The sequence below is a fragment of the Quercus lobata genome, chromosome 2 (genome assembly GCF_001633185.2).
Source record: "Quercus lobata isolate SW786 chromosome 2, ValleyOak3.0 Primary Assembly, whole genome shotgun sequence".
NCBI classification, from domain to species: Eukaryota; Viridiplantae; Streptophyta; class Magnoliopsida; order Fagales; family Fagaceae; genus Quercus; species Quercus lobata.
In genome coordinates this window covers 3,998,484-4,070,572 of record NC_044905.1, presented here as the reverse complement: position 1 = coordinate 4,070,572, position 72,089 = coordinate 3,998,484, and the positions used below count along the sequence as shown (strand labels likewise).

The window sequence follows — 72,089 nt, the reverse complement described above, 5'->3', positions numbered from 1 at the left end:
TTTTGTTGATTCAAACATATTCTTTTGTACGCAGGAATTGTTGTATCTGTTGTTGACTGTGCTTGAAATTGTCTTATGTAGTTATGTGTCCAACACCACTGTCAACAGAAATTGAGACCTTACAAATAAGCCATAACTAATTCTTCCTCCAACCCGTTAAACACACCAAGTTGAGTAGACGAAAGACATTATTTGGCTACAAATTTTGTTGTAGTCTAAGACCATAAATTTGGTTGTAGTAGGTGGAAGATAACATGTGTCCCTGTAATGTGTATATGACTTATTAAACCACACTTAAGTTAATTAATCATTTAAAGTAAGTTATATGCAATGCACGTAATATGGACACATGTCATCTTCCTAATATTAGTTATAGATTTAAGCTAAAACAAAGTTTGTAACCCAAACTTTGTCCAAGTAAATGATGAATCATGAAAGATTATATTCTGCATAACCCAATATAAACAACTTGCATAAATCACTATAGTGCTGAACAAGGGAATAAAGATATTCTGTCTAATTCTTTGCATTCCATTTTAATAAGCTCTTATGAAGTAACCCAAAAAAAAAAGTGATATACTATATTTGATAAAGTATAAAATGGAACACAAGATTTTTATTTTTGAATGAAAACATTGAGACTAAAAATTTAAACAAAAAGGAGTGTCTTACTTTATGCTTCATCAATTGTAGCATGTGATGTTTGATTTTTGGCCATTTTAAATTTTGATGAAGTTAAAAAGGAAGAAAAAATAATACTGTGTTAGGATTGATGGAACTCTGTGTGGGTCAATAAACACATGCACGTACAAGACCCTTTTTTTGTTCATAAAAAAAATACATATGTATAGTGGATTATTGGTTGAATTTTTATAAATTAAAAAAAAATATAGATTAAAAAAAGATCCTCGTTTTATTTTCGAATAAAGAAGTTAACAAACCAGACAAATGCGAACATGTTACACTTGCAATTTACAAAAGGCACAATGACCGAATTCCACCACCCAAAAAAAAAAAGAAAAAAAAAGAAAAGGACCATTTTACACACAGAAGGACTAATTACACACCATTTTACAGACATTGACGCAGATAACAGCCATAACTAACAAAGCAAATGATCAACTCGGAAAATCTTATTCTATCAGAGTTCACAATCCGAGGCACTACAATATATACACATATATACCTTCCAACATCAATGGTGAGGCTTCGTGAGGGCACCGTAGGTCACGGGTGAAGGTGGAGTCATTTCATCAATTGTAGGAAAAACCTCATCTTTTTCTTCTTCCAAAGAGTTACTAGTAGTACCAATCTTACAAGGAACAATACTGAAAGTACTCTCTCTTGAGCAGCTTCTTCTCTGCGTAGTAAAGAAACGGTTACACTTAGCTGCAGATTTCTGCTCTCGTAGCCCAGAAATACAATTCTTCCTTACATCAAGTCTGGCTTTACTTATCAATTTCCTACACAAAGGCCCTACTTCTGTGAAGAAATTGTAAGATAATGAAAAATTGTACCCATTTTTTAACCCGCATAATGATTCTGGAATAGTCCCGTAAAACTGATTATGAGCCAAATTGAGTAACTCCATCTTAAACAAACACCCAAATGATTGTGGAATTGGACCCGTCAATAAATTCCCACCAACATCAAACACTGTGGCTCTTTGTAAGTACCCAATTTCATAAGGCAAACAACCGCTCAACCTGTTGTTCAAGAAGAGTACTTCAAGCAGGGTGTTCCAAGCTTGGCCAATACTATGTGGGATTTCACCAGTGAAATGGTTGTTGGCAAGTGTGAGATACAAAGCTGGCGTGTTACCTAACGTAGCTGGAATTGTCTGATTGAACCCGTTGTTGTTAACAAACAACACGTTTGTGTCAAGGTCGAATAATCGACGTGGGACTATCCCAGCATAAGTGTTGAACCTAAGGTCCACAAATGTTAAATTCGTGGCACCAAGTATATAAGCTGGAAATTGACCAAGGAATTTGTTGTTACTCAAATCCAGCTCGTATAGATAACGTAATTGTTTGAGGTTTTTATTAATAGGTCCACTAAAGTTGTTAGAATTGGCATGGAAGATAGCAATGTCCGGCAAATATCGAATAAAGCGATAAAAGTTCAAGAAAGTACCACCAAATCTTGCACCATTGAAGGTAATTCGAGCAAGTCCGGTAATGTTTAAGTCAGGGACAGTGTCACAATAGAACCCTTTGAAAAGGCAATAGTTGTTTCCAACCCAAGTGCAAGTATAGCCTTTTGGGTCGTAGGTGATGTTTCTTTTGAGTTCTTTGGTGATGAATAGAATTCTGGCTCTATTGGACAAGGGTCCAGGATCTGTTTTGTTGCGACGAGGCATGAGATGAAGTCCTGGTGGGTATAGTGGTGGTCGTGGTCTGGTACGATGGATCATAGGGTTAGGATGAGGTGGTAGAGCACATCCAGCAGGTTGGGCAAGGCCATGCAGGGAATTGGAACATAGGAAAAATAAGGCTGAAATAAGTGTTCGGAACATCATTGCGTGAGTGAACAAAGAAGAAGGTTTTGTGCAAACATGTGAAGTAGCTGTAGTTCACCACTTCTTTATAGTACCAGATGTATCTTAGAGCATTCACATTGCCAATTGTATATGGCATATGTTAGTGTATTTTACCATCAATGCACAAAAAACCCACTTCATCCGGTCTTCTAAACTGGTAAACTTTTTTACAATACTGCTACAGTACCATCTTACTTTTATGACGGTATTGTAGCATCTTGCATAAGTATTATATTATTTCTCTCTCTCTCTCTCTCTCTCTCTCTCTTAGCCATTCAATTGTCTTTTTTTTTTTTTTCTTCCTCTGATTCTCTCTTTCTTCATCTCAGTTCTCACTCCCTCTTTGATTCTCTCTCGTTCAAAGCATGCCACCAGAGCTGGGTCGCTGATCGATGTCGAGATGGGTATGGGTCAATGATCAATGGCGGCAATGTGAGGTGGTCTCGATGGTGGCGGTGTGGGTCTGGGTCTGTGATCGATGGCGGCGACGTGGGGTGGTCTCGATGGTGGCGACATGGGTCTGTGTAAGTGATCAATGGCGGCAACGTGGGGTGGTCTCAATGGTGGCAGCATGGGTCTAGGTTGGTAGGTTTGGGGTGATCTGTGATGGTGGGTTAATTTGATGGGTTTGTATTAATGAGTTTGTATCTGATGGGTTTGTATCGGTGGGGTTTTTTTTTTTTTTTTGATAAGTCTAGCAGTTATATATAATCTGCTCAGAAACATGAATATATATCGATGGGTTTGTATCTGATGGGCTTGTATCGGTGGAAGTTTGTATCTAATGGGATGGTTTGGGTCAGTGGGTTTGTATCTAATGGTGGGTCTGTATCTGATGGGTTTTTTCATGGTGGTGGTGGGGGGGATTCTTGTGGCAGAGGGGGTGGTGATGGGTGGCTAAAAGAGAGAGACAATGAGAAAGAGATAAACACTGATAGAGGAGAAGGGTGGGAGAGAGATTGGATTAGTATTAATTTATTGGGTAGTTATATTATTTTAATAAGTTGAATAGAAAAATAAAAGTTGGGATGTTGGGAGTGTTGTAAAATGGTATGGTATAAATGATAAAATAGGTTTTGAGATGATAAAATAGAATAATTTGAAGATTCCAAATACAAATGCTCCTAGTGGAGATGGGGTGGCATGAGTTTAAAATTTTAAATATTTGTTACCTTTTTGTGCACATGGTAGCTAGCAGTTCAAGTGGGAAAAGAATTACAGGATCCTATGATTTCTATCAACTGTAATAATAATTAATAACAATGCAGTAGAAACTTTCTTTACAACATTTGTCATAATTGTTTCTACACACTAGCTATCATTTTTGTTATTATTTGATGACATGTGTAAGTTTAATACGTGAATTCACCACTTTTTCTTTATTATTTGCAATTGTACGTGGTAAGATATATTGGGGTAAGAGTTATTAACACAAAAATTATGTTTATATATTTTCTCTTTTTCTAATTAGTGATATAATCTGTTGTGAGTGGTGGACACAAAAATAATGGATTCATTTAAAAATTGTACACCAATACTCATAATTAGGACGGAGGCATTCTATGGCATTGGAGGGCAATGGTCCCCCAAATTCTTAAAAATTTTGGTCACTCATAATTGCACACTTATAACAATACATGCATGAATACATGTAATGAATTCAACTCGTGTGACATGTATCATATTTACATGCATGAAGACAGGTAATGAATTTAACTTATGAAATGTATTATCTTGCCATTAGATGTCTAGATAAGTTATTAATGTTAACAGTTTTTTTAATGGAATATTAATGCTAACAGTTGTCAACTTTTTATATCATTACACGAGTTTCAATCCTCTTGAAAAAAAATTATTGACTCTGTCCCTCTTTTATAGTGTATGTTAGAGTATATATGTTCTTATACTCAGCTCTCTTTATTGTCAGTGTCTTCAATAGCATTTATGTTTTGGGTCTTAAAAGTTTATCTATTTAAAGTGTAGGGAAATTTAGACCCCAGTTGATATAATTAACAAGTTTTAAATCCAAGTTGTTAATTAGATTTATTATAAATAATACTTGTTAAAACAAACAAACAAATATCAATATCATGTCAATAATGAATGCAGAGGAAAAATAAATAAGACAAGTTATGATGACCCAGGAAAACCAATGAAATAAACTAGTTTCACAGTAAAAAACCTAGGGGGAAACCTTCCCGAAAAGCAATCCACTATAGTAAAGAGAAGTTTCAGATCCAGTACAAAACCTTTGTCCTTAGACTCTACAATCCCCGTAGATGAACTCACAGCAAAAACCTTTTACTGCTTCAGAACCTCTGAACTTTTTAATATATGAATGCCACCCTTTGATGCACAAATCCTAGTACGTGACTAACCAATTGCACGGATCCCAGTACTCGACTTAATCACCAACTAGAAGAAGATTGTTGGCTGTAAAGTTCTTCACTTCATCAACAATGAAGATCAAGAAGCACTTGGTTACAAAACCCTAAGACGCAAAGACGCAGTAGCTTCTTTTAGAGAGAATAAGGCATCGGTCACCTTTTGCATATGTTCTCCTTGTATTCTCTTATGTGACTGCCTCTAAAATAAGCCTTATATAGGTCTAGGGTTGTGAGAAAAGAAATCCTACACAAATACAAAAACTTGGGCCAAAAATCAGATCTGGAAATCTGAATTCCCGTAATCTCGATCGATCGGGAGGTGTTGAGGAGGTGTCGAGCTTTATTTCGACAGATATAGCTATCGAGAATCTATCGAGGAGCTGTTGAGGAGACAGGAGCTTTCTCGATCGATCCACCAGCTATCGAGAGGTGTCGAGATTGCGATAACAATCAACTGAAGAGCTCGATAGATAGCTTAGCTGTCGAGAGGTGTCGAGCAGCTGTCGAGCTATCTGTCCGCAGGTGTCGAGCTATCTGGCCAACTTTAATGAACAACTTTTCTTCACTTGTTTCTTGATCCAATCTTCATGGCTTTAATACCAGACTTGAACAACATGTTTCTTGAAATATTAAACACATCCTAGATCTACCCAAATACAAGTAAAGTGAGTTTTGTCAAAGGATAAGCCAATTATATAAAATCATGACATATGTTCTTAACATGTGAAACACATATGTCCTAACATAAAGCATTCCATCGATTCAAGATGTCTATAATTTGATTTACAATCATTTCGGTCATGTCACTTGTTTTTTTAATCCAATTAAGATAGTTATCTACACTTTTTTTTTAGTAATAGTTATCTACACTTAAATAGTCAGTACAAGGTTGACTATATTATAGATTTTATTGGTTCTTAAATAATATAAGAGCTAGGAACAAAGCTCAGATTTTGAGTTAGTAAGGCCAATGATATGTGGTTTGAGGTTGTTTAAACTGATTTGTGATGTTTGGGTTAATAGAATAAAACTTAGATACAGTATTTTAGGTGCTATTTTTTAGCTTCCCCTCTTAAGATTCAGTCATGTGGCTACTTAACTAAAAAATACACTTCCTTGAGTTCCTTCCTATGCAAAAAAATCCATATTTGCAGAATCTTAAAATGGGAACCTAAAGAACAGCACCTAAGTACTATATCTAAGTCTTGCTGGGGTTAATATGTGGAAGGGGGCAAAATTTTGGAAAGTAGCGGGTGTCAAGTTTTATTTTTTTTGGGCCCAACTCAAATTAGGCCATAATATATCTTTAAAAAAAAAATTTTTGCTAGGGGGACCATAGCCCCCTTGGACTCCATCCCTAATTAATGAGAGTACGTATATGTAAGGAACCATATAAATATAAGGCTTACAATTTTAAATTGAGCGGAAGAAGAGAAAACCTAAAAGTTTATGCCATTCATGTATTGTGGGGAGTAGAAGAATTCCCATCCAGGCCTTAAGCCCAATAATGGACTGGGCCACGAGAGTGAACTGGGCCAAGCCTTATGCTTGAAGGACGTCCCAGAGGGCAACGGGCTGTGAAAAAGAGGAAGCTAAACCACCTTCCTTTGAAGGAAGTCCCAGAGGGCAACGGGCTGTGAGAAAGAGGAAGCTAAACCATCTCCCACACCTAAGGAAGGAAAACACCACAGGAAAACGGTTCCTATGAAGAAGGTGAAGGACAAACCTCACTTGAAGCGAGGTACACGGATGATCCACATGTAGCTCCTAGAAGATGCCCAGAATTGAATGAAACTTCCTGAACACGCAAGAAGGTTGAAGATTTTTACCTCTGCATCAATTTGGGAGCCTTTACCTAACCTCTGCCGCATTAAATACATTTGAGACAACCTAAACAGAGAAAATATCCCCTAGAAGACAGAGCTCAAGGATGGGGGGGGAGGAAACCGATAAAGTAAGGAAAAATATCCCTGAGTGTTTAGCTGGCAACAGGACAGCTGTAGGGATAAGAATGAGAAGTGTGCCTAGAAATAAGGAGGAAGAAGCAAAATTGAAGAGGTTCTTTTTTGGGTCGGGTTTGAAAAAAGAAGTCAGACAACCTAAGAGAAAGAGAGAGAATGTATAACACCACGGGGACAAGTGAGGAACCAAGATGTAATACTTGTAATACCATGGTACCATGTATTTTGTCAATGAAATCAATTTTTTGAGCTTCCCATTGTAGAATGTTTATTCCCAATTGTTCAATTATAAATAGATTGTGTGAGACTTGTTAGCTGTAATCCGTGGAAGTCCACGGGGACCAATTTTTGTCCGCCCACATGTATAATTATAAATAATGGTTGTCCATTGAAGATATCTAATATATCTAAATTTGATGCACACCCATTACATAATTTATAATTTTAAGGCTGATCTAGGGTTACCAACTATATATCCATACATTGGGTTGTAACAACTTATATAGTAAATATATATTTATATGAATGGTTTTTTTGTTGTGAAAGCTTATGGCCAGGTCATATTGATTCTTACTTTTAGTTCTTTCCTTCCTCTTTATTACTCTCAATAATTAAGAAACTTAAATTATATAAAATCTAATATAAAAAAAGAACTTGAATCCTAAGCAATTTTGATTATAAATAGACCTTTTTTGACTTTTATTTTGATAAGAAAAATTTGATTGATGTAATATCACGAGAGTTTGTGGTAGATGACATTGATCTATCATATTCGTGATTTACTATAGTTGAACATTATGTATAGGTTGAAGATTCTCTAGGTAATGCATGAATATAACCTAGTTTGTCTTCAATCAGGTCAGCTTAATTCTTTTGATTTCTACTCCTTTGATCATCCATTTATAAACTCTAGAATCTCCACCTTGTGCTACCCTTCACAGTCAAATATGGAGTGTACCTGCCCTGCAAGGCATAAGAATGTTTGTGAACATTAAATTAAACAATTTTTGTACTTCGTAGTAGAAACCGCTTCTTAAAAAACATTAATCTTATTGTTAATCTCACATTTGCGGATTGTTGTGTATATTTTAAAACTTAAGTGGATCAATAATGTCTTATCAATCAATGAAACCTGGTGAAAAGATGACAGGACCATTTCATTTCATTCAATGATAAGTGTGATGCAAATCAAATATCTATCATACAAAAACAAAAAACACATAGAAGTTTCATTTCATTACCATTTTCTTTTTTTCTGAGTGCCATTTAAAACTGGTCAATTATATAAAAACCCTCCCACTTGTTTGGTTGTATTCATTCTTTTATTTATTTTTTAATGAATAGTTCATTGATTCATTCAATCATATGAAAACATTTACCTTCCTATGTGATTTTGGTGGTTCTCCCATGCCAATAAGAGAAGGTCTTGAGGAGAAAAATAAAGGCACAAGACCAATCCAAACCGCTCACTTTTTTTATGGAAAGGGACTACAGGAATCTTTTGCTTTCATCATTCTTAAAAAAAAAAAATCAATTTTCTTATTATCAATAATTGAAAAGTGGTCTACCTTTTTCGATCAAAAAAAATAATTGAAAAGTGGAACTATGTGCGAGAAATAGAATGTTTCTTTTCTGGACAGATCAAAGATAAAGCAACCAATCAATGTTGTTTTGACAAAGAAAGAAAAGCTAAAGCAAGATTATTACGGTAGTATTTTTTATAGGATCCGGTTAATGTGTACCCTTAGAATATACATTAAATTTTTTATTTTTTGAAATATTTTCTTGATATTTGAAAAAGTTGTTATTCTCGAGAAATTTTTTTTCAAAAATAGAAATTAATGTGTGTCCTAAAGATACACATTAATAAAATCATTTTTTCTAAGGCCACCGACACCATGAACATGGACACGTCTAAATTGACAAAGGCTGCATTGAACTAGTTGCAACAGACAAAGGTTTTGGTCATTGGATAGGCTGCAGTACTGATCTGCACCTGTTAAAGCATCGGCATCCCACAATTCTAATTCTACTCTATTTTACCATTTTAAAAAGTCACTTTATCATTATACCATACCATTTTACAATACTTCCAACATACGAAATTTTTATTTTCCTATTCTACTCATTAAAATAATATATCTACATAATAAAATAATATATCTCAAAATTATATCTTTTCTCTCCCATCTCTCTCCTCTCTCTAATTTTTAGCCCTCTTCTATCTGCAACTTCCACCGGAGCCTTCATTTCTGACAAGGTTCAAGAAAAAGACCATTGAATAGGTTCAAGAAACCCAGAAATCATTCAAACAAAATCCAACAATAACCCATCAACTCAAACACCCAAAACTTCATAGATTAACCAAAAACACATCAATCAACAAAACCCACAAATAAAAAATCCTAAATTTCTATCTGCAACTTCCGTCAAAGCCTTCATTTTAGGCAAGGTTCAAAAAATAGACCATTGAATAGGTTCAAGAAACCCAGAGTCCATTCAAACAAAATCCAACAATAACCCATCAACTCAAACACCCAAAACTTAATAGATCAACTAGAAACGCATCAATCAACAAAACCCACAACCAAAAAATCCTAAATTTCTATTTGCAACTTCCGTCGGAGCCTTCATTTAGGTGAGGTTCAAGAAAAAAACTATTGAATAGCCTAGTCTCGCACTTCCTGGTAAGGTTCATTTCCGGCGCTTAGTCTCGCACTTCCATGGGAGGTACAACTCGGCTTGCCTGCACTTGTTGAGAGGAAACCATGCCATAAACCACGCCGAAAAAAGCTTAAACACGCCGCCGATCATACCACGCCAATCTGAACCTAAAAAACCTAGAAATCGCCACCATACCACGCCAATCTCGACTTCCCCAGTCTCACCTCCACGCCGGACCCACGACCCACGCCAGAATAGCCCACCGTGAGAGAGAGATGTGATGAGAGAGAGAGAGGCCGTTGTGGAGAGAGAAAGGAGATGAGAAACAGAGAAGAGACAAGAGAGAGAGCCAGATATGTGAATAAACAAATATTATTTTGTTTTAGAATTGTGCTACAGTGCAATTTTAAAGGTAGAATTGCACTGTAGCACTATTGGAAAAAAAAAATTTGCAATACTTGGCAGTAGCATTTTTTGATGGAGAGGATTTTGGGGCTTGAAATGCCAAATTTCCCTTACATTTGGCATTAGCATTCTCTAGTGCTGATGCTCTTACAAGCTTGAAAGGGTATTGCTATTTACATGTTATTTACACTCGAAGTCTTGGATAATACTGAAAGGGCAAGCAAAAGTATAAAAAAAAAAAAATGGTCTAAGTAGAGAAAAATGCCTTTAAGAAGAAAAAAAAAATCTAGTTACATGATATATATTTTTCGTTACTATTTTTATAACTTTTAAACATTCACATTCAATTAAAGTCCAATATTGATATTATTTTTAAGTGAATCAATCACAATAAATTATATATCAATAATTCTAAAAAATATTTGTAGGGTCCCGATTTATGGCCCAAGCCCAAAATGTATGAGATCTCGGCCCAATGAGCCCAATACAATAAATTTGTAAAGAGTGGGTCAAAGAACTAGGTCCTAATGAGTTGAACAACGGCTAGTATTGAATTAAATGACAATCAAACACAAATAAGAAGTTTTTGATGTCAATAGACTTTCAGTCTGAGGAGATCACGATTGTATATATTGATCACAGTTGGATACAGAGACAATTTAGATTGCTACAGTGTTCTCTCCTTCTTTTTCCGATCCACCCTCCATGAAGAGTCTTTCACCTAATATATCCTCCTTTGGACCATCTTTACCCTACACCTATTGATCATCCGAGCCCTTACTTGAGTACCTATTCTATCAAACACCCTCTCTGGTTTTTTGTGAGTTGTGGTAACTAAGGTAGTATTGTTCAGAGGTCTTCTCCACGTAAATGCGGTCAGAAAAGTAGTTGCAGTGCATTTAATGCGGTGATGACATCTTTCCCTTAGATATTTTTAGGTTTCCTTCCTTCTCGTATGTTCGTGAGGCATGTCTCTATCATTGGAGTTTCTTGGAGGATTACGCTAACTGATGGAGTACGTATTGTGAACTATATTCATCATATCTGAGGAGGAGTTCCTCCTTAGACAACTTTTCATTTGTTCCCCACCTTTGAGACTTTAATTGGGAACATTTAACAACTATTTGCTCCTCCTTGGACCTATCAATGTCTTCAGACAAGGCCCAAGACCCAATATACTATTTTGGGCCCTCGCCCCTACAATATTGTTTCCTTAAACTTATTATTAAGTAAAAACTCCTGGGCATAATGTTTTTTGTGAATGTTAATTAAGGTATTAATATAACATAACAATAATATTATGATTGTGCGATGCACAACTTAATTTAAAACATTTTTAAAATGTAATTTTTTTTTTTTGAGAGATAGTTTCAACCTATGACGTCCGCTCCTGATGATAGCTCTTTATTATCAAACCAAGACACCAATCAGTTTTTGGTGTAGGCGGGGATTGAATTCCAGATCTCTTATACAACCATCAGAAACTTTATCAGTTGAGCTAACTGGAACCCACTTTTAAAATGTAATTAAATTGAAATTTTCTAACTTGTGAAGGATATTTTAACTCTTGGGGTAATAATTCACTAATTCTACACAACACAAAAGGCACATTTAGTACATTTGGATAGCTATTGAATGGAAATATAAATCAGTATTTTAAGAATTTTAGAAATTTGAAGGCAATTTGGCAAAAAGAAAATATTGATATGGTGGTTAATTATTTCTTATTATAAAATGGCATGGCAATCATCATGGGATTCATAATAATTAAAAAAACAATTGAAAATACACACATATATATACACACTACAATGTTTCAATGCCGGCAATAGCCATATACACCATGTATAGAAATTAGAAACACTAAGATTATTCACTTTTTTTCCTTTTTTTTTTAAAAAAAAAAAAAAAAGAATAAATTGCAGCTAAAATAGTAATACTTGGTTCTTAGCACGAAGCATCATGGGTTTAATGGCAACTAAGTAACTTACAACTCCCAATGGCTAAATTAGTTGGAGCAAATCATTTTGACAGATCCAACAAAGAAAGATGCATATAAACAATTTAACTGTAATCAATATTATGATACACATTATCTCAATATATATATATATATATATGATACACATTATACAATATGAAAGTATAGACAAATTCCTTTGTAATGCGAGAGTTACCTCAACTATTTCATATAATCCACATTTTGAACATGAAGAACTTTGGAAAGGTCCATTATCTTAGCCAATTACTATAACGAAATAACGAATCATAGAACCTGTTAAACTATATAAACTTATATATTAAAAAACAATTTAGCATTAGCTCTTTTTTTTATGAAGAAAAGAAAACCTCAGGAAAGGAGGAAAATTGACTTTATATCTTGCAGTTTCATTGTGTTTGGATTCGAATTTTATTTTCTTAGTTAACTTGAGACATGAAAGGCTCAATTTCTTATATATTTTCTCAGCAATCAAACTAATATTTTTACTAAAAAAATTAATACAAACAAAATAAAACAAAAGAACAGAAATTCAACGGATACAAAATGAAAATATTGTAAATTTGATAAAAATAAAAGGAAACCCCTAAAAGTTCAATGAGAACCGTATGAAAAGAAATACAAATTGAAGCCTCTTGTGCGTACCCTTATAACCTTATAATTAGGATTTCTTTCCTTTTAATATATGGATTCAGATCATGGGGTGTTTGTCACACCAAACGGGAAAGGATAAGGCTGCACACGTATTAGCGCAATGCACTACAAAAATGTAGTTTCTCATAGTTATTGGATTGAGGATTGTCCTTTTTTTGTGCAATATATTATCCATGGATTTATATTTTTTTCATTCACTAATGAAAGTTTCAAAGTTTTCTTTAATAAAAAATAAGTAAATAAAAAATTCATCCTTTATCTATCTGAACAGCATTTAGGTGTAGATGTCTATCAATTCCTCCCCTTTTCTTATTTATTTATTAATTACACATCTACCTTTTTAAAAAAATAATTATACTTTTACTTGTATACAGTACACACCCTTTGCGCAGGACTATGCCACTTGCTCAATATCTATTTTACCTTTTTTATTTTTTAATGAAATTGATAACAATAATTAAGTTTTAGTATCTATCCAAAGAATTTTTTTTTTTTTTTTTTGATAAGTATCTATCCAAAGAATTGATAAAGCAATAGAGGAAAAATTGATAAGAAGAATTAAAATGTTGTTTCTATCTAATTAGTTGATAAAATTTGATGCAATCACTTGGTAATTAAACAAAATATATATTTAACGCAATCACAACTACTAAACCAAACTTTTATTATATTAGCATATTAACATATGACAGGATATTAAACCAAGCAAATACTTTTTTTTTTTTTTTGAGAAATAACCAAGCAAATACTATTAATACACTTTTAAGATCAATCGTGGATGGGTCCATATGCCAAATTATTAAGGAGGTTTGAGCATTACAAAAAGGGGCCGCATATATTCTTACAAAAAGGGACCGCATCCAATAATGTAATACAAATCATCTGTACCACTTTCTGTATTCTACTTTATATTTTACCAATTATAACTTGTCACAAGTTTAATTTTTTCTATTTTAAACTTTGACTAATTTATAAGGAAAGTTCAATAAATATATAATAAGTTATAATTGGTGGGAAAAAAAAAAAAGAACAAAGTTGTTAGAGGATTTGTATTCCCAATAATGGACTATATTTTATTTCTTATGTTCACTCCTCCAGCTCGGGTTGGGTGCTTTAAAATTTAACTGTACTGAAACTTTTGTGTAATGGCATTGTTATTAGGGTCCGGTTAATGTATGCCCTTAAGGCACATGTTAAGTTATCTATTTTTGGAAACATTTTCTTAAAAATTGAAAAAACTGTCAATACTTTTTCAGATCCCGAGAAAATTTTTTCCAAAAATGTTTAGTTATTGTGTGCCTAAGGGCACACATTAGCAAAATCCTTGTTATTATTAGTTAATCGGTAGTGTTAATCGGCGCCGTAAGAAATAGCTTTATGTCAAATCCTTTTACTTTATGTCCAATTTTTTATTAGTTTTATAGAATGTGGATTCCACCACTGTCAAATCATGGACTTGATAAGGGACCGTCACAAAAGTTGGAAAACTTAGATAGTTTCGAAGCAATGCTATTAGCTTTTACAAAGTGGGTGGGCCCCACATGTGGGCCCCACTATGAGGCCCACCAACTTTGTGAGAGCCTACCTAAGTATTACCCCACAAAAGTTATGAACAGATAAAAAAGTGGGAAAAAAGTTGAGGAGAATTTTCTTTGGTTGTCATATTAGCATCTTGATTCAAGTATCACACTCTCTGATTTGCACAAAAATTGATATATTAAATTTTCTTCGCTTTGTCTTTCTCCCAGTCAAGACCATAGAAATTTTTTATGACAATTAATATTATGTTTAGTTCCCCATAAGCTACCTTTTGTAAGGGAGGAAACAAATTCTAAAGTGCAAAACACCTTTGTTGACGAGGGAGGATATATGTCAGCATCCAACTCAAATCATTGTTATCTATCATGATTGATGTAGAAGGCTAACATTTTTACAATTATTTTATGAAAACTTCTAAGAGACAGGTAGTTGTTGGTGGGAATTTCGGTCTATCACTTATATTGTTTTTTTACTCATTGATAATTATTGACCACTTAGAATTTATTGTGAAATTATTATAAAAATGTTATGAACATAACATTTTTCTCTTATAAACCTAACGAGAAATAACTCTAACAATATTTAATAGGCGTAAATGCACTTTTAGTCCCTATATTTTGACGTTTTTCTATTTTAGTCCCTACATTTTATTTTTTCCACTTTTAGTCCCTACATTTTATTTTTTCCACTTTTAGTCCCTAAAATCAATTAACGCGTTCCATTTTGGTCCTTTCCGTTAGCCCACTACCGAAATTTGCTTAGGTGGCAGCCGGGGGATTAAAATAATAATTAAAATGCCACATCACCATTACACTTCAGCATATAAATTTAAAAAATTAATTTATTAATTTTAAAAAACATAAAAATACATCAATTTGAATCAAACACACAGAAAACCCAGAATTGTGGTGACTTTTTTTCTCTCTCTTCTTTCTCTCATCTCCTCTCTCTCTCTCTCATGTTGCTCTCTCTTCTCTCCAAACCCATTCTCTTCAAGGCTGAAACTCATGGTCATGAACACCATCACTAGAGCCATCCATGGCCGGACCCACTGTCACAGTCCACTGCAAGCCACCACCCACTCTTATTATTTCTCTTCCCTCTCTTCCTTCTCTCTCTCATTACAGATCAGCGAATGGTGTCGAGATTGGTGTTTAGGGTTTGGTTGTTTGAAGATCGGCATTTGGGGCGTGGAGATCTGCCTTTGTCGTAGTGGAGATCGGCGTTTAGGGTTTCTATAGGGCGTGCAGATCAGCGTCGGCATGGTGGAGATCGGCGGGTTATGGAGGTTATGGGCCGTATGGGTTGTGTGGTGGAAGTTTTGGGATGTGTGGGTCATATGGTAGACGTGGCTTGTGTGGCAGCGGTGTGGTGGCAGTTTATGGGTTTGGATATGGTAGAGGTGGGTTGTGTGGCGGTGGTGTGGTGGCAGTTTCTGGGTTTGGTTGGCAGTTTCTGAAAAAGCAACCCATGGTCTCCACCAAGCAAAACCCAAACCCATAACAAACAAAACCCATACCCACGGCGAGTAAACCCAAACCCACGGTGAGCAAACCCACGACAAACCAACAGTGAGCAAACGACGAGCAAAATACATGCAAACGACGAGCAAACCAAAAACCACCAACCCAGATCGCAACCACCGAAACACAAGACCAACACTCTAAAACCCAGATCGCAAACCGAAAATCACCAACCCAACTACCACCCAATTCGGCCAGCCACCACCATTGAAACCCAAATCGCAACCCACTGACCAAAATCTTAACCCACCGACCAAAATCTTAACCCACTACACCCAAATCACAAGACCCACTGATCCACAGCCCCTCCAATCCACTGCCAAAAAATCGAGAGAAAGAGTCCAAGAAAGAATAAAGAAGAAAGAAGAGTGAGAGAAGATGATTTTCTGGGTTGTAAGTTGATGGCTGATGACGGATGTTCTTGGTTTGATTTTCTGATGTATTTTTATGTTTTAAATTTTGTTTTTATGTTTTTTAATTTTGTTAAAATTAATAAATTAATTTTTTAAATTTTTATGTTGATGTGTCATTGGTGATGTTGCATTTTTATTATTATTTTAATCCCTTCGGCTGCCACCTAAGCAAATTCCGGTAGTGGGCTAACGGAAAGGACCAAAATGGAACGCGTTAATTGATTTTAGGGACTAAAAGTGGAAAAAATAAAATGTAGAGACTAAAATGGAAAAACGTCAAAATGTAGGGACTAAAAGTGCATTTACACGTATTTAATATTTTGTTTGGCAAGAAAATTGGAGACATAAATGTAAGAATATAAAAAAGTAGAAAGAAATAAAGAATTTTTATTTTTCATGATATATACTTGATATAAAAGATTAAAAAACAAAGTGAGTGAATGAAAAATGAATAAGATTTTATCTTCTTTGATAGAAAAAGAAGGATTTGATCATTTGAGTAAAGAAAAAAGAAATATCAAAATATATGTACAATTATAAAATTAAATAAAAAAATACATTTATGAATATATTTATTTCATCTATTCATTGATTCTTTTTTCTAATATTTTCTTTGAAAAATTATAACTCCAATGCTTCATCTTGGTTAAAATTATATTTATTATTTTAAATAAATTAAGCAGCCATTTAAAAAAAATTATATTTCAATTTATTTACACATTTGTAATTGTATGAAAATCCTTGTTGTATCAATTTTATATAGATAATGGTGCCAAAACAAACAAAAATAACAATCATAATTATAATTTAACTTTAAGAGGCCAAATGGTATTTTTCATTCATTACTCTAGTCGAAGTCATTTTTCTTCCAGACTTGCACTGTTCATCTAATTCAATATGTCTAGAGTTACCATTTTTTTTTTTTTTTTCACAAAAGTTTTCATAACACTAAGGTGGTGAATTGTAAATATTATATATATAGCATTACTCATTATAATTGGACAAATGGGAGCTTGTGGTTCCAAGATGATAACCTCTTTCTTTCTTTTCTTTCTTTTCCACTCTAGAACATCATTCCTATTATTCTTCTTCTTCTCTGTATTTTTTATTATTTTTTATACAACAGGTTTGACGAAGAATTTGAACCATAATTCTCCTCGTAAAAGATTAATATTATGCTATTAAGTTATAGGATTCTTGACAATCCTATTCTTTTTCGCCCTTTGTTCCTTTTGTATACTTGCCATTCTACTCCCTACCTAATAGTCAGTTGAACATGAGTTTCACTCATCTAATTTTCAATATATATTGTTTTCTATTTATAATCAAAATGCATACCAATTATTGACAAATTAAATCAATTTAAATACGCAATGTCATCAAATTAGGTTATAGGTGTGTTTAGTGTTTACCAGGTTTAAATTTAATCTCAAGTGACCCATGAATAAGCATCAATAGAAAGAAATAGTAAAACACGATGTCTTTTGAATAATTTAATATTTTGTGTAATAGTTGCAGGTAGAATCCCTCTCACATGGGGTTAATTTCACGAGTGCTCCTCTCGGGTGGAGGAGTAACGTGGTCCTCCTGGTGATATGGACCAATAAAAAGCAGCCATGTATTAAAAGAAAAGCTGAGTCAACAACACATCTGCTGCAATACTACTTCAGCCTTTTAAAATAACAAAACTTGAAATACGCTTCTATAATCTTGCTTTAGCCGCTTCACTAAAAATTCTAAAACCCAAAAATTTCCAAACCGCCCAGCTCTCTTCTCTCTCCCTCCCTACATTATTGAAGAAATTTTTCTTTGCATGAGCAAGCTCTATGAGATTTTGAGCTAACTTTGTTCTTGGGTCTAACTCTTTCTAGCTCGTTTCCCTCTTTTCCCCTATGACTGAAGTGGTTGCTGGAATCCAATACTCACCATTGCAACTGACCATGGCTAATCAAGGTGTGTTATAAAGTCTCATTTCACTCTTCAAAGTCTTATTTTCTTGCTCTGTTCTGTCTCTATGTAGTTTATAATACAGTGCCTTCTACATGTTTGATAAAAAGCCCAAGATAAAAAAGTTTTAAAAGAATGAAATTTTTATTTTTATTTTCTTTCTATTTAGTTTTCCTGACTATGAGCCCTTGTTTTTAACTCTAGATTGTAAGTCTTTTATTTTAGAATGAGTCCTTAATTGAGACCTTAAGTTCAGTATTATAACATTGCTGGGTTCCTCTTCTTCTTTTTTTTTTTTTTTTTTTTTTTTTGCATTTGATTGTTGCTGTTGCTGATGCATTTGAATGTTGTGGTGTTTTTAATCATAGATATTAGAGTCAATGAGGAAGGTGTTGAAGATATTGAAACTTTGCTTGGAATGGTCGTGCATAGTGAGGATGAAGCATATAAATTGAAACTTTGCTTGTGTGGTTTTTTTAGAATAGTTGTTTTGATTTGGAGTTGTAAATGCTTTAGAAGCTCTATGGTACTTGCATTAGTTTGTTTGTCTGAGAGAGTGTGTTAGCTATGATCTGTCATTGTTGGTCAATGGACAATACTCTTCTTGAATCTAGCATTGTTTTAGCTGATGTAACAATCTTATATGCATTGAATTTGGGTAGAATAAGGCAGATTTTTGAAGTGCATTTTGGAATAATGCTTTGCGTGAGCTTTTGCAAAACTGATGCAAAGTGCTGGATTGATGTTATTGGATATGTGACTAGTGCATTGATTGCTTTGCACTGTAACTCCCCCCTCAAATTGACAAAGGGAGGAGGGTATCACTCCCAACTTGTGTCAAAGGGATGAAAAATAAGTCTTAGAGAAATTGCTTTGTAAATATACTTGCCAGTTTAGTGTTGTAGATGAACTTAGTATACCTTTTCACACGCAAAATGGTAATCAAGTTATGTTTTGTGTTACGCATGAAATACAGGATTAGTAGACTGTGGCTGGCCATGGCTCAATACTCAGCCTTGACACTACATTGAGCAACAAGGGTTTGTTTCTAATATGTTAGAAAGTTTTGTTATTGTAATATCAAGGTATTACTAATTGGAAGAATGTAATGGAGTATTATTGTGCTTCTACATTTTGTTCTTTAGTGTTTCATCTTTGTTTTTTGCTTGAAACTTTAATGTTTTTCTAAAGAGGCTTTATTGTATTTGATTACTAACATTTGAAATTGTATTTAGGAGCATACAAATTGGACCAATGAGGATACACTAAATGACAATCTTGGAGATGGGACATTTGTTGCTGGTGTTATCATTGGTAGAGATGCAGAGTGTCTTGGTTTGCTGCTTTGTCTGAGAGAGTATGTTATTCGAGTTCAAGCTTGCACGTTTTTGGGCTACTGTTTACTATGTGATGAAGTAGAGATGTTTGTATTAAATGTGTGAACCGTCAAGATGCTGAATCAGTGAATGCATTGACAAATGGAAAAAGCTACTTTGTTGAGACAGGATTAATTTTGGTTGATATTAGGAGACTTATGTTAAACTTTGAGTAATTTCCTTTCATGTAGTGTAAAAAAACTTGTAACTATGTAGCTAGTGAGTTGTAAAATTTTCTCAGGAAAAGGAAGAGCCTTTGGTGGGAATTAGAGGACTGTTCTTTCTTTTTGTTAGCCATTGTACTGAAAGATATTTCTCAATAAATCAAGTCTTTTTTTTTACAATGGTTATATTCTAATTGTCCACACCACAAGTTCACAAAAATTGCTTATAATCAGCATTTGAATTGAAAATACTTTTCATTGCTATTGGTTATATTCAATTGGATAAATAACAAGTTGAACTATACAATTTTTTACTAGAGGATGAGAAGGCATAACAAAAGAAAATATACAAAAAGGAATGTAATCTAACATTTCCTATAAATAGGCCTATTTTCATTGCCTTCAAAATACAAAAATAATTACTGCAGCTTTCACTCCTCTAATCATTAGTTACTTGATTAATCTTCCAACTTCAGAACTTGTCTAAAATCTTCCAAGTTGAATACTCATATGATAACTTCTAAGTCAAATCATTTTTGTCTAGGATTTAGTTGTGTAAAACCATTTGAGAAAGAATTCTGCACAAATAGAGATGGACATTTTTCAGTTATTAGTAACAAGGTGATAACTATTGATACAAATATAAACAAAACTAATGAAGAATAAAAAAAATAGAAACAACAAGTATTTTACCTGACTTAAATGATTTAAGAAATCATTACTTTGAAGCATACTCGTGAAGTTGAAATTTGGAGAAGCACTGCTCTAATAGGGAAAGGGGTTCTACATTCAATTTAACTCAAGCTTAAATATTAAATATTTTTTTTAAATGAACATTCAATTACACAAATCAATTATTTATTTATTTTTATTTACTTTTACCTGATTTGGATGTTGAAAATTACTTGGACTAATGGTTGTTGGCATGGCTAGAAGAAGGAATACCTATCAAATATTATAAGAGATTAATATGGCATCATTAAATAAATAAATAAAAATAAAGAAGAGGATGCAAGGGGCTTAGATCATACTTGATTTTTATTACTCTCATCCATGGGTACACTAGATGGGTGCTTTGGTTGGCAAAGACCTGTACGTTGTGGAGCATAGGTTAGGTTTTGTGAATTAATGACAACTGTTCTAAAGGCATATAGTTTCATAGGACAATTATTATTGATAAAGCTAGTAATATTGTTATTTTCATAGGACTTGTGTGCTGCATATGGTACATGAATGACAAATATTCCAAAGGCAATATAGATAAGGTAACATATATAAGAAAACTTGATAAATGCATACAATATACTCTCAAAACATCCGGAAGTTGCTGAAAATAAATTTGTTTTCCTCCATCTCATTAAAATTTGAAAGTCAAAGAAACCTCCCTAGAAACCAATGATAACAAGCCTAAGTAACCGACAGATATTTCACCAAACTAACTCCTTATAACTTGTTCTGTTTGGGTTAGTTTTAGAGATGATTTATTCTCTATAAACAGTCCAACTCTAATTTTCTCACGCATAGGCACATTAACCATGTATACCCTTCTAAGCAAGTAGCTTTAAAAAAATCTTAAGTTTCTAATAAATTTACTCGACTAACCAAACAAACTGGTTTTTGGCAAACAATCACCTTAATAAAAATGAAATGGTATCTAGGTTGAGAATATAACTAGTCAATAATTTCACAACCCTTTCCATAACTTCTCCAATTTCACCAAAATGTGATGAATTGTCAGGTTTTCTGTAAGTTATCATCTTCCTACCATTTTTCCAAATGAAATGGTATCTGTGTTGAAAGTAGTAATGAGTTGAAATGGCAGGTGTCCCACAAGTTATTGTCTTCAATAAATTCATCAAAAAGTGGAAAAAAAAAAAAAAAAAAAAAAAAAAAAAAAAAAAAACACCTACTTAAGTACATTCCTTCCCTTACTCGATTTCTAGCATCCTCCAAATGTGTCAATTGAAGTCTAGGATGTTAGTCTTCAAGTAAAAGTGTAAAAATAATTTATCAAATGATGAGTTAGAGAAAAGATGGAATGTCATTTATTGACCTTCAAATTGGTTTTATTCAAGCCGATCGGTAACAAACACAGAAATACATAAATCTCCTAGACTAACAAAAAAAAATTATATTTCTTATAGCATTGCACAGTTAAGATTTACATGATAATGCGTATCATATAGTGCATCATTTATAAAGAGTAAGCACATTTTTAAATCAAAATACTTGAAAGTCCTCCATATAAAATTGTTTAGAAAAGAATCAATACCTTTAGGGGCATGACTAGAGCTTGTTGGAAGTCCTCTTGTTGACAATTGTTCTAAAAAAAGGAGAGGAAATCATGGGCATTATTCACAACAAACCAATATTTGAACCACACTACTAACATATTTTTTTTCAATATAAAATTTAAATAAAAGAACAAAGATTTACTTGATCTTGTAACATCTTTTAATGGCTTCCTTTTACGCTTCTCCAAGTTGCTTGAGTCTTGCATTTGTGACTTCTTTTAGTCACACACAGGGGGGATCTAATATTGGCAAACTATTGAGAGAGCAATCTGTCTTCTCAACATCATCAAAGACATTATTAGTAACAATTTTGTTTTCTTTTTCATCACCATCTCTAGCCACCTTTAACTGCTCCATATTGTTTTCAACTAATTATGCCATCTCTCTTACTTTTCTTCTTCACATTTCAATATGTCGAGTTGTTGCTGCACTTTTTGCGAAAATTTCATAAACCGAGCGCATTAATTTGTTACGGCGTGAAGTCACCGACAACTCATCATTTGCACTTGCTGGTTTTACATGATCACATAAAACACTATTTTTCTTTGCATCTTTTGTCCATCTTTTCAAAATATACTGAACAGGTAACTCTGTGACATTTTTCACAATAAGCATTCGCAAAGCATGTCGACATAGTAACCCCAATATTTCAAACATTTTACAACTACATGTCACAACATTATTCGAGGAGTTAAATTGGACAACACGAACCCTCTGACCACCACCTTCGATAACTTCATAGGTAAAAGACACTCCATCAGAATACACATCTTGGTGTGTGACCCCCAAGGTAGAAGCAATTTCTAACTCAAATCTTTTGAAAAATGTATGAGTATAAACAGATAATGCATGTTTCAAAAGTCCACAATTCTTGACTATTTGAGAAGATGTACCTTGTTTGCAACGAATATCTTCTTCTAACTCTTCCACCAGCATATTTTTTGAAGCTTTCTCATACTCGTGTACAAATTCTGTTAGCCTCATTGATTTGCACGCCATATGTTGAAAAACATTATTTACACTCTCACTCATTGATGAAGCTTTCATTCTTGTAGAGAAACTGTTGACTAAAAACTAAACACCACCTTTCTCGATTTTCATATAAAGTGCTAAGCCACTTATTGCCCACCAAATTGTAATCTCTAAGTAAGGCATCCCAATAAGACTCAAACTCTGATTCAGTCTCACAATTGAAAAGAATCTTATTGAATCTACTCTTGAATTTAGGAATCCCATAATGCCTTGGTAAATTTTCTGCAACATTTTTTGAGATATGCCATAAGCACAAGCGATGACATGTATCAGGAAACATAACTCTTATAGCATTCTTCATTGCTTGACATTGGTCAGTAAAAATTGCATTTGGTTTTTGATTTCTCATTGATTCTAAGAATGTTTCAAACAACCAAATAAAAGAAACAGTTATTTCATCCAATAAAAATGCACAATCAAAAAGTACATTCTTCCAATGATGGTTGACACCTACAAATGGGGCACATATCATATTATACTTGTTAGTTTGATATGTAGTGTCAAAACATATAACATCCCTAAAAGAGTTATAATCTATTCTTGATCTGCCATCTCTCCAAAAAAAATTTAACATTCGATTTTCTTGATTAACTTGAATTGCATAAAAAAAAACATACGATCTTTTGCTTGTTTCTGTTTAAAGTGGTTTACTAAACTTTAAGCATCTCCAGCCTCAACATTGATTAACTTCTACTTGTTCACCACATTATAGCAATCTCGTTTTATAAATCCAACATTTTCAAACCCTCCAGCTTCCTCAACTAAATAGGAATATGCGCTTATTGTTCTTATACCTGCTTCCTTGAAAGTTTTTATAACACCTAACTGAGCATCAGTTAGGCCTCTCTTCTGGCTTTGTCAGCTCACGATTATGAGTAGGATTGAAGTGAGTAACCTTCCACTCACCATTTGTCACTGTAAACCAGATACTAGCTTCACAACCGGTCCTAGTTTGTAATTTTTTGAACTTCTTATCATCCAAATAGTCACTATCTCGTGGGAATCCTTCTTTTGAACACACATAATCTCATTGTCTTACAACATTTTTTGCATATATGATTTTTTTCTTTCCGAACACTAAACCCAATTTGAATGGCATAGTCATTATACAATTTATATGCTTCATCCTCACTATGCACCACCATTCCAAACAAAGTTTCAATATCTTCAACACCTTCCTCATTGACTCTAATATCTATGATTAAAAACATCACGACATTCAAATGCATCAACTACAGCAACAATCAAATGCAAAAAAAAAAAAAAAAAAAAAAAAAAAAGAGGAACCCAACAACGTTATAATACTGAACTTAAGGTCTCAATTAAAGACTCATTCTAAAATAAAAGACTTACTATCTAGAGTTAAAAACAAGGGCTCATAGTCAGGAAAACTAAATAGAAAGAAAATAAAAATAAAAATTTCATTTTTTTAAAACTTTTTTATCTTGGGCTTTTTATTAAACATGTAGAAGGCATTGTATTATAAACTACATAAAGACAAAATAGAGCAAGAAAATAAGACTTTGAAGAGTGAAATGAAACTTTGTAACATACATTGATCAGCCATGGTTAGTTGCGATGGTAAGCATTGGATTCCAGTAACCACTTCAGTCATAGGGGAAAAGAGGGAAACAAGCTAGAAAGGCTTAGACCCAAGAACAAAATTAGCTCAAAATCTCATAGAGCTTGTTCATGCAAAGAAAAATTTCTTCAATAATGCAGGGAGGGAGAGAGAAGAGAGCTGGGCAGTTTGGAAATTTTTGGGTTTTAGAATTTTTGGTGAAGTGGCTAAAGCAAGATTATAAAAGCATATTTCAAGTTTTGTTATTTTAAAAGGCTGAAGTAGTATTGCAGCAGGTGTGTTGCTGACTCAACTTTTCTTTTAATATATGCCTGCTTTTTATTGGTCTATATCACCAGGAGGACCACATCACTCCTCCACCCGGGAGGAGCAAATAATTTCTCGAATTTCACAAGTATGTGACCTACCCAATGTCAGAGAGATTTTGTATTTAATGATTACACATAATACGTACAATTTGGATACTATTGATAGGCTATAAAGTGTCGAAAGTGTTGGGTTAAAATAAATTGACATCGGTTAATTAATTTAATTACACAAATTGATTAATAGATCAAATTACATACAAATCGTGGAGACACCAACAAATCACCAAATAACTAAAATGCAGCAAAAAATAAATAATACAATGATTTTTTGACAAATGGAAAAAACCTCTCGCAAGGCAAAAACCTCACCGGGTGAATTTAAGGTCACCACTCCCAAGATTCCACTAATCAATAATCAAGCGGTTAAAAGTATGAGGAATCTTACTATTACCTTGGCCTATCCCAAGATACCAACCTACAGTTGAAACTTTGCTCTAATACCCAAGTGAACTTGATCTTGTAGCAAACTTCTATCCTTTGTTGCACAAATCTCCAATCTATAATTAACTCATTTGCACAGATCCCAGAATGTGACTAACTGCAACAACTTGATTGTTTGTTATTGACTGCAAAGTTCTTCACTCCATAAATGATAAAGATTACGAAGCACTTGGTTACAAAACCCTAAGGCACACAAAATGCAATAGCTTTTCACAAAGTATATAAGTTCTAAATCTCTATTTCTGTACTTGATGACATTTAAAATAATCCTTATATATGACTAGGGTTGTAAGAAGAGAAACCCAAATCATTCAAATCATTATAGGCCGAATTTCAGATATGAGATTTCTAAAATCATAATTCTCGATAGATCGAGCTTGTCCATTAATCCTTGATAACAGCTTATGTCAAGCTTTAATGAAACAATTTTTCTTCACTTGTTTCTTGAATCAACCTTCATGTCTTTAATGATACCACTTGATATGTTTGAAAAGTCATACTTCTTGATACATTAAACTCAACTTAGATCTACCTAATTACAAGGAAAATGCATTTTGACAAAGGATTAGCCAATTACATAGAAAATATAACCCTAATAGGAAGGAAGCTACATGATACTCAAGAGTCAAGACACCACTTGAACAGTTAATTGGAAATTAGCATGAGAAAAGTGATGTAGAAGTAAGAGCATCCACACCAGTGATTCTAAAATACAAAAAGTGACAAAATTTACACAATTTTCCCTCAAAACTACCGACATCAATGAGTTAAAAATGTGTATATTTACACATTTGCTACTGTGTAAATATACACGGTTACTGTAGTTGTTTATAATAATACTTTTTTTTTTTTAATCATTCCTCTGTCAGACTACTTCTCTTCCCCAACATCCACAACAATCTAGTAGCAGAACATAGAAGAAGGAAGAAGAAGAAGATAACCACCCAACCACCAACCCAACACCACCACCGCAACCTAGCACCACCTAACCAACACCAACACAAACCATTTGAATAGTTGATAATCCACCACAAAGTTGACCCAAAATCAATGGAAAATTAAACCAAAATCAACATAAGCAATTAGAAAACCCAACTCAAAATCAATCAAAACTCATCGGGAAACCCAACTAAATAACAATCCAAACCTACCAAGAAACCCAATTCAAAATCAATTCAAACCCACCAGAAAACCCATATCAAAACCAAACCCAATAGATAACCCATGTGAAAAACCTAAAGGAGCCAAATCTACCACTTGATCTGCTGTCGCCCGATTTGCTACTGCAATTGGCATCGAATCTTCCACTAGTGTTGCTGCCAAATCTTCCACTTCTACTGCAGCTGCTAGATCTGTCATCGTTTTGTGAGAGTTTGGGTTTGGGATATGAGAGAGGAAGAGAGTTGAGGGAGGACTGAGAGCAGGGACGGACCCAGGTGTAGGCCTAAGGGGGCCTGGGGCCCCCCTTGGGCCCAAAAAAAAAAATTAGTATGTAAAATTTTCAAAAAAAAAAAAAGAAAGAAAAGGGCTTGGGCCCCCCTTGGTTTTTAGCTCAAGCCCCTTCACCTCAACCATCTCTATCCCAAAAAATAAGAATAAAAAGACTTGGGCCCCCTCCAAATTTGTAAAACCCAGCCGACCAGCCCACTGCCCACATGTAAAACTTAGCAATCCAAAACTCATCGGCCAGCCCACATGTTAAAAAAAAATAAAAAGGGAAAAGGGGTAAGTTAAAAAATGTAACAATACCCTGCCCAACGCCGACAATCCGAAGAGACAGAGAGAGTGAGAGGCGAGAAATTGAGAGAGACTCTGCCGCTGTCTAGGCCGTGAGTGAAGCCGCCAAAACGCGAGGTGAGAGCTTGTTGCTGCTGCCCACGCCGTGACGCGCCACCACGCGAGACCCATCTCGCAGACCCACGCGACACCCATCTCGCAGTGACACTGCTGCTGGCTTTGATCTGCTCCAGTCTTAACACTTCACACTCAACTGACTCAAGTATTTAATCTATCCTTCAAAATCTCAAAATCTGTGCTTGTGGTGTTTGTGTTTTAGTCAATCTGTGATTGTGTTATTTTTTTGGCTTTTTTGGCTTTGTGACTGTCTTTGTGTCTTTGTGAATTGTGACTGTGTTTGTTTGTGACTATCTCCCTTATATTATATAGAAAAGAGAGTGTAGAGTTTCTAGAGACTTGAGAAAATATCAGAGTTTGACTGTTTGTTGTGTGGTACTTGGGCAATAAAATAGGGACAAGTCACAGCAATAGGAAAAGTGATTCAACTTTCAAGGAATTAAAATGGTAAAGTGTTTGTCGGTAGTGCATAATAAAATCATAGTGTCAATAGTGTTCTTCGAAACAAAATGAAAAATGATTTTTTGGCGGACTCTTTGATGTTATACATTGAAAATGATACAGCTTCAACATTTAGTTTGGATTCAAGTATAGATGATTTTGAAGATTTGAAAGAGCGTCGAGTTCCCGTTTCATAGAGGATTGTATTAAGAAACAATAATTTTTTGTGTCTTTTGTTTTTGTTGGTAGATCATCGTATCTTAATATATTAAGAAACAATGATTTTTGAGTATTTTTCTTGGTTGATATTTTATTAATACTCTATGAATACATATTTGAAAAAAAAAAATTCACTTATCTCCGGCCCTCCCTGGCTTGAAATCCCGGGTCCGTCCCTGATATTAAGAAACAATGATTTTTGAGTATTTGTCTTTGTTGATAGTTTATTAATACTATATGGATACATATTTGAAAATTTTTTTTTTCGCTTATCTCCGGCCTCCCCTGGCTTGAAATCCTAGGTCTGTCCCTGACTGAGAGAGACTTGGAATTGATATTCTAGAGAAAGACGGTTCAGATGAGAGAGAGAAAAATATATAAATGAAATAGATAGATATTAATAAATAATAATATAAAAAAGAATAAATAATATTATTTAAATATAATAGATTGTAAAATAGATAAACTAATGTGAGTGTTTTTGAAAACTGGTAGTGTAAAATAGAAAAAATAGGTTCTTAGTGTAAAGTAGACAAAAAAATTTAGCCAAATTGATGCGAATGCTCTAACAGTCAATAGACAATAACCATCAATGTACAACAATGCAAGCATAAATAAGGGTTTACTCAAAAAAAAAAAAAAAAAGTAATATAAATTAGGCCATGATGTTCAATACAAAGGATATACACCAAACATCTTAGACTCGCTCACTTGCATAATTACTTTCTATTGGAATAGTTTCCCTATAATCTCCTTTCTTTTTCAATAAAATCTATCCCCAACATTTATTATCTTTATTTAGTTTGAGATCTTCATTCCTTTGTTTAATTTCCTATTCAAATCAGTTGAAGTTTTTTACTATCATTTTATTCCTTGCCGAAGTTATATCTTGGTTCGATTTAAGTTAAGATACAATTCGAATATATTTTAACTAAATAATGCTAGGGATACTTCAAATTTTACGACATATAACTTATGTAAGCGCCTTTTGTGCTTTTAGGCTAGGGCCCATTCTACTATGGGTTGGAGAGTTGGGTCTGGCCCACTGTTCTAGCATGACCTTGTTAAAGGGCCAATCTGGCACAAAGCAAACATCCCAAAAGAAAAACAACAAGCAATAATAGATGCATTTATGTTAATCTGCAAATATCTATGCACATTTATAAATAGACTAACAAATTTATTATGGCAAACAGATTAATAAAAAGAGATAGTTAGTATGGTTAATACAGCAAAATGTAAAATAATGGGTCTCCCGCAAGAAGTGAACTAAAGAGAGTCCACACTCCAACTTGGACAACCTTGCTATTGGGCTAAGCCATCAAAGTTGTCATTTTGGAGAACAGGTCTTGATAACTACTTTTTATTCTGCTGTTGTTACAAAGAGTGGGTTTGCTGTAAAGGGATAGAAAAAGATAGCCTATTGATGCATGTCTTTTCTACCGTGTTTACTCACTTTTCTTTTGCTTCACTCTTTCTATTTTCTCTCTCATTTCTCTTTCAATTCTGTCTATTTCTTATCTTAGTCGCTATCCCCCTTCCATTTATGACTACTATTCCTATTTATACTAGGTTAATCCCATGAGATTTCTCTCTTTTACCCCTATTTGCTCACCAACCATTTTTGTCTGCTGTGAACACCTCTTCAAAGTTGCCCACTAACCTGCTAGCTAGGGGTGTGTAAAAAACCAAAAACACTAGCCGAATCGTTTCCAAAATTTCGATTTAGTTTCGGGTTTAATTTCTTGAAACCAAAATATTCAGTTTCGGTGTCGGTGTCCCATACAAATACACCGACCTGGCCAAAACTGAACCGAAATATATTAAATATTAATATGTACAAGTTATATGAAGAAAGTTCTTGGTATCATAGTGGTAAGGACACGCATGTTTCGACCAATAAACCCAAGTTCAACCCATAGCAAGGCCTTTTTATTTTTTCTCTCCTTATTATACCAAAACTACATCATTTTGGGTTTGTTTTATAACCCTACTAACCCTATTTTTCAACTCCTCTCTCATTTCACCAGTAACCGTTCTTTCCTCTCTCTCCAAGCGTTCTCTTTCACCCACCCTCTCTTTCTGTCATGCCTCTGTTTCTCTCTCTCTCTCTCTTTCTCTCTCTCTCTCTCTCTCTATCATACCGCCATTTCCCTCTCTCTCTCCACTTCAGTGCTTCTTCACCGTTCTTTTTTTTTTTTTTTTTGCTACTTTGCTTGGTGAGAAAATGTGGGAAAGCAAAGGAAAATAGATTTTTTTTTCTTCTTATTTTGGTATGTTCTCTGAATATATACATGATTTTGAGTTTTTTTTTTTGGTGTTTGGGTGTTGAGAAAATGTGGGAAAGCAAAAGGAAATAGTTTTTTTTTTCTTTGATCTGTTTGGTTTCTAAGAAATTAGAAGCAACAAAAAGCCAACCAAACTGAACCAATTGAAATTTAGTCAGTTCGGTGTCGGTGTTCCTCCCTTACGATTCAGTGTCGATACCAAATTTGGTAAAACCGAAAATTTTGGTTTGGTTGAAAAATTGCACTTCAAACCGATCGAAACTGATCGATTACACCCTTACTACTAGTCGTTTAGCCTCCACTACACATATGCATGCCTAGTGTTTTTTCTCTATTCCTTTACCCATCCCATAACAAATTCCTATCCATTTGGTTCTGCCGTGAGTCCTTTTCTCTTGCTTGGATGGATAAGGCTTTGGGTCTCTCTCTCTCTCTCTACCTATTTTAGGCAAAGATGCCATCCCGGCAAAGATGTCATCCCGGCAAAGATGTCTTCCCAGCAAAGCATCTCACAAAAGAGGCCTTGGCTGGATACCAAAAATAGGCCATTTTCCCCCCTCCACCAAACCACACTCTCTGTAAATCTCTTGACTGTGGGCCCACCTCCCTTGCATTGGCTAGGTATAGGTTGGTGGTACTCCAGCCATAGCATGGTTGTTCCACTACTTTCAGTTTTTGTTTTCTTTCTTTCTCATGCTATTTTTGCCGTTGCTGCTCAACTTTGTCTTGTTCTGCACCTCCATTATGTTTGAATCTTCTCTGCCCATGCTTGTCCCTCTTGAGGATTGGCATGGGCTTGCTGGGCTTGCCCCATTTTTGCCCCTTCTTGGACCTGTGGGCTTGCTTACTGCTGGTTCCTGCAGGCTAGCCTGTTGGGCCTTCTCTCTTTCTTTTCTATCTTTAGGCCCATTCGAGGCCCGTTTCCCCTTTTTTTGAAAGGAGGTATTCCTCAGTGATGGGCCTTTCTGTATGGGCCTTTATACTCCATTTCCTATTCTTCATAGGTATCGTTTCTCCTTGGGCTTTTACAACCCATTATTCCTACCATTGCTTTCTAGTCCTTTTCTTTCTTTCCTTTTTGCTTGTTACTGGGCTTGTTCTACCGTTGGCCTTTTCTTATTGAAATGGGTATCAACAACTTACAAACTAACGTGTCACCAATCACCAAAGAACCATTCAAACATTCATTTATAATTTATTGAGTGGTTGAAACCCACCAATCATATTTATGGTTACATCAATTTGTAAGCTCTATGTAGTAAAATTTGTAATTTGCAATTTACCTTAACATCAATTCTTCACTACTTACATTTTGTTAGGTAAAACAATTGTGACAAAATGTGTGGTATTAGAATTATTTAATCCATTACTTACATCAACTAGGGAAGTTTTTATAAACTAGAGAAAGCATGTGGTACTAAAATTATTTTGTCCATTACTCACATCAACTAGGGAAGTGAAAACGGCTATCGATACATTCCTTATCTTGTCAAGTTAGCATTGTAACATAGGGGGAGAGAGAGTGAGTGCAAACTTTTTTTTTTTTTTGAGAGTTTTAATCTATGGCATCCGCTCCTAATGATAGCTATTTATCATCAGACCAAGACACCAATCAGTTTTTGGTGTAGGCGAGGATTGAATCTCAAATCTCTTATACAACCATCAAAGACTTTACCAGTTGAGCTAACTGAAACTCACGAGTGAGAGCAAACTAAATATAAGTAATAATTCACATTAATAAATGATAGATAAGAGAAGGCAAAAGTTAGTTGAAGATGGAGAATAAGGAAGTTCCGTTTGTATATGCTAAATGAGAGAACAACTTAATTTTGGACTTGATAAATGTGAAGGAGTAGAATTTTTTGTGCTGAAATTTAATTGAAACTGGGAGTTTCATGGATGTAATTTTCTGTTTGTATTACTATTGCAAAATGAGAGGACAACATGGGCTTGTTGCAAACACTCCAAGCTTACTTCTCATAACCCAATTAGGTGCAGAAAAAGCTCTTTTCTACATCCCTCGCAACCAGTCATACTTTACTTTAACCCTATCAGCTTTTATACGGGCTTGGCCTTTTTCTTTTTTAGCTCTTTGCTTTGATTTGGTCTCGTCTTTTTGCGTTCCCGTGTAGCTTTGGGCTTGATTTATTGTTTACCCGATACTCTAGCCGATTGTGTTAACTGAAGGCCAAACCCATATCGTATAGTCTTGAGCAATTGGATATTTAGCAATTATTTTGGGTCCAAATGTGTGGTTTATTTTGCAGGGCCTTCTAAAGGAACTCCAAATAAAAAGGAGTATTAACAACCCTTGGACTTTTGAAGTCCAATCAGTAATGGGCTTATAGTTCAAGGACTATGTTGGGCTTATAAATTGTGTGCTTACGGATTCAAAAGAAACGAATTAGTTCATGTCTTTAGGGCTTGGTCCCATAGAAATCAAGAGTAGGAATATAAGCTTTTCAGCTGGGCTATCTTGGAGTCTGATTCACTGACGTTGGCCACGGCACTGAGGAATAACAGCACCTTCCTTTCCCCGGATGGTTTGCTAATGGAGGATATTAAGTTTCATGCTACTTCTTTTATTCAATTACGCTACTCTCATGTAAAGAGAGAGGGTAATAAAGTTACGCATAAGCTAACTAGACACGCTCTTAATATTTCAGAATTTTCGGTGTGGATGGAGAATATTCCACCACCCTTACTTTCTGTAGTCCTAGAGGACATTGCTGGATTTTCTTAATAAAACTTGATGTATTTTTCTCTCCAAAAAAAAAAAAAAAAAAAAAAACTCTCTAAGCCCAGAAAAATTGGACCAACTTTTATCCAGTTATACGGTGTGTTATGAAAAGAAAACTAAAAGTAGTATTGTAATTCAATAGTACCCTATTTGTTTTCTTTTATGAAAAGAACTATCCAAAAAAAAAAATCTTGACTTATACCAATTTCATGAGGTTCTCCAATAATCAGTGCTTTGATTTGGTATCCAATAATATGGAATTTAAATATTTTCCAACAACCCCATTATAATCTTGTTCATAATCATGGTACGGTTTTTTTTTTTTTTAATTTAATTTAGCTTCATTTAATTTTCATGTTCATATTTGAATTTCATTTTTTAGTTTGTTTTCCCCTACTTTTACTGCTAATCAGGCTTGAAAGCTCCTATTAAGTATTCAATTAGTTGGGGTCCTAGTCTTAGGCTCTTAGCCTCTTAGGTAGTTAGGTAGTTTGTTATTCAAGCTTGAGAGTTATCAAATCACGGTCTATTGTGTTTTCCTAGTCTTGACTTTTGAGTTTTTTTACATCAAGTTGGCCTTTGAGCCGTGATGAAAAATATTTTCTTTTGGGCAAAAACCTTTGCTTCTCCAATTAAAAGTTGTGACATAACGGACCAAAAACTAGTACTATTTACCTTCCTGTTATTTTACTTCAACGGGTTCTTTCAAGAACCAGTAATATTACTATAAAATGTCTGCAATTGTGTGCTTGTGCATGGACCTTCTGTATGCACATTACAATTGCATCAGCAGAATAGATATTCCCCTGAAAAAAAAAAAAATGTCAATTGCATTGAGACTAAAGGATCACACTTTCTAGAGAAGACAAGCTACACTTGAAAACTAAATATATAAAGGTTTGCTTGAGTCAGAAGTTGTGCGATACCTTTCTTTTTCCTTTAATTTGGTCACCAATCGTTTCCGAAGATGACCAAAAAGTCTCACAAAATGAAGAAGATGCATTTGTATTCTTTTAGTTAGATTGCATGTTACATCGCTTACATAACATAAAATAAAACATAGGAAAACCGTCGGCATCCTCTTCATAATGAAGACTCTCACACCTCTTTTCTACTTTTAAAATGTCTTTGATGGTTTTGCTTTGGTTTTATTATAAGTAATTCAGATACCATTCATTCAAATAAAAAAAGAGAAGAAGAAGAAGAAAAAGTAGTATGCAGATACCCTCTAATAAACGAAATAGGTGCCTTGAGGAGCAGGGACACTTTTTTCTGCATAATTTACAAGGTCAACTTTGAATTTTTGTTTATTTTGTAGCACATTATTTGAATATATATAAATCAATATACAAAAAATATAATATCGGTGTCTCAAACAGTCTTGACTTTGCCAGTCTATCCTCTATGTGCTGAAATTTGGACTCCTAGGATTCCTCAAGGGGTCCTCAACATAACTTGACCAGTAAACCTGTTCTTTCATTAGGTAAGCAAAGATTTGAGGTCATATAATATATTGCTCCATAATTTTCAATAGTTGTACCTAATCGGCTAATCCTTTCCTCCAATATCATTTGTCTACCATTTTAGTTTAGTTCTCTTAAAATATTGTCTTTCTTTTTTCAAATATTGTCTTTCTTTTTTTTAGTCATTCTACATACACAATAAATATTCACAACATTTTTAAATTAGCCTACCCCCCACAAATGGACCATTAGAAAATTTTAATTACAAATTGTGGTGAGCACATGAGTGATGTGATACAGTTTTTTTTTTTTTTTTTTTTTTTTAATGTGAAGCAGTTAATTTGGAATGTTGTGCATTAGTTATGTTGGTTGGGTACACTCTTACGGTATTTTTTTATTTTTATATGTCACTCAATTCGCAATGGGAGGGAGAGATATAAGAAAGTAGCAAGGTAAGAGGTTATTTCTGGTTCTCAAGGGTTGACCTTCGTTCACTTCGAGGTAATGCATATAAACCGCAAACAGTTTTCCCATTCTTAGAGATTAATTGCTTGCTGGCTGTACTTCTTAGTTGGTTCATGACTAGAGCGTCACGCACTAAGATCATTGTCTATTTTTTTTTTTTTTTTGATTCAGTATACAAGAGAAGCGACACTTACGCTGCACATCAGAATCTATACGCTGAAAACAAAATTTGGTAAAGTAACATTGGTATTTTGGTCAGCAAGTCTTGACTTACTGTCATTAGTGGGATAACTTAGGTATTTACTCGTCCTATTGTCTGATATTACTCTAAGCATGGTAATTTAAATTAAGATAAATAATTTATTTCAAAATTCATACACAACAATCTCATGTCCTCTTAAAAAGTTGAGTCATTTTTTTTGACAAGCAATTGAATAAATTTAAACTTTGAACATTGTTGGAGTGGAAAGGAGTAAAACGCAATATCAAGACTCAAAATCAAAACACCTACACTAGCCAAGAATCCCCATCCCTTCGTCAGGGGGGAAATTTAATCTTGTCGTGGGCATTCAATCTAACCCAATCCAAATGGGTCCGATGGAGGGCGTGTAAGTCATATTTCTCCACCCAAAGCAAGGGAGGGGTGTCGAGTTCAGTGCACTTGCCTCAAAGGCACCCTTAATTATGTTCAAAATTAGTAAATAAAAAAAACAAAATTTAGTTATAAAATTGGTTAGTCTTAGGTTACAACCTTACTTAATATATTTTTATTGGAGCTAAATTTTGAAAAATTTACTGTTGGATTATTACATTTTCTTCTTATATCCTTTATGTTTGCAAAAATTCTAAAAAATTAAAAATCAATAACTATGTCATCAATATATTGTTTAAATTGCAAGTTTTTGTAATTCAAAATTATGTATAAAATATAAGTTTATAGATCATATAATAAATAATATTTTATTGACACAAAATTTGACATGTAAATTAAAAGTATAAAAAACATGCAATTCAATCGTTAGATTTTCAAAATATATAGTAATATTTATTTTATTAAGTAAAGTTATAACCTTAGCCTACAACTAATTTTGTAACTAAACTATATTCAAATAAAAATGTGTTGCCCCCTCACCCTTCAATCTCTATCATACTCTCTTTTTCATCTAAACTCAAACTAGTTCTCACTAAAGACTGTAGTCTCGTCTCTAAAAGTCTTCATAGAATCTTAGTACCTAGGAATATTTCTGTGTCGAACAATCTCACAACCAACAATTGCATTCATGCTCGATATTGTTTTACTCTTTTCACAACCTCATCAATGACTCAAATCCCCAATATAAGGGCAACACGAGAGACGTGGAAACTCAAACCTTAAAATTTATAATTCTGAACAATTTTGCGGATTCAAATTGTAAACCATAGCTTGTAAGCAAACTCTTTCTTCTTTTGATTTCCTGTTGGGTTTATGGAAATTTTCATTATTCCATTTTTTTTTTTTTTTTTGCCTTTTTTTGGGAGGTTTTTATGAATCTATAAAGAACATAGGCTTTGGATCTTTCTTACTTTCTTTGATGGGCAAAGCTATGCTCTAGTAATCCTGTGGACCTAAACCAAACTCATGTTTGATATCTACTCATTCGGCAGCATGTGTGTATCAGAAAAAAAAATGCTCATAAATAGTCAACCGTTGCAAGGGGTCTTCATTATAGAATATCTCAAAATTCTGCCTAACCCATAGACTGAGTACCTTTCTTTTTTCTTTTTTTCCATAAAGGATTTGTATAGTGCCAATAGAAACAAATAAAAGTGGGCATCCCCAGCATATCAAAAAAGCAAAACTCTAATGAGTATAAGAACATTAAAAAAAGTTTTGAAATTTAAAAAAAGAGCTACCACTTGCATATGATTCAACTCCCACCAAATCCACCATTTTAAGCTTTCCTACCTCTTTTCCTTTATCTAAACAAAAAGTCTTCAACCGAGCAAAATAAAATAATAAAAAAAGAGAAAAGAAAAACCAAGGAATCCTATTTTGTATAAGAAACTAGCATATACCCATTATCCACTAAATCTTCTTCTACACAATTACACAAAGCCAAAGTCTCAACGTTGACAATCTCTAGACTTTATCCACTACTCTTTGTTTTGAGCTTGTTGGACGAGTGGACTAGGATGATTCGAGGACAAGAGCTGTGTTTGCTTCTGTGATAGTGTGGGAGTGATTGTGATCACCCTCATAGGTGACAATCAGCATCGTTGGATCATCCAAAGCTCGCTCCACATGTTTGCGTGCAGGGCAGCCTCTCAAGCTACTACATTTGTAGTATCCCCTGAAATTGTGATCCATAGCAACCATATCGTTAGCTTGTCAATCTGACACAACAACCACAGCTTGACCACAAGAGAGAGAGTTATCTAAAAAACCCACAACATGGACATGTAATGATGCAAAATGTGAAGAGAGCTAAGTTTTCTTCTCTGTTGGTTTGGATGGAGTTTGTTCCACCAAATCTTTATAACTGTTATTTGTCGGATTTTTCTTCTTTTAATTAAAGTGGCCTTCTTGGTCGGTTTCTCAAAAAAAAAAGGAAAACTGTTAAGTACCATTTGTGTACTACAAGCACAAATGAGTTGTTCCTTTTATAGATAAGTTACACCCACTAGTGAGATTTAAACCATTTTTTGATAAAGTTCATTAGCACAAGTAATTGAAAATGCGGTTGAGTAACTTACAAGGATAGTGAGTTTAAAATAGACAAACTGAATTTTTCTCCCGTCCAATTTAGGGTTGGATAGAATCATTTTAGCAAAATTGCATGAAAAATTGACAATAGGATTAAATTTGTTACTCTTTTAGTCTTAAATTTGAGTGGAAAGTTGACAACAAATTCGCCCATACCCCAAATTTATTTATAAAGGACAAAATAAATAAAAAATGAAATTTACCCAAAATTAAATATAATAATAATAATAATAGGAGGCGTGGAAGGAAAAAAAGAAACACTAGAATTTAAAGTAATTGAAGAGTGTACACCACAGATACACACCTTGGATGTGGAGAACCTTTGATTGGTTTCTGGCCATACTTTCTCCATGAATACTCATCGGGTGGAATATCAGCCATTTTTGGGCTAATTGCAGGGACTCTTGTCACTCTCTTTATTTTAGATTTCCTGCTCAAACGAATTAAAAAACCCAGTTTCAATATTCAGATCAAACACAATTTTAAGTGCTAAAACTAAAACCCACATCAAAGAACAAGCTGACACTAAATTACTGTAAAAAAATACCAACCTTTTCTTGGAACAGTGACATCTCCCAGAAGATGAGCCACACTTGAGTGCACCATCATCCATCGAACTACACCTCCTCTTCAAAGACAGAGGTGGCTTTCCCACAGAGGAAACCTGTGACAGGTTTGTAATTTGGAATCCAGAAGACAAAGAAGGCTGTAAACTCTCAGTGTCCCCTGTCAAACTTGAAACAAAAGAATTCCCAGCTGAAATTGGTGGCGAAGAACAAAAACTTATACTATTAGCCCCATCTTTTCTCTCCAAAGATCCAGCTTTTGCTACCATAAGACCAAGAGGTTGTTGGTGTACATGGGTGTGACTATTTGGTAAAGGAGGAAGCCTAGAAATTGGTGTGGGAGTTGGACAATAAACCTTGAAAGCAGAAACTGGTTCTAATTTTTGCCGATGTGGGATTGGTATATTACTTGGTCCTGGTTCTTGAACCTCTTGGTTTTCTTGTTTCTGTTGAGGACTAGCACCCGCAGGAGCTCTTCGAAAACGAGCATGGCCAAGTCTCTTCCTATCTAGCAAAGAAATCACCCTCTTGAACTTGTCCACAGCTACATCAGCAACAGCACCAACTTCCATTGAAGCTTGCTCTTGAGAAATCAATCGCATCAGCTTCTCAACGCTTTGAATCCCAGCTGAGGCTGCTTCTTTTACAGCCAAAGCGTTCTCTTCACTACTTTTCCCTGCAAAACTATCACCCCCATATCCCATCATTAACTCCACAGCCATAATTTCCCAAACACCATTAACCATAAAAAACCAACCTTTGCCTAGATATATGAAATACCCAACTCTTTTTTATATTTTAGCTACTAGTAGATGTGGAGTTATAATGATGAAAATTTATAGTACTAAACTAGTAGTACAAATCTTGGTGCAGAATGAAAGGGTGAGAGACCAAGAGATTGAAATTGATGACGAGGAAAGCAAAAAGCGAAAAATTAAATAAAAAAAAGAGGATTCGAGTCAAACTGATGCTCCTTACAAAGCAAGGTATAGGGTCACTGACCTGTCGTTTCTATTCATTTGTAGTCAAACTCACCAACCATTCCTGTCGTTCCACGTGGAGTTTTTGGGTCACGGTATTGACCGTGTTTTAAGTGTGTGGACCCCAACAAAAAAACGGGTTGGAGACCGTGTAAAATGATGAGCTTAGAGTGGAGATAAGGTCAAAAGGTTGTGATTAGCCGTTGGATTGATGACTTGGTAAAATACTAAAATGAGAGAGAGAGAGAGAAAATAAAATAAACAATACTTACAACACATTCATACATTCTCAAAAAATAAGGAACACCTTCATACTTGTTCAATTTTACAGCTCGTTGAATTGTTGAATTACGAGTCTTCGAGGAAAAGTAACAAGTCCATTTATCATTTGGTGTCAAGAAATACAATATTTATAGTATTTTTACAATAATTTTTAAATGGTAAGTTGTTGTTAACTGTTATTAGTAGTTAAAAATGTAATTTTAATTGTAGATTCAAATGAGAATAAGTAACAATTTACCATTTATAATTTATTGTAAAAGTATTGTCAACGCATTTCTGTTTAGTTTAGTGTCTCACGCGTCAATACGTTGTAAAACTAGTAACAACTTACCACTCATAATTTGTTGTAAAAATATTATTGACACATTTTTATCTAGCGTATGTTGTGAAATTAGGTGTGAAACTAAAAATATTTTAAAAACAAAACACGTTAGTTGAGGACAGTGAGGCAGAGTTGACCTTTAACAGCTTTTGATGCAAAAGTCATTTTGAGTGAGGAGGTGTGGGGTGTGGGACCCAATGAGGTTCCTCTTTCACCGGACACCGGAAGCTGCGTCAAAGGCTCAGCTTTCAAGTCACATGGGATTCTTTTTTCTTTTTCTTTTTTTTTTTAATTTTCTTTCTCTCTTGCCTCGTGACCAAGTTTCTTTTTACTTTCCTTCTTCAAATTTCTTTGTTTTTGTTGTTTTTGGAATATAAAATCTATGACCCACCACCGTATAATTAATGGAAGATTTTCTTCGAGCCGGTTGATATCACTATTCATCATGGGATTTGATTCGCTTGTGTCCAACATAAGAGTCAAATGATGCATGGACCCCTGTTACTGGATGCTCACAAGGCCAACTTTAACTAATTTAGATTCTTTTAATTTATTTAGTGCTACTAATGAGTAATCAAATTGACACATTGAATAAACAAATCATAATTTTCCCCCAAATTGCCTATTTGGTCAAACTTTCATCAACTTGGTTTTTCTCTTTTTCTTGGAACTCAAATTCATTCCTAACTCCTAAGGTTTTGTATTGCGTATAGTTGTACCCTAATGTATAATCGCGGCACGAATATGATATGTCTTAAAACGACGTTCAACGCACCAAAACACCAGAGAGAAGTCTTGCGGTTCATTCATATCCTGTTCTAGAATAACTTAACCAGTACACAAAAGAACTTAGAGGAACTTCTTTCCTATGAAAAAAAACATAATATGAAAGTTAGAATCTTGTTGACAATCTCGTCTCCTATTGTCTTTATTCCTCTTGGTTTTTCACTTTGTGTCAGTCTTAATTGGACAAAAGTCTAAAAGAGAACCCATGAGGTATGACTTGATCTAGATCTGGACCGTACATGGTGGGGAAGGGGAACAAAGAGAGGCAAAAAAAGTATAAACATTGTCTAATGGTGGAACTTGACGTAAAACCTTACACATCTCTAAGATGTAATAAAGCATTAAAGGCTTTTTTAAAGGCACTAAATTGGAAATGGATGGGATCAAGGCAATCGTGTTTGACTTGCTTTTAGCAATAGTTTTATAAATTCTTATCTTAAGATTTACACTGCCTAATCATCACCAATACAGTATTGCTAATCCTCCATGTGCTGGATTTTAGAAATTTTGATGTTGTTAACTTCTAAAGTAACAGATATTCCATATAGGTAAGATGCTCTAATAATACTTGAAATGGTATTCTTAATATTTTAACAAATTTTAAAAAATTGAATTATTCAAATCTTTTCAAACCATGAAAAACGATTTTATCCATTAGTTGCAGTAGCATCTAAAAATAAATCAAAATCCGCTTTATCGATTAAAGCTTGATTTGGGTAAAAGAAAAATACAACAACAGAGCATTCATCTCAAAATTAAAAGAAAATTGAAAAAAAAAAAAAATAGCTATCACAGAATAGCTTCACACAGTTGTCATGCAATTGAGAAGTGTAAAACAAGCAATGCGAAAATCAAAAGGGTGGAAATTTTTTTCAAAAAAGCTGTTTTGATGTACAGATTCTTTTCTTTGTTCTCTTTGGTTTTTTCTTCTCCATGTCACAACTTGTTGAAAATCTAATGTAAAAACTTTTACTTATTCTATAATATACAGTTTTCCTTGTGCGCTACTTTTCTTTCTTACAATAGCAATCACGAAATACTTTTTCACACATGAATATTATGCAATTAAAAAAAGTCAAACAAACAACAGGAAAATCAATGACAATACTAACTTTACCATAATTCTTAAACAAAATCTGTACCTTTTGATTCAATTCCCCAACCCAATTGCAATTAAAAAAAAAAAAGAAGAATAGGATAACAAATTACCTGTTTTCTAGTGTGAAAGCTAGCATTGAGACTCTTCGATTTCGCTCCTCAATGAAAGGTTACACACCCGAATTTGCACAAGAAAATTGGATGGGAAAAATATGAAAGCAAGAACCTAGTTTTAATTGTATTTTATAAACTGTTGGAAGGAATTGACTTTCCCATTCAATTAGATTGGAAATTTAATTTTGCATATGGCGTGGAAAAGGAACAGATTTTTTTGCAAAGATATGGGTAAAGGGAAATAAATAAGGGATCTTTTACAGGATTATTTTCCTTAGAAAGTGCAGGCAAGGTAGCAATCCTATGTGATCATTGCTAAATTTTAATAAGGTTGCATTGTGGGTTGTACTCTAGCGTCTTTTTTACTCGAAAATTCACACATTTGTCGTTAAGTACAAGTTCATAAAGCAAGAGGGGTTCATTGGTTTCGTGTAGATTATAGATATGTTTATGTGAATTTGAAGAAAGTTGACCTATGAAACGTGAAAAATTATCTAGTTGCTTATCCAATAAATTCAACTTTCTTGACAAACCGTGTCACTTTAATGAGATTCTATGAACTAGTGAGGAAGCTACAAAGTCAGCAACAACAGTTTCGTTTTTTTTATTGTTTTTTTTTTACCAAAAATAAGAAGCAGCAATAATTATGGCAATTAATTTTATCTGACGTGATATGGGGAAGAAAAAAACAAACATAATTAACATAATTAATTTGTGTCTTTTAAGACGTTGACTTTTGCATATTTCTTTGTTGAAACCCTTGAATGGTGGAATGGGCTCAATTAGTCCAACTCAAACCGGAATTGAACTGTGTAACAGTGTAAGCGTGTACTGATAAAGACAATGACGAGGTATTTTCCTTGACAACAGTATTTGAAAGAGATTTGCAGCTACTAGTCCAACTCTAAAAATCTCCGGGAGAAAAAACTATGGCTAACAAAATTTTATATTCACAGTTTCACACTAAATTGTTATGATGAAAATTAGATTTGTTGTACTCGATTTTTAATAGTTGACATTGACTCAAATTCTCAAAATATATGACATTCCCAATAATATTAAATTATATATTTTTAAGATATTACTAAAATATTTTTTAACACTATCAAGGTTATATGAATTTAAAATAAAATAAAATGAAGAAAGTGTTGCCAAACACCAACCGCCACCGTAATCAAGTAGTTCTAAGATTACAAATTATTTCACAACTATTTTGCCACAATCATATTAGACTGTGAATGGTTAATTATCATTTATACGTAAATCTACATTTTTTTTTACCAATCACACTCTGTCACATTATAATTGTGAAAAATTTGGTGATCTAAACTTTTCCACAACCAAGGGTCTATTTGGATAGAACTTATTTTGCTAAAACTGAAAACTGAAAATACTGTAGCAAAATAATTTTTAAATGTGTGAATAGTACCGTAGGACCCATTTTTAATGAAAAAATTGCTAAAAAATAGAATTTGTGGGTCCGTAAACAGTGCACAAATACACTGTTCATCGAGAAAAAGTCAACAAATGTGGGCTGAAAAAAAAAAAAAAAACGTAAACATAGTTTCAATCCAATCCAAACCGCACCCAAATCTATTGAATTTTTTGTTTTAAGGAAAAAAAATCTATTGGGGACTCTTTTGATAAGTGTTACGTGTCTCTCAATGGCACTCCATGTGGCCCACAAGCATTTCATTTGTGGACTTGGCCATAAGTTGCGGCTGAACAACTGAACAAGCTCCAACATTTGGATGGGTATCTGCAATCTAATGATCTAGTGTTGCTGATGGGCCAAACTTAGTACCTAACAAACCAGCCACAGATAGGCTTGCACATGCCAACTCTTCAACTCAAGGCCGACAAAGACCCACATGATTCGTTCTTTTTGCAGTTCATTCATTGGTAGCTGAATCCCATCATTAATAGTCCAGTCACTCATGAATTTTGTCTAAACTGGCCCAGCCACTCAGTCCAAACCTTGGGAGCAACCTACTTTGCACTCAAAGTCTCAAACTAAGGCCCTTTCAAGATGAAAAGTGTGGAATGACAAGGTACAATTAACAAGTGTGAGCCAAGTGGCAAGTACTCCTAGAACTCGTCGGTAAGTGTGGAGTAGTCAATTTATTATTGACTCTTATCTGAATTCATTACAGAGGTCATTTTTTATATACTATTAACAATTTGTCATTTAAGTTTTGATATGACCCTTTAGTTATATTCATAAAGTTGATAAGCACTTCAACCATAGATTGACTCTTATCTGAATTCATTACCTACGTCATTTTTTACATACTATTAACAATTTGTTATCTAAGTTTTGGTGTGACCCCTTAACTATATTCATAAGCACTTCCAGTGTAGATTCAGCTGCCAACAGATAATATAATTTGTTACTTTGAGAACTTTAGCAAGTGGTCCAAATGCCTTTTGGATCCTCCACTTCATTCAATTTCCCAAAAGATCCAAGCCCATAGTGACACAACAGATTTCATAAGGGTTGTGGGTTAGAAGCTGTAGATAACCCATTTTTTGGTCCCCAGCTTAATAATGAACCAAAAAGCCTGCATGGAATGCCCAAAAACACCATAACTAGATCTTAGACATTCCTTGGATCCTCTATAAAGCCTTGACCAGACCAAAGCAAGCATTAAACACAACTCATTTGCCCCCTGACTAACCACATTTATATCATTTTGCTTAAGATCAGTCCCTGTCTTAATAAACCAACATATTTGTGAGTGCGTTTCTATATGTGTGGCAAGAGAGGTAAAGTCCTCTCTCTTTCATTATCTCTTTTCTAATTTTTCCAACCTTTTGTGTTATAATTGTAATTCATTATATTGTGCAAAGTTCATTTAGTACTGATATATTTATTATTTAAAGAGTATTAGTCCTTGAGTGAATTCTCAAAGTGCATCACTAGCCTCATGGGCGGCGCTACACCCTGCCTAGGGGTTCATTTGAACCCCCTGACCTGGCCCCAAAAAAAAATATAAATATATATATGTAACCCCTAAATAAAAAAATTGAACACCCTAAATCTAAATTTTGTTTGAACCCAGCTCAAGTATAATTATCTTAGTACTACTTTCACAATATTTTTATAATAATCTTACAATAAATTTAAGTGGTATGTTGTAATTAGTTTTTATCTAAACTCACAACTGACATCACTTTTTTACATACCTTTAACAACTTGTCATCTAAATTTTATTATAAAAGTGTTGCATCAATAGCATTACTATTAAAATTGTTTCTTCATTAAAAAAATTAAATAAATAAACTTTCTCTCTGAACTATTCCTAACTTCGACACTATTGACCACCTAGAAAAAAACGAAAAAAAATTCCTAGAGCTATCACTGAGTAGCCTAGCCTTCGTCACATTGAAGTGAATAGTGGACTCAACTTTCTTTACAACCCTAGCCGAAAGGCTCGAAAACCCATTTGCACGCGGCATGGCAAAGGAACCTAGTCGACCCCAACGCTTTGCCTGTGGAAAGTGAAGTGTTTAAGTATGGTCATGAGTCATGACTCTAGTTTAAGTGGAACTAAGCTAACTTTTTCCAGTATAAAATGTGGACTCGGTCTTTTGTTTTATTGTTGTGAAATAATTTTCTTATGCAAAATTAAAGAACAGAGAGAAAGAAAAAAAAAATACAATAGCACATTTAGACTCTCACAAAAGCCAAACTCTAAATACATCCTTAGCTCTCTCCTACAAAAATAAAGAAAACCCTCTAATCACTGTCCTTGGCAATTACATAATTGTGCCCGTGGTTCACAATTATGTAATCCAACAAGGACTTGGTTTACAAGTCCTCATTAATCATTACACACAGCAAGCAACGAAAGGAGTTAAAACTCCTTGCATGACATGTACAGTCCAAGATTCTAGACCAAACTCATGCTACCGACTTAACAATGCGTTATTGTGTTTGGAAGATACTCGACTGAAGTGGGATAGAGTTTTTTTTTTTTTTTTGGGGTACTGATTCTACTGAATTGTACAGAGATAATAACCTTGATACGATGCAACGAACCCCTATATAGTATAATACCCATTCGCATTAGATATATCAACTTCCAAAAGAGGTGCAGAAGAATCCTTATCCAAAGAAAGAAATACGAAGGAAAGGATTATCAATTATGTGCACGATAGATTTTTGCTTTATTGCCTTTTCAGATCGGTGATAGAAAAGTCTGACCCTGCCCATTCCCACCAAATTCATGCATGTGTTAATTAATTAACATTTATCTCAGCAATCCACCGCAAATATAAGGTTATGAAATCCTTAAAACTGAACAATTTATAGCTAAGAACATTAGTATTGTGGAGGCATTTTACTAAAATGTTAAATTTACTATCAGAATATAGCAAAAGTGGACTGCAAGCCAAACCTTTTTTTTTACTGCTGATGGGAAAAAAAAATTATTTCATTAAAAAAAATATTATTTTATTGTGTTGCTAGTGGTGGTAATTGATCTTTACTGTAGTAGATATATTATTTTATTATATTAAATGTTAAAATAAAACCACTGATATTGAGTATTTTATAAAATGATGTAATAAAATAGGTAAAATAACTTTTTGTAGTATCAAATTACTAAATTTTTTATACCACTAATACTGATGTGGCATGGTACAGTACAGTCTTACTTGTTAGTGCTAATTACGAGTGAAAATTTTAATTTTAATAAATAATAATAATAATAATAACTTTTCCAATTTGATAAATAGTAAAAATTAAACCAACACAAGTTACAAAATAAGTTGATGTTTGCTGGGAAATGATCCTCTTCATTTCATTGTCACTGTTACGAACGTAATGACGCACATGATATCTTTTCTTTCTTTCTTTTTTCAAATCAGTTATCAGTCTTTATTTGATTTGATAGAATAGAATTTTAGATGGCGCCATGTGGTTTTAAATCAATGAAAACTAATCTTTATATAAAAGGACCATATCAATTTCCTTCGATATGGAGAATAGATAGAATATTATGTCCTCCATAGTAATTCCGAATTTTAATTGCTTGCTCATTAAGGATAGTTCAAGTCTGCTTCATGCACAAATGGAAAAGCCAAATGTAATTGGATTAGGACAGGTTTTATATTCAAATCTTAATCAAAATCCAGGGTTATTGGTCAAAGTTTGTCTATGTTGTTGGGCTACAGAGAGCTTATTTTGTCTTTGATCAGATTTATGGGCCAAAATCACACAATAGTATTGTTTACTGAAATATATTTCAATCTACCACTGTTTCAAAAATATGTAGGAATCTACCATTTTTTGGATACTCGAATTTGGAGAACTCGAGTTCTATGAAAAAAATTTGAAAATTTTTTATGGTACTCGAATTCCATGAACTTGAGTTTCATCAAAAAATTTCCGACAAATTTGAAAGCTATTTTTTCAAAAAACTCAAGTTCATGGAATTCAAATGCCCAAAAAGTGGTAGATTCCTATATATTTTCAAAACAGTGGTAGATTAATACATATTTTGGTAAACAGTGATATTTGGCCATTTTGGCCAGATTTATGACCTAACCTAACTTGGAAGCATTACGATTTTAGATGGGAGATTTTCTAAGGCTTAATTCATAGAGTGGAGGCTTGAATCGACATGCCTTTTCATCCCATTGTTTGGGGTATTTATTTGTCGCTTCATATTAGGGCTTGACATAGTACAAATGTAGCAACTCCATGGATGTAGGCAAATTATCGAATCATGCATATTTCGTGTCAGAGCAATTTTTAAGTACTCTCGAAGCACAGAGAATGGTGTTTCATCCTCTCATATTCATGGTGAGGTCTATTCATTAAATTTATAGTCAGGTCCACCATGAATGTGAAAGGAGAGGACTTCATTTTTCCATACTTCGAGAATACTTAAGAATTTTCATTATTGTCGTGTGATTTTTTTTAAACCTAATTTTTCTTTATTTTTCATCTCTCACATTCACAGGTTTTTGGAATTATGGTAAATATAAATTCCTAAGATGTTTTTAATTAACAGAAGATCAATTCTATTTATTGGTTTGTATAACATCAGCGTAGACAAACTTTTCAAGGAAACGTAGAACATCTTCTATCCGTGCACTTGCATTTTCAATATGCTGAGCACACCTAGCTAAACTATGTGCAACCTTGTTCCCAAATCTCAACTCTTGTTTACATGGGACAATCTCCACAATTTAACCAAATATATGGTTCTTGGTCTATGCGTTGATAGGAATAAAAGTTAACCATGAATGCATGTTGACTTACCTTTATTTGAGATAATAATTATCTTATGTATTTGATATATACAATTTTTCATCTCATGATTCGACAGCCATACGAAACACACACTCTGGGAGATGGAGGGTGCATACATACATATTCATAATCGTAAACCACCACCATATGTTCACTCCCTGTCCTGGATTTCTGTCTATTTCATTGACTGTCAACTACAAGTGGATCTCACTATCTGTAAGCGATAACAAATGAGTGAGCCTTATCAAATAACGACAGGCTAATTAGTTAACTGACTTTAAAGACTCAGCCCCAAAAAATTCAGCAAAAAATAGAGATAGGGTGGGACCATCTTTCCCACAAGTAGTCCTTAGCACTTCGAAGAAAACAACTCAGAAATTAGAATCTTCATAGTTCATAAAGAATTGGAGATCAGCATTCAGCACACGGTGTGTTCCTGTTCAACGATCATTCAGCACACGGTGTGTTCCTGTTCAACGATTCCATGTGCTCCTTTCTTAATAGTTTTTTTTTTTCAGTTTGATCAATCCGCTCCATGTGGCTCAGTGTTCACAGTAGCCAGGCCCAAATCAAAGACTTTGGAAGCATATGTATTACTGTGAAGAGAGGTCACGTTCAACCGTTTTGAATTATTAAAATTCTAGTATTATTATGGGCTGTGGGTCCAATGTTGCCCATCATGACGGATCTGCTATAAATAATGGTCCGAGTCACATGAGGGCCTGTCACTAGTCGTCCTTTTGTGACCAAATTGAATATAGAATCAACTTGCATCTTTGGACCCCTCTGCATCTGCTTTGAATCTTTTCCTATACTTTTTATTATGTATGGATAGAAATGGTTGGGGTTGTTATTGCATAGTCCAAGCTACCTCCCTCTCATAGAGGGCTGAGCTCCATGGTAGGTAAAACCACTTCTCGGTGAGAGGAAGGGAATATATTCTCGGAGTATACAATAACTTTCCAAAATTGTTAAAGACAAGATATAAAATATGATTTTTAGTTCCCTGATTTGATGGTTTCTTGTATTTATCTAAGTGCAGTGTAGGATGCATCCATACAACTTCGTCCAGTCTATCTATTAATTTTTTTTTCTTAAATAATATAAAATATTAAAAATCTAACAATTTTTCTTCTTTAATAATTTTAAAAATTAAAAATCTAACAATTTTTCTTTAGGAAAGTACATAGATAAGCAACCTTTATCTTGTGGACTTCGGATCTGGAGGGGGAAAGAAGCATGTTTGAAAGCAGCTTGAAAATTGACAAATAAATAAACTTATGCAAATGCTATTGCAGGGATGGGGCATAGCTAATTGATTTCCTATAGGCTACATGCATGTACATGTCGGGTATTTTTGTATGAGTGAAATTTCACATTAAATAACAATGATAAGGGTAAGTGATTAATATAACATAATTATGCTCAAACTCATATGTTTAGCTTTTTGGGTTAAGTGTTGACCTTATTTTCTATATTAACTATTTAATTACAATCTCCTCAATGTGTTAATTTTCCTCAAAAAGTTATATCAAAATCCATGGTGATGTGCAGCAAGGTGATTGGGCCCACACAAATAATCTTTAAAAAAATGGGCCCATGGATGACGTGTTGGATGGTTGGTAATAGAAAAAGACTATAGATAAAGGGGAGATAATTGAACTTATTCATAGCACACAAAGAAGTTTTAAAACCCAGTGAGATACAATGACTCACACTTTTTTCTTTTTTTTTTTCTTTTTTTGAGATTTCAATCCATGAGAAACTTTATTAATCAAGAAAAGGCTTATCCGTCAATACAAGACTACTAATATTTGGAGGAACAAACTCCATTCAAACTGTTAAAGACGAGCAATATTTTGTTTTTTTGCTAAGGCATCCGCAACACAATGACTCACACATGAATGAGAGATTATAGGGTATAAATTTTTGGGTTAAATGATATTTCATATATGTTAAATTAAATACTCAATTGGACTACATATCCTATCAAACTCTAAAGAAATATTAATTGTGTTTATATTGTTGTATTAATTTACGATTTAGTCTACTATGAATACGTTGTTATGGTTTATATATAGCAAAAAAATAACCATAAAGGGCTTTTGCACGGTAAAGGTAGACATTAGGCCACACAACGTTCTCTCTTTTTCTTGATTCCATTTCTTCTATTTATAATTTTTTTTATTCCTTTTATTTTCACATTGACAAATAAATAAATTTCTACAAATGCTTGGCGAATAATTTTAGTCATATAAACTATTTATAACTATTTGTCAATTTAGTGTGTGTTTGACTTTGACATCAAATTTTTTGTTCAACTTGTTGCTTTTATCTTTTATTTACAGTTTTTTTAAATCTTTTTTTTTTTTAATATAGATATACTATAGTATATTTTTAACAAAATACTAAATAAGCTAATCCTAAACACAAAATTCATATGATCCATTTAGATAACTTAAGAGTTATTTAAACAAAATATGCGTGAATGGTTATTTAATTAACATCATATAATCGATCAAAATAATCAATTTTTAGTTACAAAACTGAGGTAATATGGTCCTTTGAATCTTTTCTATATCTATAAATATAAACAAACAAACAGAAGCCAAAATATCTTCTCCTCCTCCGTCTTCGTCAAACAATCTCATTGCGCTTTTGAAGAAAACAAGCCACGGATTACTTTTGTATGAATAAGGTTTTTCTGTTTTTTGTTTTCCCCGTGAAACGCTGTCATCATTTTGTCTCTTCTTAATTAACATCAATTGAAGATTCCAAATGAATCTTACTGTGGCCCGGCTCCTTTGGGATGTTCTTTCAAAGTTGATTTGTTCGTTTCTCCGTAGATCCTTTTGAGGAAAAATGGAACTCGCAAAAATAAAAATATCCAAGAGTGAAAAAAATATATTAAAGTGGACATTCCAAGATTTTAAATTTCCTATTTTTCTTTTTTCTTTTTGAATGAAAATTTTCCTATTTTCGAGGAAGCCGAGTTAAGGTACATGTAGAAAGTCGTTTTCAGGTCCTGTATACTAGTACTGCTACTTTAGCAATTAGGTTGCGTTTTGGCATCGACTAAAACAACAGTTTTTTTAACTATTTACCTTATATTTGTTAATATTTAAGTTATTTTTGTTATTATTTATGGATTTTATTGAACTTTTTTGTATTATTAATGAGTCATACTATACTATTTCAACTAACTTTTAGTTTTATTTGTAGTACTTTCATAAAAAAAATTTTCAATTTCAACTAAATAAGATGTTTCCAAATAGACTCTTAGTAGTATTTTTTTTTTTTTTTGGGGTTTAGATAAAGAAGAGGGGAGGTGGAATTTTTATTTTTAAGAAACAAACTAAACACATACACACTTTAATTACACTCTCTCACCAAATTCTTTTTTTTTTTTTTTTTTTTGAAAGCAGACCTGATTTTTATTTAAATAAAATTAGAATCTTCATACTTGTAGTGCAGGTGGAGGAATATCCTCCAACCATACCACCTCACCAAATTCAAACATATTATTTAACCCAAAATAAAGAGGGGAGGTAGAATTAAAACCTAAATACTGAATATCATATAAGATGTCGTTATTATTGAACTAACAACTAAATCTTATTTCTTCACTGGGCCTTGTAACCTAGTGGCACCCAGTTCCGATTGTAACCTTTAGATAGGGGGTTTGATCCCCCACATTTACCCAGACAAAAAAAAAAAAAAAAAAAAAAAAAAAAAAACCTTATTTCACTACTACAATAAAAAAAATTTATTTTAAAAAAACCTTATTTCACTAATATTTATAGTATAGTTGTGGAATCAATAGTTTGGGATAATCTTTTTAGGGTAAAATTCTATTTTGATTCATAAATTTAACCAAAATTTTGTTTTTTCAATCTTATACTTTAAAAAAATTTGTTTTTCGCCCCTAAGCTATTGAAAAGTTCATTTTTTGTCCCTAAACTATTTAAAATTCTTTACTTTCTGTCTTCAAACTTTACTAAAAAAAAAAAAATTGATCCCTAAACTATTGAAAAAAAAATATCCATATTTTTGTATCTAAACTATTAAAAAAAATTAAAAGTTTATAGAGGAAAAAAAATTGGTAAAGCACGAGGACCAAATAGTATTGTACCCATCTTTTTTGTACCCATCTTTTTAAAATATCCCGTGACAAACCACACTTGTTTGTTTTCCCTTATTGAGTAAATAACAGAATAAACAAAATCCATGACTATTGCACACAAAAATGAAATTGCAGTCTCTTTTTGATTGTTTTGAGATTTTTTTTTTTTTAGAATACTAAGTATTTTTAATACACATTTGAGGAAAAAAAAAATTTTAAAAAAATTATAGTAATATATATCTAAAGAGTTATAACTCTTGACACAGAGTAGGGGATTTTTTTAAAAGTTGAAATGCCGTGTAGTAGTAAGCAGTAACTTTTATATTGTTGGCAAGCCCAACATCACCGCTCAATGGTTATCTATCTATTCCTGTGCAGCAACTTAAACATCCAATTTCTAGTCATTGAGCTTGATGCCAAAGCTGTGGTGGATGTGTTTCTCAATCCAAACTACCAAAATATTGCTGTCTCGCCTATCTTGGAGGATTGTAGACAATTGTTGCTCCGGTTTCAGCAGATTCAGGTCAAACACTGCTTCTGTCAGGCTAATCGCTGTGCAGATTTGTTAGCTAGGATGAGTTTAGATCAAGTTACTGATTTTGTTTCTTTTAACTGTCTGCCTGTGGACATTAGAGGTATTGTAGAGGAGGATGTTGTAGGGCTTTTTGTTAACAGACTCTACCCTGTTTCTGTGCTTGCTGTTTAGTTTCTTAATAAAATCGCCTTTTAACCAAAAAAAAAAAAAAGTTATCTATCTATAGTGGACCATCATACTTGAAAGTGGAATCGGAAAAATATCATTATTTTGTTTCACTTTCTTTCATGACGTACACATTTATATAATCGTGAAAGGCTTTAATTTCGAGAAAGAGATGGTTGAGAGAAAAGTTTCCGTTGAACTTGGCATGTAGTATATGAATTGGCAATTAAACCCTTTGTATTTTTCTCATTTATTATGCTTGGCCGTCAATGACAATTAGTCATGCTATGCCCATCAACTAGTAGGGGCTTTAATCTTTTTCTAATGTCAGTTTGTTTGGGGAGTGGGACTGCTTAACAAGGCATCATTTTTTTTTTTTTTTGGGTAAAATAACAAGGCATCATTGTTTCACTATAAAAGTGACAAGTGATTACAATATCTTCTTTATCTTGTTGGGATTAGGTAGTTTTTTTTTTTTTTTCTTCCTGACTAGGCTTAAATTTGACTTGCAAATGACCTTTATACCCATTAACATCAGCCTTTGTTTGTGGCTAAACTGGCTGTATCTTAATACACTTGGTAAAATGCATATTTCGGATGCATGCAATTAGGGACAGCAATTTGTGTTCGTATGTTAGGTTTATGTCGTGTTGAACTATAAGTATTCAATTATATGGGTTGACCTGAGACCTGACCTATTTAGTAAACATGTCAGGAATCCTCAATTCAAACACAACCGGTTTGTTAAATAAGTCAACCTGACCCGACACGTATAACTCGTTTAATTAACGAGTCATGTAAAAGTCAATACAAATAACTTATTTAATAATCTATTTGATTAATAGGTCATACATAACCTATATAATTTTTATCAATTATCATATATCTACACCCTCAAAAAAAAAATTTTATCATATATCTAATATTAAAATACAATTACAACCATAAATATAGTAATAAACATATAAAAACAAGTATTATAAATTAAGCGATAATATCAAAATAACTAATAATTTTATAAGCTAAACAGGTCAAATGGGTCAAACGAATTCGCATGTTAAACATGAACACGACCCGTTTATTAAACAAGTTAGTCGTGTCAAGCGAATATGATCCAAACCTATATAGCCTCAACCCATAACCTGGTTATAAACAGGTTAGTCGTGTCAGGTTCGCGGGTCGTGTCAAATTTTTGCCACCCTTACATGCAATTTTGTTTACTAGTTGTGATACTATACCAAAAATAGTTATTAAAACCTAGCTAGTCAAACTAGTAACCTAGTGAATCGGCACCTAAGTCAGTTTGGTTGTTTAATTACACCTCTTGTGTTATTAAGCTGGTAAAACCTAATAAAATATATCAATGTTTTTGCAACCTAAGCAACTCTAACGAATTGTTTTCACTTAATTAGCTTTATAATGTAATTGTAAGTCATTGCAATATCATTTTCTAAATTTGGAGTACAATGAAAACAAAATATTTTTAAATGAGGATGATATTGGACTTTTCAATAAAATAAATAAGTTCAAAGTTTAGCTTAAATCATAATCCATGAGATTAGAGCAACTAATGAGATGTAAGCTTAATTTGGAGTTGTTGTATATATAGGTATATACATGGATAAGTTGTAATGATGATGTTTGAGTTTGGAGAATATAATTTCATAAAGTTAAAATTCAAGTTCTAGAATTTTCTAAGTGAAAATTCGAAAATCAGTATTTTCGATCGATCGAAATTTTGGCTCGATCGATCAAAAATGGTAAGAATATAATCCTGGAGTCTCTGGATGTCTCAATCGCTGTTCGATTCTTGTTTGATCGATCGAAAAGAACTTTCAACTAATCAAAAATCGAAAATCAGGATTTTCTGCAAAATTTTTCTAGTGACTGTTCAGAAAAGTTAAAGAGGTTTCAAGCCTAATGAATGGTTTTATGAAACATGTTGACTCTTCATACAAGCCTTTTGATGAAATATAACCCTATAGGTATGAATAGAGGCTTTTATTCACTTGAAAAATAACTAATTCCAAAAAATAGTAAGTTAGAGAGAAACACAAGAAATCCTATGGCCATTCTCCAGAATTGCTATCTGTAGAACCCAACATCTTGGTTGTATCCTGAGAACAAATTTGCGATAACCCTTAGCAACAATAGTGTGGGGGGCAAATATTGTCTAAGGAAAACAATATTGTGCCTCCAAATTATCTATTTTCTGTTTATCTTTTGTGTTAAACTTATTCTTCCATTATTACTTTGTGTAATATCCCCAACAATCTTAGACAATATTTCCTACAATGGAAGGAACAAGTGATGTTTCAGCATGGAAGATGTTGAATCATGAGTTAGTGAAATTGGATTGTTTTGATGGAACCAATTTCTCTCGATGGAAAGACAAGATGAAATTCCTTCTTAATGTCTTGGGCCCCAATTTGATGCCTTTTCCTACTGCAACTAATGAAGACACTAATGAGATAAAGGCATAAAGAAAGAAACGGGAGGAAGATGAACTAATTTGCAAAGGGCACATTCTTATTACTCTTTCGGATCATCTCTATGATCTCTACACATCAATGAAGTCACAGATGGAGATTTGGAATGCTTTAGAAGCAAAGTACAAAACTGAGAAAGTAGGTACGAATAGATTTATTATTCAAAAGTATTTTGATTATTAAATGCTTGATAATATCTCAGTTTTTGATCAAGTGCATGAGTTATAAATTTTGGTCAATAAACTCCATGATTTTCAATCAATATTCCTGAATCATTCCAAGTGGGTGCAATCATTGCGAAACTCCCACCAAGTTGGAATAATTTTAGGAAGAAGTTTATGCATATGTTAGAGGATCTCACTTTAGAACAATTCGGACAACATTTTCGAATTGAAGAGGAAAGTGGGTTAGAGATGTGACTAATACCGATTCTAAAGTGAATGTGAACAATGTGAGCAATGTTCAAAATGGGAGTTCGAGTAAGACCGATAAGCACTTGAAAGTGAACAAAAGTGGGAGTGGTTTCAAGAAGAACAATTCCAAAAATCCCAACAAGGTTAAGAAGAACCGGGTTTGTTTCCATTGTGGAAAGAAAAGTCATTATATTCGTGAATGTAAACTACTAAAGAACAAGAAAAATGATAATGGCAATGTCAATGAAACAAATGTCATTGAGGACATTGTTGCTATGGTGAGTAGCATACATATTGATATGATCATTGAAGTTCATATGGCTGTGATTGCAAATCTTTTTGATTGGTGGTTCGATTCGAGTGCAACGATGCATGTGTGCAACGACAAAAAGCAATTCAAGACTTATGATGAGTCTTCCATAGAACAACAAGTGCTAATGGGCAACCATAATAAAACAAAGGTTCTAGGAAAGGGCACTGTTGAAGTGAAAATGAGTTCCGGCAAGATGATGATCTTAACCAATGTTTTTCATGTACCCGATATTAAGAAGAATCTAGTATCTACCAATTTGTTATGTAAGAGTGGTGTAAAAGTTGTACTTGGATCAGACAAGTTAATCTTGTCCAAGAATTGGATATTTGTAGGAAAGGGATATGATACTGATGGCATATACGAACTAAGTATTATTAATAAATAAGTTTCTGGTTGTGCTTATATTGTTGATCTTTCATATTTGTGGCATGTTAGATTAGAATATTTAAATTTCAAATACTTGAAGTATATGTCAAAGCATAGTATAATTTCATATAAGCATGATAATGAAAAGAAATGAAACTATTTTCTAAGTCAGATAGAAATTCTATTATGCTTGAACTTGTATATTCTGATGTATGTGAATTGAATAGTGTATTAACTAGAGGAGGTAAAAGATACTCCATTACATTCATTGATGATTTCTCTAGATTTACATATATGTATTTAATGAGAAATTAAGATGAATCCTTTGACATGTTCAAACGCTATAAAACTGAAGTAGAAAATCAAAAGAATAGGAAAATAAAGATCCTACGAAGTGATAGAGGTGGAGAATATTTTCCTAGTGATTTTTCTATGTTTTGTGAGGAACATGGTATAATACTCTTGTGCGCGCCAAAGACAAGGCTATTGGGTTGGGCCTTACTCGAGCTCACAATCTATTTGTATCGTGGGCTTGAGTTTCTTACTTTGGGTTGTTCTCGGCATAGATTCTCAACAAATTTTTCTCCCTCTCTCTCCCAATCCTCAATTTTCTCTCAAACTTTTCAACAACCCCTTCTTCTCCCTTGGCTTCTTATATTTATAGCCGAATGATTAGTGGGGAGTTATGATTACTCTTGTGGTTAGTGGTACAGGAGGTCCAATGTCGTTACTGCTAAGTGGATGTTTAGTTGTGAGTGAGGTGTGGTGAGAGTGGCATTGGAACTAGCTCCCTACTTTAGAGGGGATATTCGGCAGAGGATTTTTCCCAGGGCAATACCGGTGAAACCGAGGCATAGTGTCCCCGGTCAATCATGCTCCAGTCCGAGGTGTACCTTGCCGAGCAATTCCTAGGTTACCGGCTATTATGAACCTGCACTATAGCGATTTGCTCGACGGGTTTTGGGTCGGGTGTAATGTCATAAGGCCCGGACCTGTGGCCTTAACAGGCCTAGGGTTTGGTTTTGGGCAAGTGGATTAGGCCCGTGAGCCGTAATGTAAAGTTGGTGTCCAAGGTCCAAGGCCCAAATGGGTCCGAGGGTCCCGTGTCGTACAACACCAAAGTTCAGTCCCTTATACACCCCAACAAAATGGTTTGGCTGACTGAAAAAATAGGACTCTTGTAGACATGGTAAATGCCACAATCTTGAGTGCAGAGCTTCCTTTTAATTTATGGGGAGAGGCATTGCTTACATCATGTCATGTGCACAATAGAGTATCTTCTAAGAAGATTAAAGTATCTTCGTATGAGTTATGGAATGGAAGGAAACCAAACCTTGAATATATTAAAGTGTGGGGGTGTTTAGCCTTTTATAGAGTGGTTGATTCAAAAAGAACAAAATTAGGACCAAGAGTTGTGAAAAATGTGTTTGTAGGTTATGCTGAAAATTCAAAGGCATATAGATTATTAGACTTAAGTTTTAATACAGTGGTGGAATCAAGAGATGTTGAGTTTATTGAAGATAAATTCAGTAAAGATTTCATAGATGTTTTGATACCTAATCAAACATAACAAGGTGAATTTAATCCTAATACTACTTTAGGTGGTACTAAAAAGATTGAAAGTGGTTCACCAAGTGAATAAAGAAAGAGTCAAAGGATAAGAAAAGTAAAGGACTTTGGTCCAGATTTCATTTCTTAACAAGCTTAATTGTTTTTTGTTGAAGGTAATAGACAAGTGGTTCTAAATAAAATACTATTAGTGTTTAACACAGACGATGATCCTAAAACATTTGAGGGAGCTATGGCTTCTAGAGATTTAACTTTTTGGAAAGAAGCAGTGAATGATGAGATGGACTCAATATTATCCAATAATACTTGGGTTGTAATGGATCTACCTACTGGTTCTGTACCAATTGGTTGTAAATGGGTATTTAGAATAAAATATAATACAAATGGATCAATACAAACATTCAAAATAAGGTTAGTGGCAAAAGGTTTTAAACAAAGGAAAATAGTAGATTACTTTGATGCCTATGCACCAATGGCTAGGATCACGTCTGTTTGTGTGTTGTTAGCACTTGCATCCATATATAAGTTGATTGTACATCAAATGGATGTTAAGACAATTTTCCTAAATGGTGATCTTGATGAGGAAGTTTACATGGAACAACTTGAGGGTTTTTTACTTACTAGAAATGAAAAGAAAGTTTGCGAATTAGTCAAGTCCTTGTATGGCTTGAAACAAGCTCCAAAACAATGGCATGAGAAGTTTAACTCAATGATTTTATCGGATGGCTTTGTGCACAATAGTTCTAACAAATGTATGTATTCTAAATTCACAAAAGAATATGGAGTCATTGTATGCCTTTATGTAGATGATATGCTCATGTTTGGTACGAATATGAAAGGTATATGTGAAACCAAAAAGTATCTTTCTTCTATGTTTCAAATGAAAGATTTATACGAAGTAGTTACTATTTTTGGAATCAAAATTAAAAGACATAGTGGGGGATTTGCACAATGTCAATCTCATTATGTTGAGAAAGTGTATCAAAGATTTGAACATCTTAATATAAATGAAGCAAATATACCTTTCAATCGAAGCATAAAGATGGGTGAAAAAACTGGAATAGCAATAGCATAGCTTGAGTATGCTAGTGCTATTGGTAACATGATGTATGTTATGCATTGTATAAGACCAGACATATCATTTTCAGTGGACAAACTTTCTAGATTTACAGGTAATCCAAGTGTGAATCATTGGAAAGCAATTGATAGAGTTCTTGGTTATTTAAAGAAAACCATAAGTTTGGGACTCTTTTATTATGAATTTCCAGCTGTGTTGGAAGGTTATTCGGATGCTAGTTGAATTACTAGTGTGAGTGATAACAAATTCACGTCTGGTTGGATATTCATTCTTGGTGGGGATGCCATCTCTTGGGTATCAAAGAAACAAATGTGTATTTCTCACTCCACCATGGAATCTGAATTTATAGCCTTAGCAGCAGCGGGCAAGGAAGTGGAATGGTTAAGAAATATGTTGTTAGGCATAGAGTTTTGGCCACAACCAATACCAGCCATTTTGGTGTACTGCGATAGTGAAGCCACACTGGGTAGAGCATACAATAAAATCTATAATGATAAGTCTAAACATATAGGTCTAAGACATGATTACATAAGACAATTTGTAGAATCTGGTACCATTTCAATTGTCTATGTAAGGTCAAATAATAATTTGGCAGACCCTTTTACCAAAGTAGTGTCTCTAGATATGGTTGGGGTAACATCCATTGGAATGAGACTAAAACTCTTATTTTAAGAGAATTATCAATAGTAGGAACCCAACCTCGAATTGATTTTATCTAAGAGCTTTAAAGGGTAATAACAAGCTATTTATACGTGGTTAGTAAGAGCACTAATTTTGTGTCTCATTCAGGATGGATTAGTGCAGACTATTACGATGTAATTGAGGATGAGTTTTACACTCTTAATGAAGTTCATAAAGAATAAATGTATGTGCAACAAGGACATAAGAAGGAGCTTCATCTTTGTGAACATAAAAATGGTGCCGCTTCTAGCAAGAGTAAAGGATTTTCTCTTGTAAATGTTCACTAAACCGAGAAGAACACAAGACTATAATAGTGCTAAGAACAGTGGATTTCTAAATGTGTTGTGGATGTTCTTATGTGTGTGTTATTTTTTATTTCAACACATAAAAGTTTTGGTTTAAGCACCAAGCCACCATTAACTCTGATGATTTCTTGAGCAATTAAACTAAGGGGAGGTTTAAGTTGAAAGACACCTTTCATTATGCATGATAAAATATCAATCAAGTGAGACATATATTATTACAACTTAGTGGGGGATTGTTGTATATATAGATATATACATGGATAGGTTGTAATAATGATGTTTGAGTTTAGAGAATATGGTTTCATAAAGTGAAAATTCAAGTTTTGGAATTTTCTAAGTGAAAATTCAAAAATCAGTATTTTCGATCAATCGAAACTTTGGCTCGATTGATTGAAAATGGTAAGAAAATAATCCTAGAGTCTTTAGATGTCTCGATCGCTGTTCAATTCCTGTTCAATCGATTGAAGAGTGCATTCAATTGATCGAAATGAACTTTTGACCGATCAAAAGTCGAAAATCAGGATTTTCTGCATAATTTTTCTAGTGACTATTCAGAAAGGTTGAAGAGTTTTCAAGGCTAGTGAATGGTTTTATGAAACATGTTGACTCTCCATAGGTGCCTTTTGATGAAATATAACCCTATGGGTATAAATAGAGGCTTATGATCATTTGAAAAATAACTAACTCCAAAAAATCAAGTTAGAGAGAAACACAAGAAAACCTGTGGTCATTCTCTAGAATTGCTATTTGTAGAACACAACATCTTGGTTGTATCCTAGGGACAAAATTGCGATAACTCTTTAGCAACAATAGTGTGGGAAGCAAATATTGTCTAAGGAAAACGATATTGTGCCTCCAATTTATCTATTTTCTATTTGTTTTTTGTGTTAATCTTGTTATTCCATTATTACTTTGTGTAATATCCCCAACAGGAGTTTGAGATATACTTTTATTCCTAGAATATGAATTTATTTAGTAAAGATTTTGATGATTCCTTGGATATCAGCGGGTTGACAAGACTCGAGCGATGATCGTTGGGCTATCTCCTGTAATACAAAGAACACTGAATCAGAGGGGACCGGTGGTGACCGGCCAAAAATCCTCCGATGATGAAGTTAGTTACTTTTGAACTCTTTGTAAGGAATAAGTATTCTCTCCCGATGAAATTGTCTGAATCCCCTTACCCTTCATCGAAGAAGCCTTATATAGTATGTGTGGAACGGTTATCTGTTTAGTAACCGTTCCCAATGTCGAGGAGTCCGGAGAATTGGGGGTAACTTCCATAACCGCTGTGGAAGTTACCTGGGTTGGACGGGCCGATGAACTCGTCCATCCTTAGTAAAGATGGACGAGACCTCCACGATGAGCTCGTCCATCTTTAGTGAAAGATGGACGAGACCATCTTGGAAGGCTTGCCCTGCGTAAATGATGAGTAGATTCCATGAGGTATTGTTCGTCCATATATGGACGAGGTTCGCCAGAACGCTTGGAATTTTCTCCGCCTATTGTAGCTTCTTTCGTTGGACGAGACATATGGACGAGTTATGGACTTGGATTATTTGTGACACCATTAGATTTGACTACAATTCTATCACATCTCTTATTTTTTATTTTATAGAGTTGCTACCTGCGAAACTTTTAGTTTGAATTATATTAGGTGGCTAGTTTCTTAAGCTTAATTTTAATTAATAAATCGAGCATGATTATTTTTTTCAATTTTACATGTTTATTTTATGAATTTTCAAACTTACAAGTATTTTTTTTTATTATACATTGCGATTTGACCAGTGACTCACTGGTTGAACCACCCAATAATTCAACTTTTAAATTGGGTTAGCGTCTAGTTCAAGTATAATAACTATGGTGCTAGGTTCAATACCCTACAATTTCCTAGCCAAAATAAAACTTTACTAGTATAAAACACAAATTTAATTACATTTATTGGAATTATAAAAGACTACAGTGTATACTTTTTCCATATTTTCTAATAATAATATTGTAATTAAAAGATACTTGGTTGAATAGTAAAAAAAGAAAGAAAAATGATTATATGAATGATTTATTTTCTTACAATAAGTGGGAGGTACATACAGATTGAGGAAAAATTCGAACTTGACTTGAGAAATTTGGGCAATACTCAAACTTGACTCGAGAAATTCGATTTTGGGGAAAAACCCAACCTAATTTGTTTTGCCCATAACAAATTGAGTGATATCCGACAATTTTGTGCCTAGTCGGGTTAGGTACCCATTAGCTAGTGGGTTTTGACATCCCTAATTGTGGTGGTGGTGGAGTGAAATTTGAGAAATTTGTCTAGGGTTTCTATTTGAGTTTGTTTTCTAATGGAAAACAAGGTAAATTACTAAATTGGATTTTTAACTTGAGTAAGACTTAGGTACAATACTTAGTTGTTGTTCTTTAGGTTCCCATTTTAAGATTCTGTCATGTAAATTTTTTCTCATAAGATAAAAGTGTATTTTTTAATTAAGTAACCACATTGTTGCATCTTAAAAGGAAAATGGAAAGAATAGTACTTGTCATTTTAATTTAATGTATTGAGTCTTGTTCACACGGTGTCATGTGTGATGCACGTGATAATCTTTTCGTTGGACTTGACAACAAAACAAACGACAATAATGAATAAGTATAAAACGGAGTTATAACTTTGGGAGGGTGTTTTGATAATACTGGAGGGGTGAACATGAAAACAAAAAAAGAGTTGCAAAAAAGTGAGCTAGAGTGGTGTGTTACGGAACTCTGAATATGTCTGAGTCACACACACTGACGGCGAAAGGGGACAAAATAATGGATGCAAACACGAAAGTCTCTCCACCCTCACTTTCTGTAGGTCCCACATAAGAAAGAAAAAATTGAACAGTCACGGTCACCCACTTATTCCAAAAGCTAACTTATACTACGTGGCAAATCATAATTCGCAGAAATTCGAACCAATAGTATTTCTCCAAGCCGTACCTACTCACTATAACCACGCTCCTAAGTCCTAAAACACACACACACGCGAGTAAAATCAAAGTTTTAACTTTTAACAGTGGTAAAAAAAATGAGTCCCACTGTTTGGTCAGGTTCTTAACCCAGCGCGTGACTTAACTCAGCTCCAAATCCAATGCACCATTTCTAGAATCTCTCCTATTTCCGTGGGTTAGTCTCTTTTCTATTTTTTTTTTCTTTGCCTACTTCACCTATCAAATCTCATCCACATGGTTCTTTTCCTCTAATTGGCAGCTTCTGATTTTTTTTTTTTTTTTTTTATAGGAATTGTCAGCTACTGATTCATTCTATGTATAGTGGATATTGCTTAAAAGATTCAAACTGTATGTAATCTGATTTTTTTGCCAAGCTCAACAACTTTTAATAAATGATAAATTGAGTTTTATGGTTTATTATTGAATTTTAGGTCAATTATATACTTATTATTACTTATTAGTTATTTTATGTATAATACATTTTATGTTAATCTAATATCATGTATTAATCATCTTTTTTTTTTTTTTATTGAAAATTGAAAAAATTATAAATTTTTTTATAAATAACTTTTTCATTTTTTCTTAAATTTTTTTTTTAAACTGGTTCACTAATGTATGTCCTAAGGACATACGTTAGTGAAACCCTTTTTTAAATGCTATAGTTATTTTTTTAAAACTATCATGCATTTACGTAATCCAAATGATAATTTAAACCCTTTTTATTTATTTTATATAGTAGTTGTTTTTAATAGCGAATCAAAAAATCAATATTTTTTTTGTTTTTGTTTTGTGTAGGTCAAATTCAGAAGTATAAACCTTATCAATTGAGTTTAAAAAAATAGTAAATTGAGAATTCAAATCATATTTAATCTAATTTTTGGTCAAGCTCAATCATTTTTTATTTAAGTTGAGAATTTAGCAAGTTTATTGAATACTTGTTAGATGAATACTAAATTTCATGTTAATCTAATATGATTTATGATCCAATCTTTTTTTTGAAAAGAATCATGAACCAATCCAAATGATAGAATATCAAAATATGAAAACTATAATTTAAATATTTATTTAAATAAATCATTATTAATACCTAGTGCTCTTACTATTTGGAATGTAGTATGAATACATAAATGTTTTTTTTTCCTATAAATTTAATGGGATTTGAATAATTATATCATAATAATTCTTATTTATCATCATGTAAAAATATTAACTAGTTTCTTTTGTGTAGAGTGATTATAATAAATTTTATAGCTTAAATTAGAAAATAGAGACGATATTTTATTTTTACTAAGAAAACTAAGAAGATAATTTCCTTTTGAGATTAAATTCTATGAGGACGTGTTGCAAAACTTATGTTTTACCTCTCAAATTCCAATACGTCACATAATCTTATCACGTATTTAAAAATAAGAATAACTAATCAATTGTAATATCTATATATAAATCCAACCAAATTGGGAGTTTATTGAGATATTATTAAGTGTGGTATGATGTATTAAATTTAAAGTAAAATATTAATGTGACAATCTCTTATGAATGGTGTAAAATATGAGTTTTATATCCCATCCTTACCAAATTCAAACTCTTTTCTTTTTGCTCACCAAAAGTAAAAGAGATGAGTTAAATTCATTATTTGAAAAAATCAATACTTAACCAAACTCTAGAGACTTATAGTTTAATTGGCAAATTTCCACCCACAAAGTTCTTGGAAGTTCAAGAGAAAGAGGTTTTTTTTTTAGCTTGTTGCCACATATTTAGCATAAAATGATATAAAAAAGCTATATATTTTGATAAATACCATACAAATAAGCAATCAAAAACTACAAAATACCCCAAGACCAACCGAACTCTTTAGTGAATTTCAATTAATTTAATTGGTAAAAAGCAACAAATAAGCAAAGTTGGATTTGCTCAAAAGAAGAAGAAGCAAAGTTGGAATTGTATTTGTGCCTCTACGAAAACCCAAAAGGTGCTGCGTCTATTTATTTATTATTAATATTCCTTGAAAAAAAATTGTCAATAATATTTTTTTTTTAATACATCCAAAAATGGGTTTGACATAGAACTTATTGGGCCCTCAGACGAAAGATATCTATAATTTATCCTACATAAAAGATTATTACCTTACCTATATATGTTCTTCCGAGCTGTACTTAGTACTAACTTATATTCATTTCTTTTCCAAAAACATTTTTTTTTTTTTAAATTTAAAAACTAATATTTATTTCTCTTAAAATATCTCCCATTAAAATTCCCAGTCCCTTTCCTTTATAAGCCCACTGACCTCCCAACTTTTTCACACACCCACCCTTTCCTCACAAACCCATCTCTCTGAAAAATAGTTCACAGTCAGAGAAAAAAAAAGACAAGATGGGTTCCTATAGATCATCTTTGATCTTCTTCTTGTTCACGATTTTAGCGGTATCGACAGCCTTGGACATGTCGATCATCGGGTACGACCAAACCCACGTCGACAAATCGAGTTCGAGGACCGACGAGGAAGTGATGGGTCTGTACGAGGCGTGGCTTGTGAAGCACGGCAAAGTCTACAACGCCTTAGGAGAGAAGGAGAAGAGGTTCGAGATCTTTAAGGATAATCTCTTGTTCATCGACCAGCACAACGCCGAGAACCGGTCTTACAAGCTCGGGCTGAACCGGTTCGCTGACCTGACCAACGAGGAGTACAGAGGCATGTACCTAGGTATGAAGAAGAGTGGTCTGAGGAAGCTTTCGAAGCCTAGGAGCGATCGTTATGTGCCACGTGTCGGTGATAAGTTGCCCGAGTCCGTTGATTGGAGGAAAGAAGGTGCGGTCGTTGACGTCAAAGACCAAGGGAGTTGTGGTAAGTTTCACACTTTGATTGCATAATTTTTACCTTTTTTTAAATTTAAATTTAAATTTAATTATTCCTTCTAATTTCATCTAGTCTTGTAGTTAGTTTTAATATTTAGTTTTCTAAATCATTTTAGTAGACTTAATATTAGAAAAAAAAGTAGTAGAAAATAAAAGATTAGTAAATGAGATTGTAAAGTTCATTCTATCACACTGTCGGTCTGTGGAGTTCCCGAGATGTTTCAGGGTTAAAAAGTAAAATAGTCTGAGAAAAAAGCCGAGACACCAAATAAAAGATTAGAAAAGTAGAATGATCAGATTCAATCCACTACACGACTGGCCGACGGAGTTTTCAAGAGATGTTTCGTGGATAAGTGGAATAATTTAGCTGGTATAACTATTTGTCTATTTGTATATCCCTAAGGCTATGATCGTAAATCGCACAGTAATTAATAATATAATATAAGATAATTCTAAAAAAAAAAATTGGTGTAAAAATAAAAATATGTAAGAAAAAGAAAAGAAAAGAATATGGACCTTGGAAATTACGGATTAAACTTCTGACACGTGTGAAGACAATTTTGTCGGTGTTACTGTTCCAGGATATGCGGGTCTTATATAAGCTAGTTTCCAATTTTCTGTATTTAGGAGTTCACAACTTACACCGATGTCTGACTGAGATCATGAACCGGAATTGAGACCCAATTCAAAGGTCTTGTTGGCAAGACAGTTTTATTTATTTATTTAATTTTCTTAAATGCAATACCTGGCATAGTTAGTCTGTATCTGGACAGGTTTTTATTTTTATATATATATATATATATATTTTTTTTTTTTTTGGTTTTTTGTTTTTAAATTATTTTAGATTATTATTTTTATTTATATACAGTTTTATAAAGTTTCTTTTTTCCTTAGATACAATCTTACTTTAACCAATTTTTAGCAAATAAGCAATAATCAATAAGTGGAAAGCTGCATCCAAACGATCGCGAGACCATGATTAAGATCAGCTGTCAATTTTCTTCAGTTCTAAAAATCCTATTAATCCATTTGAAAGCTGTGTATTGAACTTTGTTACACCTGTAATTTACTGTTTTAATTTTGCTATTCATTGAAATTATTGACGACCTTACAAATTCCAATCCACATATCAAAATGGATAAATAGAATTTTAGAAATTCTATTGTGGAGTTCTGGATGACCCTCTAATAATTTGGCCAAGCATCTTTGGCAAAACATGCTGTGGCTCTCAGATTGCCCTTTTTTCAGTCCAAATTCATAAAATTTTTAATTCATGATTTGCCTAATTGCATTTAAATATTTTTGGGCCTCATTCTCAAAAAAAAAAAAAAAAATAATAATAATAATAATTTTTGGGCTTGGAATCTGGATAGAGGTTGCGTTCTTCCTCAGCTCACAAAGTGGGCCCACTGGACCTGGCAGTTTTCACACCTGTGGGCCCGGCTGCTTAAAAATTTATTTTCTTAATTATTAAAATGGTCCATGGGCCGGTTCTGAGACCGCATTTTTCTCGCCAAAGAATTGTCTCATTTAACTCGTGTGAAGTAGACTATGTTGTCTGTTTGGCAGTCTTTGTCATTTATACAATTTAAAGTTTGGCTTAGAATATTTGTGTTTGGATGTCAACTAATAGAGCTAATAAAGACTTGGTCATGTTGCAATTCTCTTTCAGTTAGTGTCTTGCCTTTAAGATTGAGTAACAATGGAGGCAATAATATGGGACCCTTTCTAACTTTGATTTATAGAAAATTATTTGGGGAGAAACAGAAAGTGAAACTTAGGTATTACTCTATATGTGCTGTGCATTAGGTTTCCAATTAAATTCAACTATGTGCCTATGTTGCATTGATTAATACAATCACATGGTTTAATTTAATTGGGAAAGTTAAGGTACAACACGGAAGGAGAAGTACATAAGCCAAAAAGAAAAAAAAAGAAGAAGATTTTAATCTTAATTATATGGTTTCACAGGATAGGGTGGAACAATGTAACAGTTGTTTCAAACTTTAGCAACTATAATTAATGAAAGACATGTGCTTCTGTTCCCATTATATTTAAGTTGGACAAAACTCCTTGGTTGCAAATCAAGGTTAAAGCATTTTTTGTTAATAAATCTTACATCATTTGTTTTGCTTTGTACAATTTGGTATGTGATGGTGTTTTAACTGTTTACTTTGAAATAAAGGGAGTTGCTGGGCATTCTCGACAATTTCGGCTGTGGAAGGGATAAACAAGATTGTGACTGGCGATCTGATCTCACTATCAGAGCAGGAACTGGTGGACTGTGATACATCATACAATGAAGGATGTAATGGGGGTCTCATGGACTATGCCTTTCAGTTCATCATCAACAATGGTGGCATTGACACTGAAGAGGATTATCCTTATAAAGCTAATGATGGCAGATGTGACACATACCGGGTTGGTAGCAATTCTCTAGGGAAAAACAAATTAAAAAGCTTAATTACCACCCAAAAAAAAATTCTTATTTTTTCTCGTCTTTTGTTTTGTGCAGAAAAATGCCAAGGTTGTTACTATTGATGATTTCGAGGATGTTCCTGTTAATAACGAGAAAGCACTGCAAAAGGCAGTAGCTAACCAGCCAATAAGCGTTGCCATAGAAGGAGGTGGCAGGGAATTCCAGTTATATGACTCGGTATGATTAAAATCTCAATCTGATTACAAGTAGATGATTTAGCTCTTTAGATGATATTGTTCTTAGTTTGGTGTATTGAGCCCTTCCATTGCTATTAAATTACTGTAAAAGTGTCTTTGTCATGATCTAGTTGCATTTAGCTCATGACCTTTGCCCAAGAATTACATTATACACAAGCCACTAAAAGCAACAAGACACTTAGTTTCTACCTAAGAACAATATTTTATGGAAACCAATCTAAGGACCCAGACATTTAGCATCCCATCAGGTGAATTTGTTTGTGAAGGCAGTTGCATTGCACTAGCTTGGATGCTCTGTATACTGTTCTTTTCAGTTCTACTATTGAAGCTGGGACTTGAATGAAAGCTTCTAATTTGTACACAAAAAATTGACCTCAAATCCTTAATTATCCCAATATTTTCAGGGTGTATTCACAGGAAGATGTGGGACAGCACTGGACCATGGAGTTGCTGCTGTTGGGTATGGCACAGACAATGGTGTTGATTACTGGATTGTGAGGAACTCATGGGGTGCAAGCTGGGGAGAGGCAGGTTATATTAGGATGGAGCGCAATTTGGTTGGCAAAGCAACTGGCAAATGTGGAATAGCAATGGAGGCCTCCTACCCTATCAAGAAAGGTCAAAATCCTCCCAACCCAGGCCCATCTCCACCGTCTCCAGTAGTGCCCCCAACTGTCTGTGACAACTATTACTCCTGTCCTGAGAGCAATACCTGCTGCTGTCTTTATGAGTATGGAAGATCTTGCTTTGCATGGGGATGCTGTCCACTTGAGTCTGCCACCTGCTGCGATGACTATTATTCTTGCTGCCCACAGGAATATCCCGTCTGCAATCTTAAAGAAGGCACCTGCTTGACGGTAAGAGCAACTCAACTTTATTGCATTTTACTTCTAGGGAAAATTTTAAGTATAGTTTCTTAGGTGTTGTATCTTAGGTTTCCCAATTGAAGTTAACCATGTGGTTGTGTTGATCAAATGCAGCCAAACCAATGCCAATGAATGTGTTGGTCTAATCAAACCTCCCTAGTACCTAGGGAATTAGGGAATGTGGGGGGGTCTCAGGTTCGAGACCCGGGGTTGGAGTATATTTAGCATTTATATATTTTTCTAAACTAAGCAAAACAACAAAAACAAATGCAGCAATACCAATGCAATCTTTTCTGAGAAGAATTAGATTCAACATTATTGTTGCAACTATATGGTTGAATTTAATTAAGAAACATAAGATATAACACCTAAGGAACTGTCAAAATTTTATGTCTCTAATCTATGAAACTCATTTGTTGATGACTTCCCCATTCCCCTCTGAGAATATTAACATCCCCTTACGTCTTGCTTACATGTATTGCCACTTGCAACAGAGCAAGAACAACCCATTCGGAGTGAAGGCATTGAGGCGAACTCCTGCTAGACCTTATTGGGCAATTGGAAGTGACAGCAAGAGCAGCAGTGCTTAAGCAAATCTTCAATCTGGTGGATGACATGTTAATAAGGAGTATGAAAAAATCATAGCAGCGATTGATGTTCTCCTTTGTGTTATTCCACTTGCTACCCACATTTCTATCGTTAAGATACAGATTGATGCTCTGTTGAAGATTATTTAGATACTGATTATGTATATAGTACTATATTTGTTTCTGCTGCATTTGAAAAACCAACAGACATTTTATCTGTTTCCAAAAGCCACCTGTAAATTCAGTCATTCAGCAGTGTCTTTAATGAATTGCTTTATCATTCCAATGCTACTTGTAGTCTGTTTGATACTATTATCATCAATCTTTTCTTTCCAGCTTGTCACCTAGATTATAATGCTTGAAGATCAGAAGTCAAATTGTGGCTAATGAGATAATATCACAACTTCAATTCAAATCCAGAGCTATAAATTCTTTATCCAATTTGGCTTATTTGGATATTGGATTTGTTTTGGTTGTGGTGACTGTTTTTAAGATAGAAAAAGTGAAAAGAGAATTTGTTTTCCTTGTGTCAATATGCTCATAATGCCCCAGTGTATGTTATAAAGACTTCGGAGTGAAAGCCTCTGTGGCTGTGTCCATGTCACTAGAGCCACTTCTGGTGTGTTTTAGGTCATCACTTAAGCTTTGTAGTTTTATGTCTTTTGTGTTTTCAGAAACAACAGCGAAGTTCAATATAAAACTGTATCCTGGAACTTAAAGTTAAACCTGAAATTTCTGTAAAAGATGAACAGGTAGAGGCGAGGTATTGAACCATAGATTTTGGTTTCTAACTTATGAGTTAACTGCTCATGCAATACCTTGTGTGTAAGCTTGCTAGAAGATGCTCAATGCCGGTCTAAGGTTTCAAGTTTGTGCATTAATCGCACATGGTCAGTTGGTGTCTTAGGTTCCTTAGAGAATCATGAAAAAGGTACATCACCCATGTCGTCTAGACCTCTCACATATTGGTTTTTTAGAAGATAAAAAGATAGTTTGGTAAGAACTAGGTAAGTCTCCACGATAAGCCACTCTCGTACTTTTCTTCAAGCTAAAAAAATTCTGAATAAAGATACGAGGTCGAAAGTACATGCTGCTTTTGTCAAAGTTGAGATATCTTTGTATGATTCCTCAGGTTTTTTTCCTTCTGAATAATTCATCTCAAGGTTAAAGCAGAGGAACACATGCTTTGTGTTATTTTTCATATCTTTGTTGGAATTATGATTTTCATTTTCATTTTTTTCACTAGGGGTGCGCCAATTCCTCATGCTAACCCCAACAACCTTTTTTTTCTTTTTTTCTTTTTTTGAGAAACAACCCCTTCAACCTTATACCATTTTTTTAAAGGGAAAGTCGTAAACTTTACTCTATGTGAAAATAGAAAGTACGTCTTCTCTGTTCAAGTACAGTCGTCACTTTTTTAAAGAGGTGTGAAAGAGGTGGGACTGTGGGAGAAAAAGAAAATGAAAAAAAAAAAAGAAAAAAAAAAAGAGGTTAAAGCATTAGAAAAAGTTTCAGTTATGTTTGGTCTTGTCAAGTGTGTCCCACGATTTTCAACTTATTTACAAAAAATGCCACTCAATAATGTTACTTGAAAACTAAATTATGATATAGATGAGTTCTCAAAATACATGTTTTAAACATCCGAATTTGAGAAATGTAAAACACTTTTTTTTTAACCACAGTTTTTGAAAATATGCTACCAAACAGGCCCATAATTACCAATACTCAGCATGTTTTGCTAATAAATGTGCTAGCTTGTTTACTTGTCACCCACATGTGAAATTTCAACCTTATATACCATTTGTTGTACCCTACTGGGCAGATGAACAATTAAGAAGGGCAACAAAAAACTGCATTGACAATTTGGCATATAATCTTGAATCAAATTAGATTTAGTTTTGAGTCCTAATAGTTTCATTTTATGGATGAAGTATGTACCGGTTGTAAAAAATAAAAGGCATGGTTTATATTCTTCTTTATTTTTATGAAAGAAAAAGGCATGGTTTCACTCACCCATTTTTGTCTACTATCCCCACTGACGCACTGCCTCATTCAATTGATTAATAGTTGATCAATAATTGAGTTCAACCTCACCACCACGGCCACTACTGTCAGATGATAAGTTTGTGTGGGGGGCGCACAATTGAATGAAGTTGTGGTGCTTCTCCAAGT

General features: G+C 33.7%; 4 protein-coding genes across 4 annotated transcripts; 2 read left to right on the top strand and 2 right to left on the bottom strand.

The window, feature by feature from the left end:
• Nucleotides 1-1,102: 1,102 nt before the first annotated feature.
• LOC115957734 (uncharacterized protein At4g06744-like) lies at nt 1,103-2,521 on the bottom strand. The gene has a single exon (XM_031076053.1). The coding sequence runs from the start codon at nt 2,519-2,521 to the stop codon at nt 1,196-1,198; it is 1,326 nt and encodes a 441-aa protein (XP_030931913.1). The 3' UTR covers nt 1,103-1,195.
• Nucleotides 2,522-36,766: 34,245 nt separating this feature from the next.
• Nucleotides 36,767-39,031, bottom strand: LOC115974143 (probable WRKY transcription factor 7). Its single transcript, XM_031094360.1, has 3 exons — nt 38,056-39,031; nt 37,809-37,934; nt 36,767-37,091 (listed from the first exon to the last, which is right to left on the bottom strand). Exons 1-3 carry the CDS (start codon nt 38,814-38,816, stop codon nt 36,929-36,931), a joined length of 1,050 nt encoding a protein of 349 aa, XP_030950220.1. The 5' UTR covers nt 38,817-39,031; the 3' UTR covers nt 36,767-36,928.
• Nucleotides 39,032-52,389: 13,358 nt separating this feature from the next.
• On the top strand, nt 52,390-52,743 carry LOC115957726. Its single transcript, XM_031076041.1, has one exon. The coding sequence runs from the start codon at nt 52,390-52,392 to the stop codon at nt 52,741-52,743; it is 354 nt and encodes a 117-aa protein (XP_030931901.1).
• A 12,493-nt stretch (nt 52,744-65,236) lies between these two features.
• LOC115974141 (probable cysteine protease RD21B) lies at nt 65,237-70,194 on the top strand. Its single transcript, XM_031094354.1, has 5 exons — nt 65,237-65,777; nt 67,974-68,209; nt 68,304-68,444; nt 68,869-69,321; nt 69,825-70,194. The coding sequence occupies exons 1-5, from the start codon at nt 65,306-65,308 to the stop codon at nt 69,918-69,920; spliced, it is 1,398 nt and encodes a 465-aa protein (XP_030950214.1). The 5' UTR covers nt 65,237-65,305; the 3' UTR covers nt 69,921-70,194.
• Nucleotides 70,195-72,089: the final 1,895 nt, after the last annotated feature.

What these genes read in the sequence shown, in the direction of transcription:
- LOC115957734 (XM_031076053.1), bottom strand. Translation starts at nt 2,521, where the DNA reads ATGATGTTCCGAACACTTATTTCAGCCTTATTTTTCCTATGTTCCAAT.
- LOC115974143 (XM_031094360.1), bottom strand. Translation starts at nt 38,816, where the DNA reads ATGGTTAATGGTGTTTGGGAAATTATGGCTGTGGAGTTAATGATGGGA. An exon ending in TGTCACTGTTCCAAGAAAAG is followed by an intron (nt 37,935 to 38,055) that starts GTTGGTATTTTT and finishes TCGTTTGAGCAG; the next exon opens with GAAATCTAAAATAAAGAGAG. An exon ending in AAAGGTTCTCCACATCCAAG is followed by an intron (nt 37,092 to 37,808) that starts GTGTGTATCTGT and finishes TCACAATTTCAG; the next exon opens with GGGATACTACAAATGTAGTA.
- LOC115957726 (XM_031076041.1), top strand. Translation starts at nt 52,390, where the DNA reads ATGGTTATCTATCTATTCCTGTGCAGCAACTTAAACATCCAATTTCTA.
- LOC115974141 (XM_031094354.1), top strand. Translation starts at nt 65,306, where the DNA reads ATGGGTTCCTATAGATCATCTTTGATCTTCTTCTTGTTCACGATTTTA. An exon ending in CAAAGACCAAGGGAGTTGTG is followed by an intron (nt 65,778 to 67,973) that starts GTAAGTTTCACA and finishes TTTGAAATAAAG; the next exon opens with GGAGTTGCTGGGCATTCTCG. An exon ending in GCAGATGTGACACATACCGG is followed by an intron (nt 68,210 to 68,303) that starts GTTGGTAGCAAT and finishes TGTTTTGTGCAG; the next exon opens with AAAAATGCCAAGGTTGTTAC.